The sequence below is a fragment of the Misgurnus anguillicaudatus genome, chromosome 22 (genome assembly GCF_027580225.2).
Source record: "Misgurnus anguillicaudatus chromosome 22, ASM2758022v2, whole genome shotgun sequence".
NCBI classification, from domain to species: Eukaryota; Metazoa; Chordata; class Actinopteri; order Cypriniformes; family Cobitidae; genus Misgurnus; species Misgurnus anguillicaudatus.
The window spans coordinates 46,355,274-46,427,362 of record NC_073358.2 but is presented as its reverse complement, the minus strand read 5'-3'; the positions used below and the strand labels follow the sequence as shown (position 1 = coordinate 46,427,362).

The 72,089-nt window shown below is 36.8% G+C and overlaps 1 protein-coding gene and 1 long non-coding RNA gene across 2 annotated transcripts; one reads left to right on the top strand and one right to left on the bottom strand.

Moving 5' to 3' along the window:
* Positions 1–14,942: 14,942 nt before the first annotated feature.
* npffr1l2 (neuropeptide FF receptor 1 like 2) lies at positions 14,943–57,179 on the bottom strand. Its single transcript, XM_055198517.2, has 4 exons — positions 56,851–57,179; positions 38,961–39,370; positions 30,484–30,583; positions 14,943–17,728 (listed from the first exon to the last, which is right to left on the bottom strand). The coding sequence occupies exons 2-4, from the start codon at positions 39,307–39,309 to the stop codon at positions 16,750–16,752; spliced, it is 1,428 nt and encodes a 475-aa protein (XP_055054492.1). The 5' UTR covers positions 39,310–39,370; positions 56,851–57,179; the 3' UTR covers positions 14,943–16,749.
* Positions 15,530–30,616, top strand: LOC129439747 (uncharacterized). Its single transcript, XR_012365417.1, has 2 exons — positions 15,530–15,606; positions 30,466–30,616. It is a non-coding gene; the product is annotated as an uncharacterized lncRNA (long non-coding RNA).
* Positions 57,180–72,089: the final 14,910 nt, after the last annotated feature.

Here is a 72,089-nt window from a genome sequence, read left to right as displayed (position 1 = left end):
ATAAAGTATCTGAGGCATATTTAAAACATTTTAATTAAAACAGTACTCCAGCCGAAAATCAAAATTACCCCATGATTTACTCATCCTTAAAGGAACAGTATGTAAGAAATGTATATCAATTAATCATAAAATGGCTCTGATATGTAACTAGACATTAAGAAATCATTTTCATTTCAAATACTTATATCACTGACAACAGTGGTCCGGCCAGGATATTGTCATTTAAAAAGTGGAGTTGCAGCCCTCAACTGATGTTTATGTTGTCATGTTGTGTATTGGCCACCAGTTGTGTGATTGCAATACCAGTTTTAGCCACAAGTTTTGTGATTGCAATACCAGTTTTGGCCACAATCCTACATACTGTTCCTTTAAGCAATAAGATTCATATGTCCATCATTTGTCAGAATTGCGGATCGTTCTCTTCCATGAAGCCGATGTAAACATCTAAGAATATATGAACATTTCTCAGATTTATTACCTTTGTGGACTACAAATGCAAGTTGATGTCATAATGCGATTGCTTGGTGAAGATAATTTACAGACCGGATGGATTATGACTTGCGCACAATTTTTAAACAAAGGTATGTTGTCCCGTTTAGATTTTTCATGTTCATTCTAAATGCACTGTCAGCTATGATGAAGTGTAATGATTCATTGCGCCGCCAACTACGGTCCTGCGACGTCAGATATGTCTTGTCTATTTTTTACAAAATAGAGTAACGCGAGTAACGAACTCATTTAAATTTCAGTAATTGTAATTGCGTTACTTGATTTAAAAAAATACTTTGTTACATGCTTAGCCCAAAGACATCCAAGCATGTGTCAAAAATACACTTTTAATAGCTAAAACATGATAAACATTTTCTAAGTGGTATTATTTTTGCCAGATTAACTTTTTAATAGTGTTCAATAAAATAACAATGTTCCACTCAGTTAAACTGAGAACACTTTACACTGATATCAAAGAAGTTGTTCACCTCAAAATGAAAATTCTGTCATCTTTTACTCCACTACTTGTTATTTTAAACCTGTATGACTTCTGCAGAACAAAATAATATATTTACAAAAATATTGGTAACCCTAACACTACTCCCCAATGACTTTGACTAATGTAAGTCAAAGGGGGGCCAACAGTTTTTTTTTACATATTGGCTCGTTTTTTACTCTCCACGTAATTCATTGTTCCTTTATTTTATCCACAACCCTTCTCTCTTTAATATACAACTTAATTTTTTCTTGTTGGATTTCTTTTTAATGTCATACCCCCCCCACACTCATCTCTTAATTCATCCAGGATAAATAAAAATTTCATCCAGGATATGTTCCTGGATCTCAAACTCAAACACAAGATTGACACCTCGTTGCAGGGCTGCAAAGCTATTTTAACATAAAATACACAATATTTCTGTAAATTACATATTTTTCTATTATTTACCACAGAAAGCATTGTTTATATTGCACTGTATATTTAACAGTATAAACATTTTCTTAACCTTATCTTAAATAACTTTATAATAAAATTTGGCACTAAACTAACACATTAAATTCCTGTATTAATGATTAGACATTACACATTTTCTGCAACCAGGTAGTGTTTCTGTTTTGATTTATTTAGGATTTTTTTAAGTTACAGACTTGACTTGGTTATGTTCAATCTCTGTAAAAATGAATAAGGCTACTGCTCTATGAGTAACTTAAGCACAGACACAGCAAGCAACATAATGATATATACTTCATACAATTCTTATATTAAGATGAGGGAGCATCCATAGCATACAGCCTTTTTTTTGCACCTTTCTCCTCATCTTTCCTCTTTTCTTAACCTGGGCGCTGATGACTCTATTTTTAATTTGTAGTTAAGTATGTGTTACATCTCCATCTCTACAGTATATGAGGTGTTGCCATTGAAGCTGTGACTTGGCGTGAACTAACCTCGCGCAGCTCTTTGAGTAACAGCTGAGTAACCCCACAGACAGAGTAACAGACCTTCTCTAGACGAAAACTCCAAAGTCCCGACAAGATTAACTGATTGCATGGTGGCAAAGATATGATTGACGCGTGGTGCATATGAGCAATTTAAATCCGATCACGCGTTTACTCGCCGTCACGGAGAGCGCTTACGGTTGCCTACAGTAGCAACGAAAGACGCGCTACCTCTCACGCGCTTTGGAAGGGAAAAGAAAGGTCTATAACACGCGTTTTTAACCGTTTACATAAATAATCAAACGAGCAAGTTGACAGTTCTTGACGAGAGATTTACAGTTCGGCTATAATAGAAAATATTTTAACAGATTAAAATTAGTGACGCCCATATTATAACAATCGGGGCTTTACAAAATAGGTCCGGGGCTCAAGCCCCGCTAGCCCACCTCTAGCGCCGCCCATGATGCTCGTTACTGCTAAAAGTAGTGGAGTTACAGTAACGCGTTACTTTATAACGCGTTACTCCCATCACTGCCGATGAACACATTCGGAATTATTTTAGTATATGTCCTTGCTTTTCCAAGCTTATAATGGGAGTAAACAGGAATCAGGGAACAACTTGTGACTTTGAAGCCCAAAAAGTGCATCTGTCCTTCACAGAAGTGATCCACACAGGTTAATTAAGGTCTTTTCGATGCGATTTTGTAAGAAAAATATTTGAAACTTTATAAACTATAATAACTAGCTTCCCGTATCGACGCCATTTTAGACTCACTCGAACGTATCTATGCCAACCAATCCTCAATATGCTAAAACTCTCTTGTGATGACGAGTACAAGATGCCATCATTTCTAGAAGCTAGTAATTATAATTTATAAAGTTTAAAGGGGACATATCATGAAAATCTGACTTTTTACATGTTTAAGTGCTATAATTTGGTCCCCAGTGCTTCTGTCAACCTAGAAAATGTGAAAAAGATCAACCCAATAACTTGGTAAACCATTCCATGCAAGCATGTGAAAAAATTGGTCATTGAAATTAGGCTCCCCTTGTGATGTCAAAAGGGGATGATACAAACCTTTAATCTGCACTATCCAACCACAGCACTGCCATTTAGGGGCTGTTTACACTTGGCATTAAGATGTGTTTTCATCGATCGGATCACAAGTGGACGAGAGAGACAGATTACGTTTACACCTGGTATTTAAATCAGTCTCTTTTGTCCACTCTCGACCGCTTCTGTGCTGAATACTATGAGGGGGTGGTCTGTGAGACGGTGGGCGAGTCTCTCTGCTGTCATTCAAACCCGAGCGGGAGTAATTATGAGTTTATATGGACGCAAAGTAATATTATGTCGGAGTGCACTGCTTGTTTAGCAAGTAAACATGCTGCACGGTGTTTTGTACATGAGTATGTAAGAGCTTTCTTTGAATTTTCAGCCCAATTGATGAAATAGGATCGCGCAACTTTCAGACGCTTTCAAAACGAAACTACGGAGATCAGCCGCTTAGTTTTATCAATGAAAGGCTAAAAATAGCGCTGTTCACCGAATGTTCACGCCAGAAGTCAAAAAAGACGTAAAACTTGTGTTTAATACCTCAGATTAGATAAATGGGCGGAGAGAAGGCGGTCGCGTGCGGCTGTTCGAACGCATTCAACCACATGTGCGTTCCGCAACTCCAAAGCGATCCGATCGAAAGTGGTTTCGACTACCTCTGGATGTGGTTGAAAGTGGTCGAAAGTGGACGAGCTCAAAACGTTTTGAACACCGTTTACACCTGGCATTAACGTCGTCCACTTGTGATCCGATCGACGAAAACACATGTTAATGCCAAGTGTAAACAGCCTCTTAGTGCAGAGATTAGCTCATTTGCATTTTAAAGGAGTGTGTCCAAAAAAGGCACATTTTTGCTCACGCCTACAAAGTGGCAATTTTAACATGTTATAATAAATTATCTGGTATTTTTCTCTCCATGATATTTTTTCTCAATTCTGATGCAAATTCTCTATTGGCATTGTACTGTTTATTTGTTTACTTCACGTAATATTTTATGAATGGTATGATATAAAAAAGACTCTGGCTTCCAGTCCTCAGGTTTGCCACAGTGCGTCTTGCGTCTCTGGTTACATAACGGCTTATATTCCCTATGCTGCGGTGCCCTCTGGAAAAAAGAGCATAAGAAAAGAATACTTCTGAAGAAAGCAGCTTTAAGATGTACGTCTCTGGCTAAATATTAAGTCTAGGTAGTTTCAAGCCCGTAGCTACCAGCAGGTGAAAGTACATCTTTTGGTCTTGCAGCCTTTTTGTGTCCTATCCATATGGGTTACCTGTAAATTTATCAACCTTTTCTTCAAAACATACATTTGTCTATTCCTCCAAATACGTCCAACAGATACGTTTACTAAATAAGCGCCTCTCCCGGCAGCAAGTGAAACTTTTATATTTTGGGGTATTTTGCCCAATGCATTAGGATATTATATTAAATTTAAACCACCAGGATTAATTGCATTTATAACACATTACACTATTCAAGCCTTTAGGGCAAATAACATATACACATTTATTTACTGTGGTATAAAACACAGCAAACAAAACAGTCACAACTTTTTCAAAAAAGTACTTAAAGAGGTGGTTTAATGCTATTACATGCATTCTGACTTATTAACACAGTTTAAGAGTTGTGACCCTCATGCTAAACATAAGCAAAGTGTCAAAAAAGCATTTGAGCTTGTAACAGAATATTTCTGAGCCAAACTCATGCCTCCTTTTTGGGATTTTTTTTTCGAATGGGGTATTCGTTACGACTGGTTGACCCCATTTTCCTTTCTCATATTCCAGAAAAGCACGCCCGCCCTGTACATCAAGTGAGCGCGTCCTGCTGTAATCGTTGCTGCTGTTGTTCCTGTTCGTCCATTCTGGATCATATGTATAATGTTAGGCTGGTTATTTAAAAAAAGTTTTTTTAAGTTTGATTTTCATCTTCTGTATGTCATCTGTGAATCCAAAAGTAGTTTCCAAAGCAGCGCATACTCGTAACTCTTCAGCTCCGCCCACCGCACACCTTCAAGTGTTCGTCCATGGTTATTTTTTAGTTCGATGCTAATGGTCTAATCAGATTCAATGGATTGTGGTAAGCTATGCTAAAAGTGCTTGCACCAGACGGAAAATTATCATATTTTCATACAAAAGTACAAAACATTGCTGGAATGTTTCTGTTGAAAATGGCTAATACACTGTTCTGAGCTGATGCATGTATTTATTGAAAAAGTTTTGTCTTGTGAGTTGTGACAATGAATGGGTTTTACTGGCTTGATCCTAATTATTTGACATCTGTTTGTCTCTATTATTATAACCATGAGTGGGTACACCATAGTGGTTTGCATTATTTTGTTATTTTAAATGCTTTTAAGCAGACTATTTATTTTTTCGACGTTGAGCACTAAGGTTTTGCAAAGCTGTAATAATTTGTGAAAATTATTATTGATTTGAATGCTGGCTGAGTTTCTTTGCAAAAAAGATTCCCAGTAGAAATTACAAGCGTTCTTCTTTAAAATACATGAGGGCAAAATTGAGATGCTACCTGTATAAAGGAGCTTAAAAAACTTTTTCTTCTACAAACTTTTAATACACTTAGGGATCTTAAGGTTAAGAACACAGAATTGAATGACCTGCATCTGCATTTCCAACGTGATCTTCATAAATAAAATGTTCATGACTTTTAGAGAATTACATAATAATAAAGAAGACTTTAAAACCTTCAAATAGCACTTCTTTAATCATTCAACCGTTTGTTTCGCATGACAAACAAAAGGTGTTTTCTGCAACAATGATTACTCCAAAACACAACATAAATTCACAAAAGATGTTAATTTTATTCATTCCCTGTAATTCACATCTTTAAAATTCATACCATTGTGAGGAACAGATCCAAATTCAGCCCTTTATGCAATGATCTTGATCTCGCGTTCATTATAATTTTAAATTTAAACATTGAGCCTAAAGAAACTTGATGACACCCCAGGTAAAAAAATAGTATACTTAGAAATATGATTAAAGTGCATAAAAGAAGTATGCTTATACTTGTTGTGCTTTATTTAAAGAGTATTTAATATGTACTTTTTAAAAGTATACTTTTAGTGTATGCACAAAATGTACTTAAACACAACTATAATTTGCGCTGCAATGCCTTTTAACTGTATTTCCATAAGAATGGCAAAACAATGTAAGTACTGTACTGTAAGTGTGCTTAATTGCTCACGAATCTTGATTTTCAGTAGTGTATTTTAGTGCACTTGAAGTTTAAAAAAAGTTGTTCCATTTTAGTATTTACACTTGAAGTGTAGTCAAATAATGTTAAGTTGAAGTTAATACATAATTGAATACACTTAACTATACTTGGATTTGATGAAAATAGTAGAAAATATAAAAAAATATATTTAGTACACTTTTTAAAGTATATTTTTTCTAATAAACTGTTTTGGGTAGGAATGTATTAGCGGCTTAAAATATCTTTTAATTGCAAATACTTTCCTACACATTTCTGTCTATTCTGTTGTAAAATATAAAAATAATACATTTTATATTTTATTTTTGGTATAAAAATGGTTTGGGGTAGGGTGGTAATATTACTGATAAAATGGGAAATTTTATGGTAAAAAAAATGTAAATGTTTTACGTTTCGTAGTTGAAAACACGTAATGCTATACGATTGCAAATTGTATGCTTTAGCATCTATTTAAACGTACAAAAAATATATTTTGTGTTTTTGAAAGTTACGTATAAATACTATGTATTAACAGTGAGACAGGATGGCTTTTTAGTAGTATATCTGACATTTGTATGTGATTCACTGAGATTTCATGGGATAGTATAAGATTTAATAAAGTGTTATGTCTATATGTCTCGTAGTGTAGCAAACAGGAAGTGTATATAGCCACAGGCTCACATTTTCATAATTGTTCATTGTTCGGGGGAGCTGTACATTAGCATATAAATGTCTTCTGTTTACGTCAATTTAAAATATTTCTTCTTGAAAAGCAAATTAACATTAGATATTAATAAGAATGGAATGGAAAAAAAGGCCTCAGAGGTTTGAGAAAGGCAATTGATCCGAGTATCCTGTCGTGTATGGATCCTGTTTTTTCTGTTTTTGTCTTTCTTTTTTGCACATTGGCAATTATTTTTTATAGATTTCAAGATAAATATTTTTCTGTTTTCGCTCATTGTGCCTAAAACCGTACCTATTTAAAGGTCCATTGTTGCAGGTGTCTTTGGTGATTAAATGTGTTATTCATTTTGTTCACAGCTTCAGTTTTACTACTTGTGATAGTTCAGTAAGACGTGAAATGGCTTTATTTTTGACTAGATAATTGTGAACCGCAGACTAAAGAGAAAGTAATTTACTATTGTATTACCGTAGCATTTAGCTTTTGAATTTCTCCAAATGAGATAAAAAATGTTAAAAATTGAAGAAAGTTCAAATAATATGGTGTGTGCTGTAGAGCAATGGGCCATGCGCTTTTCTAAGTACTATAAAATATTTCTTCCTTTATATTCTTGCTGTCATAAACACAAACATTTTGATTAGTATTTTCATGTAAACAAAAAATGAATTACACATGTTTACGAGACAAAATGCTCATCTTTATTTTCAAAGCCACGGGGCAAAAGCAACAATGTACAAATAGCAATTTAAGACTTGAATGTTTTAATAACTCCATTACAAGATAACTGCACTGTTGGTTTCATTACCAGGTAATGAGAGAAAATACTACAGTTGTGGCAAATACCAGATTTACAAACAGAACATTAATAAGAAAAAAATTAAACCTGTAAACGTACCTGTTTTACATGGTGACTATTTCTTATGAATTCAAATGGTTTGAATTATACACAAGCATACGATTATCCACCCATAACCTCAACGTGACTGGGAAGATAAAAGCAAGAATGTACTTAAACATACTAATGAGATCGTACGAATTCATACAAATAAGCCATCTTGTAAAGTAAGACGTATTACCATCACGTGATCGATTTGAGTTGAAATTGAGTATTTTAAACAAATTAAAAATACATTAAATTAAATAAATGTAACGATTGTAAAATGAGATTTGTATAGGGTATAGCAAGCAGACTTCATTACTAGTACATTAGTGCTTTTAATGCAGATTTTTCACCCTGCTGCACAACACCAGTTTAAACACTAAGACCACAAAAACTATTTCCTGTAAACAGTATCACAAATCATTTCACAGTTTGGTCAAACCTTACAAAACTAAATGCAAATCCACAAGACAATGTTCAAGTCTTACAACAGGACAACATCAGGCAGATTAGTCACAAGCTACTAGTAAACAACATCAACAACATTTGCCGAGTTTTTACATTAGCATGGACTATTTTGATGGAATGATGAGCACTTTCGTGTAGACCAAGTAACAGTTCCTTTGTCACAATTCCTTTTGTTACATTTCTCACATTGTGCCCAAATCCTTAGGATTGACGGCTCCAATGCTATTTTGCAACTTTTAATATCTGAATTGTTTGGTCACGTACGCCTACTTTTAACATTCAATCTTGTTCAAGGACTTAGCATGAACGCATACGAATGTAGCTCAGCAAGTTTGTAAAAACTGTATCTGAAGCATTGTTCGCTCTTCAGAGTACAAAGAAATAAAGGTAGGCTTTTAGAAAAAAAAATTGCTACTCGTGGAATTGGAAATTGGGTTTTTTAAATAAATACTTCTAGGTGGTGTAACAAATAAAATTTTTTGTTAATTCCTTGCACAAAAGACATCAAACAGAAACAACAGACATCTTTATTATTAAAGTTGCTGATGCTTACAAGTCTTAAAGGACAAGTTCGGTATTTTACACTTAAAGCCCTGTTTTCAGATTGTTTATGATGAAATAGAACGATTTTGACTGAAATTTCGACATATGCGGCTGCCCCGAGAATTTTCGCGTGTTTGTGTTTCACCTCCCACCTTTACAATGGGTTTAATGGTGCACTGGAACAATCCTTCCTAAAATGCATTAAACTTTCGTTTACAAAGACGTGAAACTCACCGAGTGGTCAGGGGTGTTCACTGATATGCTCACACAAAAATCGCTGCAAAATACGCAAAATACCATAAACAATCTGAAAACAGGGCTTTAAGTGTAAAATACCGAACTTGTCCTTTAATCATTGCAGACCTTTAAAAGATGATCAGTCTATTAAAAGAACTGCCTTTAAAGTAATAGCTCACTGAAAAATGAAAATTATGCCATGATTTACTAACCCTCAAGCCATCCTTGATGCACAGTTCTCAAAAGGATTCATACCCAAACCATTTTTTTAATTATATAGAATTTTTATTTGACAAATTGGCATGGAACTGGCTGAAATGACACAAGAATGTGGGCATAGACTGTAAGACACAATAATAAAAATAATAGTAGCTATTTTTTCTGTTATTTACATTTTGAAAAAATGTCCCATGTCAGAAATTATTCATATCTTTCTCAATAATCAGTGGGGAAGCCTTTACTTTTCATGACAGCTGTTAAATGGTTTTATAATTGTTGACACATTTATAAAAGTTTTTTTTTTTTGCACACTTCCAATGGGATATTTTGGGTTGAGGTTGGAAGGCTTCCTTGCCATCACTTTTGTCTTCAAATTTCACCATATGTCTGGACTTTGGCTTGGCCACTCCAAAACGTTAATATTGTTCTTCTGCCAACCATTTCTTGAGCAATTTTGCTGGGTGCTATCTTGTTGAAAGGTCGTTTTTTTGCACACTGTCTGCTGTTTTGCTCCAGAATCTTAATGTAATGTCTTCTTTTTTCATGATGCCATTTACTTTTGCAAGGTTGTCTTGCCCATTGGCTGAAAAAAACCCAAAGCATTATGTTCCCACCATCATGCTTGACCGTGGGAATGGTGTTCTTGGGTTTGATTCCCCTTTTTTCTCCAAACGAAAGCCAGATCCTTCTGTCCAAACAACTCAATTTAGTCTTGTCAGATCATACAATCGATCACAAAAGGCTTCTTCCTTGTCCAGGTGAGCTTTTGCAAAGGCTAGACAAGCTTTTCTATGTGCTTGTCTTGAAGAGGCGGAGTCCTCCTTGGTCGGTGTGCATGGATGGCAGTCTTGTGTGTCTGCTGGAGTCTCTGCCTTGAAAAGTTGTTCCCAGCATTACTTAAATTATTCAGGATGGCTTTGCTTGTGATCCTTGGATTCTTTTTAGCTTCCTGCTCTACCTGTCTTGCCAGTGCAGAGGTCACTTTACAGTGTGAAACTCTTAGAAGTTTTTAATAACTCTTTGGCCAATGATCCTTGAAAACAAAGTACTTGCTAATTTGGAATACCTTGGTAGCCTTTGAGCATCCATGCACAACGGAAGGTCCTCAATAAACTCCTTGGTTTTACCCATGACTTGCAATGGGTCAGAAACTGACTAGCAAAGGGGTGTATCGACTGTTCTGAAAAAAGTAAAAAGTTAACAGGAGCATAAAAAAATAGTGCACAAGATTTTGCAATAAGATCTGGGGAAGTAATAATTTTGGACATGCAACATTTTGTCAACATAAAAATATAAATAAATAAAATCAGGGCTTTGAACCAGATTGTTTTCCCAATTGGTTCGTTCCAAACAGAAACAGTATTTTAACGTTTTTGGTTTTCGGTTGACGTTCCTGAACTGGTTAGAACAAAAAATAAAGTTCTCGAAGCGGTTAATAATGTTCCATCTCAGCTGTGGGACATACAAAAAAGTAGGCTGATCATTAGGACATTAAACTTAAATTATTAATCTACATAATTTTCTCTATCTTGTCATCAAACATTAAAAAAAGGCTACATTATGTAAACGACATAACTGTAATTCTGACATGCCTACATTTGTTTCAACATTATACATGATTTAAGACGAGGACAATTTTTGCCATGTCGTTTATTTTTCAAACAACTTAAACAAATGTTTTTATTAGAAAAATAATACTGTGTTATTTCGAAATCACTTTGTTTGTATGTGTCCTGTCAAGAACAGAAAGATTGTTCGCTTGCTTTATGAAATGCGTCGCTCCATGTAGGCACTTTTGAGTGCACTTAAACACGTGCACACAGACAGATGGAGGACGAATTCCAAACGGCGCATTGGGAAGAAGATAAACAGTCGCTCCACATAAAGTAAAAATTACGTTGTTTTTCAGTGCTTTATTTTCCAAATGTATGAGACACAGTAGCGCAACTCTCTCTCTCAAGTTTATACATCAAGGGTTCTTATCTTTGAAGGGCATAGGGAGAATCACGTTTGATTGGAGTTGGACCAGACACATACAACCGCAAGTGCGACACTTTAGTGCCTTTTTGTGGTTAATTTTTAAAAAATAACTCAAGTGTTAATATTGCTTCTCATTTCAATGATGATCGGAAGTGAACTTCACCGAGTCATATTGCACAGAAATCTTGTCAAAGAGTGAAAAAATAACGGTATTAACCGGTTACCATTATATTAAATTAATGATTCTGTTCCGGAACATATATTTTTTGAAAGTTTCAGGTTTTGTTTCTGTTCCTTGCAAAACATCAAAAGTTTCTATTTTTCGTTTTTGTTCCGTGAACCGGTTCAAAGCCTTGAATAAAATGTAAATAAAAAGAAAAAAATAGCTAATTTTTTTCATTAATATCATCACTAACACAATGTCGTATGCACTCTAAAAATGGCTGGGCCATTTTTGACCCATAATGGGCAAATATTGGACAGAACACATGCTGGGCTAAAAATGACACAATGTTGGGTTGTTTTTTTGCAACCATGGGGTATAATAACCCAGCATTGGGTCAATTTTAACCCAGCGGTGTGCTCTGTCCAATATTTACCCATTATGGGTCAAAAATAACCCAGACATTTTTAGAGTGCAGTCTTTGCCCATTCACCAAATTCACCAAAATAAAAAATTGGCCTGGGTATGAATAATTTTGAGCACAACGGTATAAAATTATATTATCAAATTTTATTTTTCAAACAAACACAATCTGAGTTATATTAGAAAATGTCCTGTTCAGGTAACGACCAATGTGTGTTCACGAGAGAATGTGTTTCCAGTGTATGACGTAGGATGCATTGATCATTACCGGAAGCTAGTTATTTTAGTTTGTGATGTTTTTAATATTGATATTTATTTGCACCGATTGCCCTCAGAAGGCCTTTATTAACTTTTTGGCACTCAATTCAAAAGCATCATTTGCTTTCATTATAAAGCTTGGAGCATTTTATAATATAACTCTTATTGTTTGCATCTGAAAAAATATAATCATCAAGAATGACTTGATAAATCATTTCATTTTTGGGTGAACTATCCCTTAAAGGGTGAGTATGGTGACTCACTCAAAATAAGTTTAAATTTTAGTACCTAATGTACTAAGCATCACAGTAAAACACAGTGGTTAGTCTTCAAAATGAGTCATCTGAGTTGCATATAAAGCCAAAACAATGGTGTAAGAAACTAGAAGATAATCCTCTCTTTTCATTCAAGTGCAGCTGCAGTGTTTGCTATAGTTAAAGGAAGGCTGATTTGATATTAGACGATACAAATACTCATTACGCAGGGGCTCCGTGTTCTTTTTCGATCATTAGAGATGGTAGACTTTCATTTCGCCAATATTTTTGGTTATTCATATGGTAATTTATATTAAATGATTTTGTCATGGGGAATCTGTATTAAGTGCCAATATGGAAATATAAAATGTCCTACTCCGAGACCAGAAGAGCATAATAATGTTTTGATAATAAAATTGTGATATAATCCATGGGCTGTTCTGCAAACATAACTTGAAGGGAAGAGATGCCTGGAGGGGTCGAAACTAACTTAATGGAGAAATCAAAGCATCCGAATCAAAGCAAGAACAAGATGTTACAAATATTTCATGCACCGTTTGATATCATTGGGGGTTTTGTTTGGCATGATTTACTGTTTAATTGGTCATTAGGAAACTTTTTGTGGGCTGGTGAGCCACTGATAAACTGTTTGACATAACAGCGTGTAGTAGGTCTTGTGCTGGCAGAAAAGCTGCAATTCAAAACTTTTTGCAACTCAAATATATAAAGGTTTTAATATTTAGATATGCTATTGAGTGCCGCAAGGGATGGCGTATTTTTGTAGGCCAACCCCAAAAAGTAGCGGGACACTGGCTAACAAACGTTTAGGACAGTGGGCTTTTTAGCGAGGGAACCAGTGTCTCGCTAACTTAAAATATGTCATATAGCGCTCTATGGTGCTAATCGTGTAGTGTTGGTGTATAAATAAATTGCTGTGTCACATTGCTTCATCTAAGTTCTTAATAACTTAAATCTCAAAAAACTGAAAATTGTCTAAAAGCAATTTAGACCTTCTGCAGTTTATCTCTGTTTTCTAGTATTTTAAAATCAATAAAAGCTGTTAAGGTCCTAAAGGCCCAAGGTGAACCCAACAAGTTAAAAAAGATTGACATAATGGATTTCTGAGATGGAGCTGTCAGTCCCTGACATGCACATTCAATGTTCCCCGGAAGAAAACCTCAAGGACATGTCACACAGTACAGGGCACACGGAGACATTGCATGGAAATAAATACTGTAACAGTATTATCGTTTCATGTCATTTTGAGCAATGTTCATAATTAAGCAGTTTTGAAGCACCATTGACTTCTATTGTGGGAATAAAAATGCTTAGGAAGTCAATGGTGCTTCAGACATTGATCAAAATATCTTCCTTTGTGTTCAGCAGAACAAAACAAGCATACAGGTTTGTAACAACTTGAAGGTGAATAAAAGATGACAGAATTTTCTTTTTTTGTGTAAACTATCCCTTTAAAGACTAATGGCACCCTTATGTTGAGTGTTTAGTGACCCATTAGATACATTTTCAAGAGAGTTCACACACTGCAAAAAATGATTTCAAGAAAAAAATTCTTAGTATTTTTGTCTTGTTTTCAGTAAAAATATCTAAAAATTCTTAAAATAAGATGCTTTTTCTTGATGAACAAAACGACCCAAGAAAATAAGTCTAGTTTTTAGACCAAAAATATCAAATTTAAGTAATTTTGTGCATAAAACAAGCAAAACATCTGCCAATGGGGTAAGCAAAAAAACAAAAAACAATCTTGAACATTCTTCTTAAACACTAAATTCAAGAAAAATTTGCTGAACCCACTGGCAGATTTTTTTTTGCTTGTTTTATGCACAAAATTACTTAAATTTGATATTTTAGGTCTATTAACTAGACTTATTTTCTTGGGTCATTTTGCTCATCAAGAAAAAGCATCTTAATTTAAGAATTTTTTGATATTTTACTAAAAACAAGACAAAAATACCAAAACATTTTTTTCCTTGAAAATAAATTTTGCAGTGCAAAAGATGCTGGGTTATTTTAACACACACTGCAAAATATTATTTTCAAGAAAAAAATTCTTAGTATTTTTGTCTTGTTTTCAGTAAAATATCTAAAAATTCTTAAATTAAAATGCCTTTTCTTTATAAGCAAAATGACCCAAGAAAATAAGTCTAGTTTTTAGACCTAAAATATCAAATTTAAGTGCATTTGTGCATAAAACAAGCAAAACATCTGCCAATGGGGTAAGCAAAAAAAATCTTGAACATTTTTCTTAAACACTAAATTCAAGAAAAATTTGCTTACCCCATTGGCAGATTTTTTTGCTTCTTTTATGCACAAAATAACTTAAATTTGATATTTTAGTTCTAAAAACTAGACTTATTTTCTTGGGCCGTTTTGCTCATCAAGAAAAAAGCATCGTAATTTAAGAATTGTTTGATACTTTTACTAAAAACGACAAAAATACTAAGAAATTTTTTTCTTGAAAATAATTTTCAAGAATGTTTTTTTTAGTATTTTTGTCTTTTTTTCAGTAAAAATATCTAAAAATTCTTTAATTAAAATCCTTTTTACTGATAAGCAAAACGACTCAAGAAAATAAGTCTAGTTTTAAGACCTAAAATATCAAATTAAAGTGCATTTGCACAAGCAAAAAACAAGCAAAAAAATCTGCCAATGTGGTAAGCAAATTTTTCTTGAATTGTCCTTGAATTTAGTGTTTAAGAAACATTTTCAAGATTTTTTCCTTACCTCATTGGCAGATTTTTTTGCTTGAAAATACTAAGAAAATTGCAGTGCATTTTACAGTGCAAAAAAATGCTGGGTTATTTTAAACACAGTGTTGGGTCAAAAAAGGTATGAGCCCAGCAGCTGTATTGAAATTAACCCAGAACGTGTTTATATTTGACTGAACAATAGGTTAAAACAACCCAGCATTTTGAATTGAAACAACCCAGCGATTTACAACCCAGCGAACTGCTCATCCTTTTTTGACCCAACACTGGGTTGAAAATAACCCAGCATTTTTAAGAGTGTAGTTACAGTGAATGTGCAGTTGATTGACAGCTGCATATACGTAATGTAATTACAAAAGACACATTAGCAACGCAAAGGTTTGATCTCAGGGAACACACATAACAACAAAAGATATTTATAGATTAAATGCACTATAATTTGCGTTGGATAAAAGCATCTTCAAAATGCATAAATGTGAATGTAATTACATATAGTACTTTATTTGCAGGTGAAATTGTCTCATGAAAGTGCTGGACTGCCTGTTTCCAAGACCTCTGTTGGACTTTGCCGATATTAACCAAATGGTACAGTATGTGACCTTTCTCAAACACGTGCTGGAAATGTAACACCTAGTCTCACCTCATGTTCTCAGTAATGGCTCTTAACATCATGTGTAAAGCAAATATAGTGCACAATAAGCCACCACAGTACATTAACCACAGTCAGACTCACCGAAACACATATAACATCAAACATACACTGAAGTAAAAACACACAAGTCAAAATTCATATCATCTTTTCCTTACTTAATCCTCTAAGCACGGTTGTACTAAACAACAGTATCTCAGCATGTTTGGTGTTAACCGGGTTTTTTTAAACGGTGACGATCCAGAAATAAAGCAATTTTACATCTTGATGCACACCGCATGCATATAGTGTATGCAAGGATGCACAAGCGCATACACAAACACAAGTCAACCAATACAAATGCTCAGTTCAGGAAAACAAATTTGCAACTGTGAAATTGTGTCTGGAGAAAATATACTGTATATACTAAATACACCTATTTGATATTTCCGAAGATTGTGGCCTCGTCGGAGAAAAGATGCCTGGCTTATGAGATAAGCGTCAATAAGCGACTCTTAGCAATCCATAAATCTTACATTTAAGATGGGAATAAAGTGTTATCAATGTTGATCATCTTAGTTTTTCATCTGTTGGATATTAAGGCTATATAAGCTATGGTGTGTGTAATACATTCAACATTGTTTTGGTATAAACAAGATTATTAAACTGTTCAGAATTGTGGTGGTTCAGGAGAGAAGGCAAGGGTTATTTTGTTCACAGTACTAATATGCATAACTTAAATGCATACGTACCGAATAAAGGGGTTATTTACATGTAAATGCGTCTGCACAAAATAGATATAAGTCTGCTATTCGAACAAACATGATTTTACATTCATAGGTCTATGCCATTTGCGTTGTCTTTTAGGGAAAGAATAAAATAGTCCTTCTGCATTTAATGCAGAAAGCCTTGCTTGTGTATAAAAAGAAGTTCATTCAAAGTCTGAGCGAGGAATTATTCCCTTATTTTCCCCAAAATTGTCTGAAAAGATGATTCCCGGGTACAAGATGTACAGCAGGACTGACTTCACCTTTCTGACATCAACTTTATGGTTTTTAACAGTTCCCATCCTGAGTTAGCCATTGCTGTAACTAATCCATCTATTTTTCCCAGGCTTGATTTTTTCCAGGTCTGATTGGACTTATTTTCTCCAGTTCCTCCATCTGAAAAGTGTTTTGATTTGCAACCCCTTTTATGCCAGATCCTGCATTGGATCCAGTGTCGTTCGTGCAGACAGAGTTACAAAGTCGCGGGCCTCTCCTCTGATCCATTTCCAATCGGGTTCCAGAGTCCCCATCGGTGTACACTCTGTTCCTCGTGCCAAAAGTCACCACGGGTTCCCGCGCCTCTCCTTTGTTGGCTTTCCGTCGCGTTCCGCTCTTAGCTGGCATCTTGCAGCAGCAAGAATGCGTCCTGCACACCGCCTGAAACCCCCTCTTGAAGTTTTCATTGTAGTAGCCGTAAATGATAGGGTTGACGCTGGAGTTTGAGAACGCTAACCAGTGAGCGAACGGAAAAATGTAACCGGTCAGTATTTCCAACCTGTCCTCCTCTAGACCTCCATAATCCGTGAGGAGCATCAGGGTCCACAGCGGCAACCAGGACAGCGTGAATACGAGAGCCACGATGCCCAGCATTTTAATAACCTTGATTTTCTTCTGGGAGATGAGGGGTCGGCCTTCCTGCTGGGGTCCTTGATTGGGAGGAGAGGAGTGCGCCTGACCGGCATCGTGATGATCGTTCCCCGTGATCACGGAGGTGGTGTAGAGTTTGATTCCGATGCGACCGTACATGAGCGTGATCAGGGTGAGGGGAACAAGGTAAATGTGTGCAAACAGGACGGTGGTGTAGACTTTTCTCATTTGCGGGTTGGCCCAATTTTCAAAACAGGAGAAAAGAGGGTATGTGTTGTTGTAGTCATCGTTGTGGACCATGTAGTGATGCTCCACTCTCTGAACTGTCAACGTCACGGCCGACGGACACATAATGGCCAGCGCCAGCAGCCAGATCATCACTATGGTCACCTTGGCAACCAGCAGGGTGAGTTTGGGTTGGAAGGGGTACACAATGCAACGGAACCTGGATGAAATTGGAACAGAATTCTTCTCAGCAGCATCACAGCAGGACAAAATCCATCAAGCATCCCACTCAGACTCTATATTTCTTTTTGCTCTAAATTAAACCACTCTCCCTCTTCATAATTATTTTCAACTCCTCGCACTCGGAATTGTTCACTTCTCTTGCACTCTCTTTCATCATACTCTCTTTATTTAATCTCAAATATCTTAATTTACTCTACACTCTTAAAAAAATAAAGGTGTTAAAAAGGTTTTTCACAGCGGTGGCATGGAAGAACCATTCTGTGTTTCACATAGAACCTTTTAATCAAAGGTTTTTAAAATTGTCTTACTCTAATATTCTCTGTACTTTCTTATACTGATATTATACATTGCTGTGAATCAACCATACCGTCTTAAAAGTAAAGTCTCTATAGAGACAGAGCCCAGTTATGCTAATTTGAAAACCACGCCCACCGGGGGAAAACAATCCAACCGTCTCCTTTCACTTTGTATTGCAAGCGCCGCCTCCTTGTCATTTCTGGCTTACAACAAAAAACAGAATTATGCCTAAAAGCTGCTGTGTGACAATATGTACAGCTAACAAGCCAAAAAACCCAGAAATAAGTTTTTATAAGCTGCCGAGCTGTAAAACCCAGCCTTTAAGGAGAAAACAGTGGATTGCCGACTACGTTTCCCTCTAGTGGGCGCTGTTATACTAAAAGTATTACTATGAAAAGTTGCCTGTTTCCACTTTTGTGTCTTTAAACGCTTGTTTTTTTGTGTCGACAGCTTATAAAACTTATTTACAGATAAAACTTAAAAACAGAATAATGCCTAAAAGCTGCTGTGTGACAAGATGTACAGCTAACAAGTAGGGCTGGGCCGGTTTGGATTTTTTTTTACCGCGGTCGGTAATCAACAAATTCCCGCGGTTTTGCGGTTTATTGGCAAGACAACGAGTTAAATAACATGATTTATTTATCTTCAATACAAAACACGTGCAAATTACTTAAGGAACATGTAAAGTGAATATTATTTCCTTCCACATTTCTTCAATTTCAACATTCAACAGCTTGAACAATTAATATTATCAGTTAAAAAAAATGTTAGCGCGTTGTGCCTGTCCACACGTGCCTACAGACATTTCGCCACTTCTATCCTTAATTTGTGAATAGCCTGTAAATGACGCAAATTTTTGCTGCCCTGACGGTCTGGTAAAATAACCATTTGTAACCATCACTTGTACTGCATATGTGTCCGTGCTTGAGTATAGCTGGGAAGCTGCACGGAGACGCGTGTGTGTGCGCAAGATGACGTGGCCCGTCTGTCTCCCGCTTCTGTCCTCGACCCTTACCATAAACATCTGTCTTTTTCCACAAACAGACAAAGAAGACGCAAAAGCAAAACTTTTTGAAATGTGTCCTGCTTTAGAAATGGCCACTGTTGTAGGCTAGATGAAAAAAGAGACAATCTAAGATCTTTGGATATTAATCCTCGGACTGATCGCGTGCTCTTTATGTTGCGTGAAAATTTGATAATGTATGAAACCGGATTCTGTTGTTGATCTGTTGGGGCTGTTTGCACGTTCAAATTAGATAAAATGTTTGTATTACTTTAAAGGAGCATTTCACCCATAGAAACATAAATCTTTATTGAAAGTGTGTCATATTTATAGTCAAAATATAACATACATTTCAAATTTGGTGCCTATTTGGACAAGAAAAGGTGTGTTTGTAGTCTCACTCCCTCAACAAAGATATTTGACTTCCTTCTTTCAATGATGCAAAATGATGATTTTTACATCATTGAAAGAAGGAAGTGCAACACTGAAATCTGTATTTCTCCTGTCTCAGGGTCAACTGAGGAAACTATGCATGACCATTCAAAAACATGACTGGGGTTCTAACTATACAAAGCTTTATCCAAATGGGTGAAGTGTCCCTTTAAACGAGTGACAGACACTAGTCCCTTTCACACATACAGTCTTTACTGGTAAATTGTGAACAGAACCTTTCCGGTAAATCAGTGCTCCCAATTTACCAGTAAGACAGGTTGTAAGATTACCAGTAACTTACCGGTAAGCGCTATGTGTGAACGAAAATTATAGGATTACCGGCATTTAGAACGGACAACGTCAGACCGTGCTGACAGCTTCGGGCCAATCATAGCGTTTTAATACAGATGACGCGTTCACCCCCGCACTGTTTACGGACGTTTCCACACACATGCTGCTTGAAAGTTGAGCACACCTGAAGTTTACGTCCACATTTTTTCACCAAAGTTGTTTAAAACAGCTTACCGCCGAATTGCCGACGTCCTTACCACGCCCTCTGTGAAGCCTAACGTGCAAACAGTAGTGTTGTTAAAAACGCATTTTCGGTTTGACGTCATCTCATTCAATGTTGTTTGGTCATGAGCAACTTCGCGACTGTTTACCACAGACGTGAAAACAGCAAAATACGGACCGTGGATATGAACGACGTGGATTGTTTACAAATACAACACTGAGCTCGCCGCGTGCTACAGATACTTCCGCTTTCTCAACGAATTTACCAGTATTTTGATACTGATGTGTGAATGATGTCTTACTGGTAAAATAACGGAACGCCACTGCGTGTGTGAACAGCACTTTTTTGTATTTACTGGTAAATTCATGATTTTAATATTAAATTGTCATTGAGTAGAAATGCAGGTGACATTAGACAATTTAATATTAAAATCATATCAGTAATGTTTAGTTAACAAGTTGTGGTTGTTAACAAGCTGCGTGTATAACATCCCCACATATACACACAAGTGCAGGCCAATGTTTCAAGTTTTTCTTTTTTGCGATTATGACGGTGAGGAGCTTAGACCCGCGGCATGGGTCACATGACTGCGGTAATGCGGTGATCCGGTTACCGCCCCAGGCCTACTAACAAGCCAAAAAACCCAGAAATAAGATTTTATAAGATGTCGAGCCGTAAAACCCAGCCTTTAAGGAGAAAAAAGTGGATCGCTGACTACGTTTCCCTGTAGTGGGCGCTGTTCTACTAATAGTATTACTATGAAAAGTTGCCTGTTTCCACTTTTGTGTGTTTAAACGCTATTTTTTTGGGGTCGACAGCTTATAAAACGTATTAACAGATAAAACTTAAAAACAGAATAATGCCTTAAAGCTGCGGTGTGTGTAACAAGGTGTACAGCTAACAAGACAAAAAAAACAGAAATAAGTTTGTATAAGCTGTCGAGCCGTAAAACCCAGCCTTTAAGGAGAAAAAAGTGGATTGCCGACTACGACCCTCTAGTGGGCGCAGTACTAATAATAGTAGTACTATGAAAAGTTGCCTGTTTCCACTTTTGTGTCTTTAAACGCTGTTTTTTGGGGTCAACAGCTTATAAAAACATATTTGGGTTTTTTGTCTTGTTAGCTGTACACATTGTCACACAGCAGCTTTGAGGCATTATTCTGTTTTTTTGTTATAAACCAGAAATGACAAGGAGGCAGCCTCTCGCAATACAAAGTTAATGGAGACAGATGGATTGTTTTCCCCCCAGTGGGCATGGTTTTTAGGTTATGACGCGTTGCGCTCTGTGCTCTCGACAGTAATGTCATAGGAGAACCATTTTGTGTTCCCCAGAGAACCCTTTAGTCAATGGTTCTTAAAAACTTTTTCTACTATAAAGAACCTTTATTCAAGTTTCTGTGGATGTTAAACGTTTCTTACAGCCAGCAAAAAATGCTAGACCCTTTATTCCTAAGATGTCTTTTTCATTTTACCAATATTTTTTATGTTTTGCCAAATAAAGCGTACTCTTATTGTAGTTCTACTAGGTTTCTACCACTCTGTTTCCTGTAATGGATGTACAGTGCAGTTTAAATATTGATTATGATGCATCCTCAACAAATTGAAGTGGTTTCTATGTATTGACAACTTTAAATTAGAGACTGACACCCTGATATTTTAACTTTATATAGAGATTTAAATATAGGAAAATATAAGTATTTTTCTAATAGTGTTCCAACTGTAATTGTATATGTAAGGAATAATTGATGGCAGGCTGTTGAATTATTTGAAAATAATGCACAACCCGCAGGTGGTAATGCGTCCACGACATGAAGCAGATTTTATTGCTGTTTTTTTTTTTTCGAATAATTTATTGCAGTGGTGTAGTCTACATGAGACACAGTGCAAAAAATGACTTTCTTACTTAGTATTTTTGTCTTGTTTTCAGTAGAAATATCTAAAAATTCTTAAATTAAGATTTCTTGATGAGCAAATGACCTGAGAAAATAAGTCTAGTTTTTAGACAAAACATAGCAAATTTAAGATAATTTGTGCTTAAAACAAGCGAAAAAATCTGCCAATGGAAAAAGACATTTTTTGCTGAATGTTTCCTGTATTAAGTAAATTCAAGAAAAAAATTCTTAAAATTTAAGCATTTTTAGATATTTTTACTGAAAACAAGACAAAAATACTAAGAATGTTTTTTCTTGAAAATATATTTTTTTGCAGTGTATGCAGTGAAAAACTTTTCCGTATACCCACTTTAAAAACCATGAGAATCCGTACCAGCATAATTTTGTTTCGCATTTCACACTTTCATTCATATATTTAGACATAAAGCACTGTCCACTTGCTACTTTGGAGAGGACGTTTCGTCTGACACTGTTGTTGGGGTTACGCTTCTGGGCAGAACTTAACTTCCATTCTCTGTTTGTTTAATGGCCTGGATAGTGGCTAAACTGAACACTGGAACAAATAGGCTAACTCGTTGAAAACAACAAATGTTTTGGTTTTCTTAGACAAGAGGAGACGTGTCATGGATCACAGTGAAGGGAGGTTTGGCATATCATACACATTTTACACAGTAACGCTAGTGTTGTTTTTGATACACTGACATAAAACAACATCAAGTCCACACACCTGCGTACAACCTTCTTCCTTGTTCTCCCATGTCTCGTCCAAAGCCGTCTGGTTTGCCTCCGACAAATTGGCGCATCAACAATTTGATAGAGGTATTTGATGCACCTTTTCTGATCATCTAATACTAGCTGTGAATATTTCGTATAACTGCTGGAAAGACTCTTGTAAATTTATCAGAGTTGCTATGACAACTTGAAGGTCCGACGTATGGAAATAATCCAGCATTTGTTTATTTGTTTGTTTATTTTTTTTCTGAACTGGCGCATGCCTGTGACGTAAATGCGTACACGCCGAGAGCCATCATGAGCAGACTTGCGTTTTTACTCTTTATACGGGAAGGCGACAGTAGAGCGTTTTTAAGATTTCCACTCTGGAGGGTGGTTTCACTTTTTCGCGTTTTTAAGCCCCAAAAACGCTGTCGCCGTGTAAACGAAAGGCACATCAGATGAAATATTTTTAACGTTTTCACACTCAAGCGTACAATGTTATTGCAGCTGGGTTGCCGGTAATTTACCGTAGATTTAAATTTATGTTATTTACTGGCAAGAGTTTGTTCAAAGTTAAATAGGTAACACTTTACAATAACAGTACATGAATAATCATGTACTAATACATAAATTAATAATCAGTATAATATGAACTAATGATGAGTTAAGTTATTTACTAATCAATAACTAACCGTAACTATGTTATGAGTCATATGAATTCATGCATGAATTACACCCACCTTAACTACACATTAATACATGTTTGTTAGTTAATGCATTAATTAACACTTTGCGTACCCCATATCAAACAAGCTCCCTAGAAGAACGAAAATAACTGTTGTTAATGCAAAATGTTTAGGTTTGTAATGCAAAACTGTTTATACATTTGCTCCTGCAGCTGAGCTAAAAACATTGAATGGCACTGGATTTCTTGCAACATTTACAGTTAACCTTAATCAATATTAATTAAATGTGCAATTATGGATTAATAATTCAAATTAGTTCCACTGCTGCCATTAAGAGTGACAGACGCTATTCTTTCTAAATTTAAATCAGTGTTAGCCTACAGACGATGGTTATTGTGTGAACTGGCTTGTCTTATTATCAAAATGCACATACAGTATCTGTCTTGTTCTTCTTTTAAGCCATTATTACCCCTTCCAAATGTCTGACCAATTTTCACATTTGCTCCTCTCCTTTAAAACCACCAAAAATTAGGATTTTGATGAGCTGAATTTGTATAGAATGTGTAATTGATAACTTTTTAACAATGTACCCCTCCAAGAAATGTCATTACCTACACAATAATACAGTAACAAATCATTAATTTATGTTAGTTTATGAGTAGTTAATAATGATGTGCCCCCTCAAGTAAAGTCATGACCTAATCATACATTAACAAATCATGAATTTATGTTAGTTTATGAGTAGTTAACGATGAGTTAATAATGATGTGCCCCTTCAAGTAAAGTCATGACCCAATCATACATTAACAAATCATGAATTTTTGTTAGTTTATGAGTAATTAACGATGAGTTAGTAATGATGTGCCCCCTCAAGTAAAGTCATGACCTAATCATACATTAATAAATCATGAATTTATGTTAGTTTATGAGTAGTTAACGATGAGTTAGAAATGATGTGCCCCCTTAGTAAAGTCATGACTTTATCATACATTAACAAATAAAAATATAAGTTACCCAGTGGCGGAGGCAGAAAGTGTTTTTGATGGGTGGGCATCTATACATCTGCGGGCCAGAAGAATTCACATACTTTTTTTAACTTGCGTTAATTGGGAAGATAAAATGACTGTGTTTTTCCATCAGTTTTGTACATTTTAAGATGGAATTACGTTATTCAATCTAACTGTATTACAATCGGCCGTCTCTCAAACAGAAGGTTGCATCCTCCAGAGGTCGGATATGCAGGCTGCATACGTCATTAAGCTTGGTTTATTTCAATTAAATACGCATAACATTCGCAAGTCATAAGCATATTACAACGATTTACGATGAACTATTTAAGCATTGAGCATTTATTTAGCTAAACGCCCGTGGCTTACCTAAGCACTGGTTCTGAAACATAGAGGACCCAGAAGCAAAAAATTCAACACTGCTTTATTGAAAATCAACTTAAACAGTCCAGTCGGGCCGTCAAGTCCCGAGCCACCAAGAGCGAGTTTACTTTAGTGTTGCTGGTGTACACCGTTTTTATTTAGAAGTCTTTTCTTTACCGCAGTGATCCACACGTTCACACGAATCTGCTACTCAGTGCAATCTAACCTACCGCGCTCTCTTGAAACCCGCCTCTTCCGCTCTAGATGACAGCAGCGATTGGTGGACGGAAAGCAAGACATTACCGTAATAAACCATATATTGCCAAAAAGCGCAATTTGTTTTCTTTAGGAGCAATTCTAATTTTTTGATAGTTCAAATGGTTGAAGAATTACGGTTTGAATGAAAAAACATAATGTATTTCCATGAACCTGATTGGATGGGCAAGCTGTCAATCCACTCGTAGATCCGCCCCTGGCTGAACGCTGATCCTGATACAATGCGAAAAATTGATTAAACAATAATGAAAATACCATCAAGATAACATGTGAATAGCTTTCACCAATAAACTGGTACGATGGACGGTTTGATGGTTTGTATATGAACACTATACATTTGGCATTGTGACTTTGGTTAACATGTTTGTCATTTATGATTAATAGTCAAATGATGATTTGAATGATTTTAACTAAAATATTTTGACAGCGCCAAAAGCAGCAGACCACAAGTGCAACGAGCTAACAGCCTGTTGTAGGCCGTAACGTTTACATCCACCTTCCTTTTGGTTTTGCAATCTACATTGACAAGCACACAAAAATAGGGAACAATTATCTTACATAATAAAATACTTTAACTACCTGCTATCGTGGTATTGTGAGCATATGAATTTGAAAAATATATTTTGTTTCTAAAATTATAAGTGGAACATTTTATGCATCTTTATTTGACCTCAAACAAAGCATCAGATCCTGCGAACCGTTGGGAACCACTGTTTTAGAGCATGTTTGATTTCGGTTACCCAAAGTGTTAATTAATGCATTAACTAACAAACATGTATTAATGTGTAGTTAAGGTGGCTGTAATTCATGCATTAATTCATATGACTCATGAGTTATGGTTAGTTATTGATTAGTACATGGCTTAACTTATCATTACTTCATATTAAAGTAATTATTAATTTATGTATTAGTACATGATTATTCATGTACTGTTATTGTAAAGTGTTACCGTTAAATACATTTGAAATATTGTCAGGTCTTTGTCTTTACGGAGTGAAACTATACAATAACAGCATCATGCAAAGCATTCTGGGAACCAAAAATCATCATCAACCTTTTTCTGTTTTTTGCTTCAGATTTTGTTTCCCAGAATGTTTAGCTTGATGCTGTTTTTTTGGGTTTGCTCTGTAAGGACAGAGACTTGTAAATGTCAAATGTTCATTTGACTTTGAACAAAAAGTTGCCAGTAAATAACATAAATTTAAATCTACGGTAAGTTACCGGCAGCCCAGCTGCAATTTCTACGGATTTTTTTTACAGTGAAGCTAATACACGCAAAATCAAAATGTTTCTTATTTTTATGGCAATTTTAGTAGTGAATATACATTGCCCATGTTGAAAATGTTGAACATGAACCCATCTTGTTATTAATTTGGCCATGCTGGTTTCTATTATTTATAAGCGTATGTTGTTGCCAGATTACATGGCGATGTAATTTAATGCCTGTTGTCAAGCACTTTTAGGCTGAAATAAACATGTTTTCATTTACATTGCAATGCGTCTATTTAATAGTCCACTTCATTTTTAAATTTTCAGTTCATGTTTGCTTGTGCTTCACAGTGTTAAACTTCCCTTATCTGTTTATTTTTATTTCCACCTTTAAGATTTTTAAAGATCTCAAACTTCTTTTAGGGTAATTCATGTCTGTGTTGATGTTCATTTCAGAACCACAAATCAATGATCATATTTTTTGTTTTGGTGTCTAATATTAGGCTTCATGATCAGGGGTGCACATAACTTTTTGGCCTACTTTTCAACGGAGCACCTGGAGATGTTGCTTGGTACTTACACCATTCACAGCACAGACATAGTCATCACCATTAATCTCCTGGCTACTCTCTATTTCTTTTGTTTAAAGGGATAGTTCACTGTAAAATGAAAATTATGTCATCATTTACTCATCCTCATGTTTTTCTAAACCTGTATGAATTTCTTTTTTCTAATGAACACAAAAGAAGATATTTTGATAAATGATGGTAAACACACAGCAGAGAGTGACCATAGACTTCCATAGTAGGAAAATATAATGTAATTTAACGGTAATGTCACTTGTGTGCTTACAATCATTTATCAAAATATTTTCTTTATCATTTATCACAGTACTTTTAAAATATTTTATTCCTACTACGGAAGTCAATGGTCACTTTCTGCTGTGTGTTTACCATCATTTCTCAAAATATCTTCTTTTGTGTTCAGTTCAGTAACAAAAAAATATCAAATTTTGAGCAAAAAACTCAAATAATTGCATTTTTGTTACGCTGAAAAAAATGATTCATTCAATTTACTCAATTTTTTTAAGGTAAGTGGTTGCAATCAATTTATTTAAGCAACATTTAAACAAAAAAGATTAGTGAAGTAAAATAAAATAAAAAACTTTTGTTTAAATTAGTTGATGCTTCAGTTTTTTTATAATTTGGGTAAGAGCACCATCTAGTGGATAACAGCGGAAACATAGATTACCGTAAAAACTCGCCAGGGAAGCACCATTGGCAGGAAAAGTTTGGTCTTAATTGACGAGATAACTCGTCAATGGTGGAGAAAAATAGATAAATATTTAAATTGGCCAACCGGGTCAGTCACTGTTGCATCGCTGCTAACGACACATACATTTTAACACGTCTGTAATAATGATCTTACCAATAATGCACGGATAAATATCTTATGTTGCAGTAATAGTTAACTATGTAAAATGTAAATTCCAGCAACGTTGGTATGCAAAAGAGTAGTTTCTGGTGCACATTTTTTATTTTAATCGCGCATGCATTATATGCACCCCTGCACATGATGGTCTTATAATAATTATTAAATAAAAGCTTATCTTCATTCTTAGACACTGCTTGTATTATATGCAAAAAATAAGCCTTTTATATCAATGACTATGCAAATGAGAGTTAATTCATGGTCATCTTAAATGCGTATTAATTAAAAACATTTACGCCATTAAATTACTGTATGATAATGTTAGCTATCAATAGTCAGACAATAGCAATTGACAGAGTTGATAATTTTCCTCCTTTTATGGATGTGTTAGACATGGTGTGAAGATTGTAATCAGTTTAATTTTGGCCCCGAGTTAGATGTTGATTAACACTAAACCAGTCTAAAAAAAATCCAATTTCCCCAGCTGTAAATGCCATTGGCTGTTAAACTTGACTTTTCTTGCTTATAATAAACTGACATTATGATAAGCAGTCTTTCACAATGCTCCCAATTGCATGAATATGCATTCTGTATGCATTTGTAATTGTGTGGTGGTGATGATGGGGTGTCGCTCTGGGACGAGTGAGGATAAAGGTGAGAGGGAAAAAGCGCAGTATACTAACTACAAAAATCAGGAGCACACCACTGCAATAGACCGATGGTTTCACTTATACAACGGTTACCACACCATGAAACATTGTTCGGATGTTTTATTTGAATACATTTGACAGGCTTTGTTTTTAAAATGCTATTGCGAGTTAGGATTATTTTCTTACGCATCTAATCTGAAGCCTCCGTTGCTAATTCCAAAAGGCAATTTTACAGCAATGCTATTATTTGTTCCAGTTTTATATTACCAGGAATGAAGCAAATGCATGGCATTCAGTGTTACTGTATTCATTTTCTTCTCTTAATTTATTATGTTATTAATTTTATTTTCTACATTGTAAAAAAATCTGTAGAAATTACAGTATTACTGGCAACTAGCTGCCATTAACATACTGTAGATTTTAAATTTATGTTACCAGCTGCATAATTACAGCAATTTTTTACAGTGTATTTATTTTTGTTGCTAGCACACATATATTTATGCTTTATTTGTTAAAATAAATAGGTGTGCGTTTACCAAAAAATAATGCACACCCATTAAACCAGCCTGATCTCACAAATTACGTGAAATAGTCACGCATTATTTTGCTCAGTTTTGCGTGACATTAGCCTCTTTCACACAGTAATTCTGGTAAATTACCATGAATTAACCAGAATGAATTAACCAGTAAATACAAAAATGTGCTGTTCACACACGTAGTGGCGTTCCGTTATTTTACCAGTAAGACATCATTCACACATCAATATCAAAATACCGGTAAATTCGTTGAGAAAGCGGAAGTACCTGTAGCACGCGGCGAGCTCAGTGTTGTATTTGTAAACAATCCACGTCGTTCATAACCACGGTCCGTATTTTGTTGTTTTCACGTCTGTGGTAAACAGTCGCGAAGTTGCTCATGACCAAACAACATTGAATGAGACGACGTCAAACCGAAAATGCATTTTTAACAACAGTTTGCACTTTAGGCTTCACAGAGGGTGTGCTAAGGACGTCGGCAATTCGGCGGTAAGCTGTTTTAAACAACTTTGGTGAAGAAATGTGGACGTAAACTTCAGGTGTGCTCAACTTTCAAGCAGCATGTGTGTAGAAACGTCAGTAAACACTGCGGGGGTAAACGCGTCATCTGTATTAAAACGCTATGATTGGCCCGAAGCTGTCAGCACGGTCTGACGTCGTCCGTTCTAAATGCCGGTAATCCTATAATTTTCGTTCACACACAGCGCTTACCGGTAAATTACTGGTAATCTTACAACCTGTCTTACTGGTAAATTGGGAGCACTGATTTACCGGAAAGGTTCTGTTCACACATGACATGTTAACGGCAATTTACCAGTAAATTACCAGTAAAGACTGTAGGTGTGAAAGGGACTATTGTCATGTATTTCCACCATTTTACGTGCCCCTGTCACGACTTTCTTTTCCGTGTCACGTATTGGTTACTCAACTGTTTTTCCCATTTTCTTACAATTGTCGCTTCGGTTTGGGGTTAGAACAACTTTCTGTTACATAAAATGACATCCTTATCCAAACCCAACTCTAACCCTAACATCAGACGATTATGGTTTAAAAAGCATATGAAAAAATACTATAAACCAATACTTTAAGTGACATCCTAATGCAAAGAGCAAATCTAACCCCAAACCGAACCAACAATTGTTTAAAAATAGGAAAAACAGTTGAGTAACCAAGTCGTGGCAGGGTCACGTAAAATGGTGGAAATACGTGACAATGTCACGCAAAACTGAGCAAAATAATGCGTGACTATTTCACGGAAATTTGTGAGATCAGGTTGCTTTAAACATTCCTCCACCAATGAGAATGAAGCATTTAACAGCCCCATGGTATCATTTTTAAACCTGTCCAGATTGCTACAGTTGGTAAAGATCTTGTGCTGTGGGGAGGTTTCACATGTCATTGAATTTCTGACTCTTCACCTTCTCAGTTTTCCGAATAATTTTGATTGTTTTAATTGTGGCATGACATTATCTTCTCATTAACAATTTTGCTGGGTTGTCATTACAGTAATTTCACTGCATATGATTACTCTGTACCTGTACTGCATTGTTAGTTTCTAGTTTGCATTATGGTAATACGCCATTGGGGGTGGGGATTTGTCTAATTATCATGAAAAAAATCATAATGCAAACAAATTACAATTAATTTTTTCATGCATAATGTTTTTTCAAACTATTTTTCATGGTAAATATGCATTTTATGCAGGTTTCTGACACCACATACCTGTCCACAGCGATGGCCACCAGTGTAAACACAGAGGCTGACACAGACATGCCCTGCACCAGCCCACTCATCTTACAGATGGTGTTCGTAAATGGCCAACCTTGGGGAGAAATAAAACATTATGAAAGGTAAATCATGAATCCCTCAATCTTTCAAAACAAAGAGAGAGAGTATAAAGAATATAGATTGATGAGCAGATTTTCTCAACTAAACCTGCAATATAACCGGAGTTACAGTACAATCTGTTCAGACTGCTCTGTGTACACACGATGCTTGCAGTGATTTTCCTCTGATATCAAGAGATGCGTGCACTTGTGTGGCAGATAGATGACTTGCTGATCACGACTCAAAGGCCAACATGTTTATACTGCGTGTGAAGACTCAAATGTGTTTCAGAAATTGGAAAGGCAATTGGAGAAATGATGCGATGTTATAATGATTTGGTGATGCTGTGAGTAACCTAGCTACTGTAAACCTACACTTTCAGACAGGTCTGCTTGCGTTATTTTTAGCCCAATGCTGGGTAAATATTGGACAGAACTCATGCTGGGTTATAAATAAACTTATGTTTATGTAGCAACACAATATAAAACCTTAAAGAGCATTGCTTTGAGAAGAAGCAAAACAGTGAAAAAATTTATTTACCATACAAAATTACAACAAACAGACATTTTGGGGTTGAGTTCTCATTAGTAAACCCAAACATCTGTGACACTTTAATTTTCAATGTTGAAAGTGGCAGAAGATTTGTTGAAATGTGCAGAACAGATCTAAATATGGTAATGTGTTAAACGGATGGTAGTAAATTGCTGGAGGAAAGCAAAAGCATTATTAAATCAGACGAAAGTTTGCAATTTGTCTTTTTAAAGAACAATGCTTTTAATCATAATGCTTCCCCTGAAGTTTCACAAGAGCTCTACGAAATGTCTGAGAAACCACTCAGATTTGCCAAGATACTCGAGTCTGCATGCAGTCCGGTGATTTCAGTATTAATTCACACATTTTTTCATCATTTTAAATACGTTCTTTTAATAAAATCAGTACTTCTCCACTTCTCAACTCACAATGACCGCCTCACATGAATGAATCTGTGTTATAGTCTCACCCTGGACTGGAGGCAGTGGCTTAGAAACAGATCGCTGGTGAATATTATAAACAACTGTTGAGGTTATATGTCAATTTTTCCAACCGTTTTGTCGTGACAGCCCCAATAATGCAGTCCTAACATGTAGCATTTAGCTACAAATAGAGTATTGGAGCCAAAATGTACCTTTGAGGTACTAATATGTATCTTTAAGGTATTTAATATGCCCCAGTGGCGGCAAACCTGTCAAAACATGTGTTTAGCCTGTCAAGTGTGTGGCTCGTCTTGTCAAAATAAGTGCCTGCTGCAGACGCTCATGATTGCCAGATACTCGCTTAATCTAATGTGCATTAAAAGTTTAGTGTAAAGTTAGTGTCTTGTGAGTATTTTTTGAATGTGTAGTAGGCACGTATTTTGATGCATGATGCACATACACTCACCTAAAGGATTATTAGGAACACCATACTAATACTGTGTTTGACCCCCTTTCACCTTCAGAACTGCCTTAATTCTACGTGGCATTGATTCAACAAGGTGCTGAAAGCATTCTTTAGAAATGTTGGTCCATATTGATTGGAAAGCATCTTGCAGTTAATGGAGATTTGTGGGATGCACATTCAGGGCACGAAGCTCCCGTTCCACCACATCCCAAAGATGCTCTATTGGGTTGAGATCTGGTGATTGTAGGGGACATTTTAGTACAGTGAACTGATTGTCAAGTTCAAGAAATCAATTTGAAATGATTTGAGCTTTGTGACATGGTGCATTATCCTGCTGGAAGTAGCCATCAGAGGATGGGTACATGGTGGTCATAAAGGGATGGACATGGTCAAAAACAATGCTCAGGTAGGCCGTGGCATTTAAACGATGCCCAATTGGGGCCTAAAGTGTGCTAAAAAAAAACATCCCCCACACCATTACACCACCACCACCAGCCTGCACAGTGGAAACAAGGCATGATGGATCCAAATTCTGATCTGGAGGTCTCAACAGAAATCGAGACTCATCAGACCAGGCAACATTTTTCCAGTCTTCAACTGTACAATTTTGGTGAGCTTGTGCAAATTGTAGCCTCTTTTTATATTTGTAGTGGAGATGAGTGGTACCGGGTGGGGTCTTCTGCTGTTGTAGCCCATCCGACTTAAGGTTGTGCATGTTGTGGCTTCACAAATGCTTTGCTGCATACCTCGGTTGTAAAAGTGGTTAGTCAAAGTTCAGTCAAAGTTGCTCTTTTATCAGCTTAAATCAGTCGGCCCATTATTCTCTGACCTCTGGCATCAACAAGGCATTTTCGCCCAAAGGACTGCCGCATACAGGACGTTTTTGCTTTTCATACCATTCTTGGTAAACCCTAAAAATGGTTGTGCGTGACAATCCCAGTAACTGAGAAGATTGTGAAATACTCAAACTGACCCGTCTGGCACCAACAACCATGCCACGCTTAAAATTGCTTAAATCACCTTTCTTTCCCATTCTGACATTCATTTTGGAGTTCAGGAGATTGGCTTGACCAGGACCACACCCCTAGATCCATTAATGCAACTGCAATGTAATTGGTTGATTAGATAATTGCATTAATGAGAAATTGAACAGGTGTTCCTAATAATTCTTTAGGTTTACATGATGCACCGGCCAGCACTGTTTAATACCAATATGCATCTCTAATATGAATATGAACGCTATGTAAATATTAACTATTATAAACTCTTTAGGTGCAAATGTGTACTTTTTGAAATGGTACCGTGACGCATTGTTTTCTGACAGTGCAAACTACCTTGAAAAAGTCTGGGGCACTAATTGCTGTTTTATGTACAGTATACAAGCTACAATACAATGAAGAGCAAAATCTTTTTATATCTATTGCATCTGGAATTAGAGAGTTACATTAACACTGGTGATTCACGCACTCCGACTAAAATGGTCTGAATTATACCTGCTCGCATGCAGCTCTCCAAAACCCCATTCACACAGCAATTTGGTCCCAGAAAATTGCTGTTAAATTAGCAGAGAGGCTTCCGTGTAAACACAAACATGTCCTGTAAATCTGGGATCGTTTCTGTAAAGAGTATCTATTGCCGTAACATTAACGGAAAGCATTCTGTGTGACAAGAAGCAGAAATGATGCCATAAGAAGCCATAAAGGATCTTTACGGTATGTGTATGAATGCACGCACATATTCCAGAAAATCATTGGGATGAATGAAACAAAAATCAAACAATCCCAGACAAATCCTAGATGCATTTTCTGTGTATTTTCCATTTGCTTTAAATCTGATAGTAAAGCTTGCAAAGAAACTGTAAAAACATTAATAATAAATTTTTGAGAGCAAAAAGTCAATAATTCATATGTGGAGCAGGTTAAACACTGTAGCTACACAAACATAGAAATTTAACGTAGCAACATTTATATTGGTATGCTGTTAAAAAAAGTTGATTCAACTTCAAATTTAAAAATTTAAGGCAACCATCTAACTTACTATTTTTTTTACAATGTACTACATTTTTTACATTTCAGCTTTCATTTCAGTGCCAGCTCTCTGCAATGACACCTGCTTCACAGGACTAATTGGGTTTCTTTTAAAAGCTGTGCTCATCTATAAATCAGGAAAAATGGTTGTATGGCTTCGATTTCTAAGCGTGAGAACAGCTAGACCAACTACCCATACGCTATTGAGCATTTACTAGCAGAAAATACATTTTCGGTTCTGACCTCACTCTTAATGTACAATTTTATTGGAGCTCTTCAAGCAATAGAGCAATAGTATAAAAGCATGAACAGATAGGAGAGTGGACAAGTACTGTAGTCAGATAAGGTCAGAGTAGGTCAGTGCATCATTGGCATTTGCACTGAACTGAGAACAGCAGGACTGAGCTACAATTGGTCGTAATGCAGAGGTTAAATAAGGTCTGTTCTCTGGTTCACCACAGTAATGAAAGAGACTTGCTAAACAAAGAGAATCTCGAAGGGCAGGGCTGGAGTGGGACTCATTTTCAGCCCTAGAGTTTCATTCCTTAGACCGGCCCACTTTAGTTCTTGACTTACTATATTGAAATAATTAAATCATCAGTAGCCTATATAAGTCTGCAATAGTGCACTGTTCTCTGCAGCCTTGCAATTTATTGTACCTTTCAAATATATCATTTTCAATTCAGTTTAAATACTGTAGCCTTAACAATTATGATTTTTGCCATAATCGTGCAGCCTACCATAAGGTATTTTAGCATTCAATGCAATTAAATGTATTCAAAAACTACTGCAAGGGAACAAATGGGTTTTGTATTGTCCCCTATATATTTCTTTAAAAAAAAGATTACCTCCTGGGTTGAAAAAGTTTGGAAACCCCTGATATATAATACACAAGCAGGATTTATCAAGCAGGCTATGCAGGGGAAAAAGATGGAAAAATAAAAATCCTTATCTTAATTTTTTTAGTACTTAGATCATATTTCCAAATAACATAGGCCTACCTTGTGTCAAAAAAGAACAAATATATAATGTACTTTCAACATTTTGTTTTACTTGAGAAAACGTCTCGATTACGGATGTAACCCTTGTTCACTGAAGGAAGGGAACGGAGGCGTCACGTTGTGACCGACGAATTGGGAACCGTTTTGCGAAGAACAATCTACTTCGAGAAACTAACAAAATGCCAATGAACTTAGCATGCAGGTACTATAGCTGATTTACTAAATCAGCTATATTATTTGCTGAGAAAGCCGAGCATCAGTGCCCGGCCTGATAACAGCAATGGAACAGCAAACTGTAACAGCGGGACATTTCCCTCCCCTTTCTTCAGGAAATGAGGGTTACATCCGTAACCCAGACGTTCCCTTTCAGTTGGTCACTAGGACGTCAAGTTGTGACCGACGAATTAGGAATCCCTACTAAAGCGCCACTGAAGCTGAACCCTTCCAGTGCCTGCAAAAGCCCTCCGCCCTCTACGTAAGGGCCATGGCTTACTGCAGAAGGCCGGTCACTACCTGTTCCTTAACCCACAATAGTGAACCAGCAAACTGGGGAAGCGACCTAGTCTGGGTGGAACTAGGAACACTGCGGAAGCCATCCCCTAAGGAGGTTAACTGGATGACATATAAAATATGAAACAACCGACAGGTTGCTCATATAGAAGATCTTTGAACAGTACATGGTATGACAGAGCCGCAGAGCAGGCTCTGCTAAGGGAAAACATGGAGTATTTTAACACATAGGAACCCAGCGTAAGGGACACAGTGTGGGCACCTAACACAGGTTTACAGAGAATACATCTAGTGAGAGGCTGACAGCCGATGCTCCGCAACATCAGTTATCGAGGCAGTGATGGAGAACAAAAAACAGTTTTGTGTCTTTTTGCAGTAATGGCCTTCCATAGTGATGCAATCATGTAGCACCAAAACAGAGGCTGCAAGCCGACATACGAGCCGACCTTTGGTGTTCTTACTGGTTTGAAGAAAGAACCCAAGAGGAGACTGGCTCGATACGAACACTATAGAATTTAGTTAACATATTAGGTGTCTCCCAGCCCGCAGCTCTACAAATGTCTGTTAGCGAGGAACCACAAGCCAATGCCCAAGATGATGCCACACAAGCGCATAAATTAAACGGGCAAGGCATGTCTTGCTTTTTGTATGCAAGGGCTATAGTATCCACAATCCAATGGGACATCCTCTGCTTGGTGACAGCTTTCCCTTTCTGCTGACCACCGTAAGAGATAAAAAAGCTGTTCTGAGGTCCTTAAGCTTTGATTTTTATCCAAATACACACATAGTGCGCGGTCTACCTCCTCCAAAGGCAGCTCTTGCAAGTTCACCACCTGATCTCTGATATGAGTGGTGGTAACTTTGAGCATGTAGCCGGGGTCTCAGTGTTATGCTGGATGCAGGTAGCACCGAACTGAAGGCACAAATCATCCACCGAAAATGCATGGAGATCCCCTATCCTCTTAACAGAAGCCGATGCGAGGAGTGTTTTTCATTGTGAGATATTGATACTAACAATATGCAGAGGCTCAAAGGGGGCATCCTGGAGAGCTTTCAGCACCAAGGACAGATCCCAAGGAGGAATAGAGAGAGGGCACAAAGAATTTAACCTATGAGTGCCTAAGAAATCTAATGACCAGGTCGTACTGACCCACAGTTCTACTGTTTACGGGTGAGTAGTGAGCGGATATCGCTCATGCTGCAGCGAAGTGTTAGATACCCCTGCGGTAAATCACTTAGAACCTCCGTGCTCTGTTCAGAGACCATACATGGAGGCTCCAGTGGTTGGGGAGCGGGTGCCATAATGTGCCCCCTTCTTGAGAAAGAAGGTCCTTCTTCAGGGGAATCTTCCAGAGTGGGGCTATTGCGAGAGTTCTGGGAACCAACTCCTGGTGGTCCAATACGGTGCAACTAAGAGCACGCTCTCCTCGTCCTCCCTGATTTTGCACAGTGTCTGTGTGAGAAGGCTCACTGGGGGAAACGTGTATTTGCACAGGCCCCACAGCCAGCTGTGTGCCAGTTCATCCACACAGAGTGTGCCCTTGGTTAATGAATATAACAGGCGACAATGGGTTGTCTCTGGAGAAGCAAACAGATCAATCTGCACTCTGCCGAATTGTTTCCAAATCAGCTGAACCGACTGGAAATGGAGTTGCCATTCGCCTGGGGCGTGCAGCTTGAGAGAGCGGGTCTGCCGCTATGTTAAGCGAGCCCGGGATGTGAATGGCACGAAGGGACCTCAGATACTTCTGACCTCATAGGAGGAGACGACAGGTGAGATGTGACAGTTGACGAGAGCGTAAACGCATTGGCGCTAATATATGCAACAGTCGCAGTGTTGTCTGTACGAAATAATATGCTTTTGCCCTGTAACTCCTTGCTGAAATGGACATCGCAAGATATACAGCCCACATTTCTCGGCAGTTTATGTGGCAAACTAGCTGGGGTGTCATCCAGACGCCCGAAGCCGCAAGCCCATCGTACATGGCCCCCCACCCCGTGTTGGAGGCATCTGTGCATACTATTGCATGCCAGGAGAACTGTCTCAGAGGCACACCGGCCCGGAGAAACTAACAGTCTATCCACAGAGCAAAGGTGCGACGACAGGCAGGTGTAATGATAACACGGTGAACGCCACGGAGCTGCAGTCTCCTTGGGACTCTGTCGTGAAGCCACCGCTGAAGCAGTCTCATATGGAGCAGCATGAGCAGTGTCATGGCCGCTGCTGCTGCCATATGGCCCAGGAGCTTCTGAAATTGTTTCAGCCAGACCGCGCTTTTGTTCTTGAACGTATTCAGGCAAGTCAGTATTGACAGTATTGACTCTAGTTTGCTCTTTTCCCAGTTGACCCGAAGACTCAAACAAGTGAGGTGTTTGAGAGTTTAATCTCTGTGATCGCAAAGCATCTGATGTGATTGAGCTATTATGAGCCAAATGTCTAGATACGCAAGAATGCGCACACCTTTCTCTCTCAGGGGTTTTAAAGACCCCTCCACTACCTTGGTGAATACACAGGGCAAGAGAGAGAGTGTCTCGATTGTGTCTTTCGCCAGTAGGAGAATTTGGGGGAGCCAAGATGAATCATGCATAAAAGCCAACGCGACAGGCTGGGAAGCTGTCTCCACACCCCAGATACCGTGCGAGAGGGAAGCCGTTTTCAATTTGTCAGTTACAACGTGATGTTGTAGTGACCCACTGTAAGGAACATGTTTATATGAAACATATTTTTTTCATTTGCATCAAATAGATTTTTGTTACTCTTCCAATAGACGATGAATAATGATTAGATGATTCATTGTTACAACTATGACTTTACGATTTGTAATTACATCATACATTTGTAATTACAATTACAATTTGTAGATCATTTTTCTTTTAGAGGCCATTCGCGTCAAGTCGCGCTCAAGTTTATTTTAAGTCTAGAAAGGAAGAGCATTCAAATATAGAAACAAAACTCGTGTTCACAGGCAAGCACTTTAAAAGCAGAGGAAAACGCTACGTCCTGTGTTTTCCATGCCTTTTAGATGTTAATGGACCCTAATTCAAGAATTCTTCCAATAAATGGTAGGGACTCGGGACACAATGAACTTGGGCATAAAGCGGTGGGGACATCTCTCACCAGCAAATTAAGCGAATGGGGCTGCTGTGTGTGATGGCAGCCTAGGCACAGCAACCTTCAACCCGGTGGAATTATAACACCGGCCCTTGTTGGCAAAACAATACAGACCGGCTTACTGGGAATTCTCCCGGTCCTCCCTTTGGCCAATCCAGGCCTGTTAAAGGGTCGTAAGGAGTTAAAAGCAGAATGAGTTGTTTTTCGTTCATTCAAACAAACACTCGCTCTCTCCTAGGGCAAAAGGCAAATCATGTTTTCAGTGGTGCAGATATAGCTTAGATGTGTCTGGATGCATGTTACCTGTAATGAGGTTGTCCACCAGGGTTGTCGGAATACAGAAAACCCCCACCAGTAGGTCGCTTACAGCCAGGTTAAGGATAAAGAGGTTCGTGACAGTTCTCATACGTCGGTTCTCAAGCACGATCAGACACACCAGGCCATTGCCCACCATGCATAGCAGGAAGATGAAGAGGTAGGCCAGGGTCAGGCTGGTGGCCACAGGCAGCGAGTGTTGGTAGTATGGGTAGTATGTTATCCTGGTGAGGTTGGTGATGTTACTGTTGTTTGCGAAAGAATTCGAGAGGCTGCTATTCAGATAAGGCGCAGACAATTCCGCCAACATCTCCATTTCTATCGGCCCTTCCTCCATGCTGTCCCAGAGTTTAAGTGTTCCTCTTGATATGCCGGTCAGGAGAACACGGTCAGGGGTCCTGAGGAAATGCACACCCACACCACAACAGAGTCAATTCACGTTCGATAATATCAAAACAAATATGTCTGATGACTTTTTATTGCAAATGGGGCACTAATGAGAAGGTAGACGTCGGGCTAATGGGAACATGCGGTCAGTTTTAAAAAGACAGCTGGATGTATCTGCCTCATGAAAGTTTTCTTTTCCAAACCTCACGCTATTGTACCGAGCCCCTAAGGTGACATTGGAGGAAAAAAATGTAAAGTTTAGTTTCGTGTGCTCTCGTGAAACTTTCATGTGCTCACGCGAAACCGTCATGTGCAGAATTTTTTTAAAGGAACAGTATGTAAGAAATGTATATAAATTAATCATAAAATGGCCCTGATATGTCACTAGACATTAAGAAATCATTTTCATTTCAAATACTTATATCACTAACAACAGTAGTCTGGCCAGGATATTGTCATTTAAAAAGTGGAGTTGCAGCCCTCAACTGATGTTTATGTTAACAGTTGTGTGATTGCAGTACCAGTTTTAGCCACAAGTTTTGTTATTGCAATACCGGTTTTGACCACAATCCTACATACTGTTTCTTTAAGTTTAGCTTTGCGTGCTCATGTGAAACTATCGTGTGCGCACGATAGTTTCAAGTGCGCACGCGATAGTTCACCTGCGCACGTGATAGTTTCACCTGCGCACGTGATAGTTTCACGTTTGCACGTGAAAGTTTCAAGTGAGCACACGAAACTAAATGCAGTAGTTTCACCCGCACATGCGAAAGCTTCACATGCGCACGCGATAGTTACACGTGTGCACACGAAACTAAACTTTATTTGATTTTTGCTCCATGTCCCCTTAGGGGCTCTGTACTATTGCAATTAGGTCCAGCGATATTTTACATTGTTCCCAGTGTATGTTTTCAGTGCAATTTCTGCGTAAAAGCACCTGGCGTCATTGGATGTTCACGGGACAAATGGAAAAAAAATCTGTGAAAACCTAGCTAAAGTTATTTTTTGTGATTTACTGTTGTACTTTATAAAAAGTAAAGGCCATTCTGTAAAATATAACCTTGGTGTATTTCAACCTTATTTCAACCTCATCCCGCGGAAAATGTACCAATTTGACGTGGTGATTTCGAATGCATTCGTACGATGTAAATTATACAAAAACATACGTTTTCCGCAAAACAAAGTATACATGAAAAACTCCATGCCTACCCCCAAGGTAAACATACAAATGAGATCATACTGTACAAATTCATACAAATTAGCCAGCACATTAAACAGGTTGCCTACATATTGCCATGATATTGTGTTGATTTATTCCTGTTTTAATGAGGACCTATAGACAGTAATTTCAGATCAAACACAAAGAATGTTAATGAGAGACTTGATATTGAAATTCATGACCTTATAGCACTAAATTATCTTTTCCACAGCTTGTGAAATATAGCGTCAATAGCAGCAATCAATGTTTGATCAAATGAAAGAACATTTTATAAATAGAGACCAACAGGAAAATACAGCATTAATGCTTTTTGGACATAAAAGGTTATTTTAGTATAGGTTCCATTACTTGAGTGAAACGGTCTGAAGCGACCCATGCATCTCCATTTCTCCAGCAATTAGGGGTCTGCTCTATTGTAGAGTCTTAGTCGAATAATGAAATATACCGGGGAAGCATGCTGAGAAATAAGGCGGTGAAAACTGTATCAAAGTCAGCACAGCGTGAAGACTATGTGTATATACGTGTAAATAGAGAGGCTGTCTACAAGGTTACTGTAAATGCTTAGATGGCAGCATACTTGACAGCATACCCTCACTTACAGTGACTCCATTCTTTGTTTTTCTTCATAAAAGACCAATTAAAAACCTACATAATAGACACTAAGCATTAAATTTCAGAGGAAATGGAACATGAATAAGCAACAGTGTGATTCAACTGAGAATCTACTGTGATTTTGATCAGAAACATGACCGTAAAGGCTATCAATGCAAATTCGATTGTCTTACAACTTTTTAACGTCGTTTAAATAGATTTTTTAATGGTGACCTTATTAAATGTGGGTAATATCAGAAGGTCTTACTCACTCAGGCTAAAACCCTTTAATCACATTGACGGCCGGGTGTGATCCACACACAGGCATAGTCAATTTATTATTTTTAAACCTGTATATATGAAAGTGTAAGCTTACTACTGGCATTTTCATTACATTTCAAAACACATGAATACTTTTAATCAACTCAATTTTCTATAAAGCAATAACCAGAAACACATGCAGAGAAAAAGTAGTGGATAATGTAAGAGATTGACAGACACTATTTTTAAACGTGTTAAAAGGATTGTGGGTTTCCAGGAATACTACACTCTTAAGAAAACAGTTACAGTAAAGTTGTCACTGGGGTGGTACCTTTTCACTTTTGCACCTTAAAGGTGCATAATGGTACCGTAAAGGTACAAAATTATACTTATTAGTGACAACTTTTGTACCTTATTTTCTGCGAGTGCACAGAGATGAGCAATTAAGTTGCCTACCAATTTAAAGAAATATTTCATGCATAAAGAGATATTTAAGCAATATCGCTCGAGTAGGAGTGTGATATAGCAGAGGAAAACACTACGTCCCGTGTTTCCAAGCCTTTTTCCATGCCTACGGCCTCGTGCCTCTGGCCTAATCACAGCCGTGATGATATAGAGCTATATCACACGACTCCGAGAGCGATATTGCTTTTATACAACAGTTCAACAGGCACACATTTGAAAAACGAAAACTAGAAAACAACAACGGAGTCATTTTAAAAGCCTCTTTGTTTGAGAACTACTTCTTCCGCCACGGATTTGAGGGCGGCCAGAATGACAGGTAACACTTTCGGCTGCTTTGAATCTCATATTAACTCAATGGCCGGATTCGCCATTTTTAAATATTACAATTTCTTGGTCACAAAGTGTAGTTTTAAGATTAGTTCAGTCGAGAATATATATGTATTGTATTTAAATGTACAGTCGATTAGTAAAGATAGCGCCTGTTTGAACGTTTGCTTAGTGAGATTCGGTACGTATGAGAACCAAAGCATGAGCGGACGTCAGTGTTCACTCGCCCCGCTGACCACCGCCCTCTCTGGGCTACGTCTCTGACAGGGATTCCCTGGCTCTCATGCTGGCCTGATGGTCAAAAATTAGATCAAATCACGGTGTCATTTGGTGTCATGATGTAACTATTACTTGTTTTCTTATACATATTTAGTGTCTTTTGTGTTGTTATTGTTTTTGCGCGAGGTAAAAGTTAATAAAACTATACTTCTATAATGTTACTATCGGTTACTGTGCCGTTATCAGTAGACTATTGCACGCCTCTTAGCCAATCAGATTTGAGAACCAGAAAGAACTGTTGTATAATAGAATATAAAGAAAAGGTCCCCTCTTTAATTATTTATTTAAAAAAAAAAATCCATGTTGTTTTTCATATAATGAAAGTGAGCATGATAAATAATAACATACAAGCACCACTTTTGATGATTAATGCAAAGCTCGCTATGCAGGTTTAAAAGAGTCAAGGTTTCAAAACCACTAAAATTTTCTGTGTTACCGTTTCCAAGGTATGTTTACACAAAATTAATGATTTAATCATTAAAGGGATAGTTCATCCAAAAATTACAATCCTGTCATCATTTACTCATCCTCCTGTTGTATTAAACCTGTATTTAATTTAATGAACACAAAAGAAGATATTTTGATGAATGATGCAAGCACAAAGCTGTTTGTAACCATTGACTTCCATAGTAGGAAAATAGATATTCTGGAAGTATAGTGATAAATAAAGATATTTTGATAAATAATGGTAAGCACACTGTTGACAGTACACATTGAATATGTTTTTCCTATTGTGGAAGTCAATGGTTACAATCAGCTGTGTGCTAACCATCATTCATCAAAATATATTTTGTGTTCATCAGAAGACATTTATACAGATTTAGAACAAGATGAGGATTAGAAAATGATGACATTTTTATTTTGGGGTGAATTGAACATTGATTTGATGATTACATTTATTTATACCACGGGTCTGTTCAATGCTGCATTCTGATTGGCTGAGAAATGTCCTATGGGTGTTGATTATTTTTCTGTAAACCGCACACCTAATTTTTCAAATGTCTTAAAAATAGGCACCAGAGCAATGTTTGTGGTAACCGTGGTATAAGCGGAATAATTGACTCCGGTCCTTTGAATTATTTGAAAATAATGCACACCTGCGGTGTAACGGCACTCCGCTTCGCGTCGTGCCGCATTACCACCTTGGTGTGCATTATTTTCTTATAATTCAATGGCCCGTCGTCAATTATTCCTTACATATACACTGGTTTAAAAAAAAATAGCAATGCAACATCAGTAACCTAATAAACCAGATTGTTGCATTGGAAATTATTTAAGTACAGATGTAGAAGTGTTGTAATAGAAAAACAATAGACCCATTGGTAATGATATCCAAACTACTGAGTTAATAGTCCCTTTCACACATACAGTCTTTACTGGTAATTTACTGGTAAATTGCAGTTAACATGTCATGTGTGAACAGAACCTTTCCGGTAAATCAGTGCTCTCAATTTACCAGTAAGATAGGTTGTAAGATTAACGGTAATTTACCGGTAAGCGCTGTGTGTGAACGAAAAATATAGCATTACCGGCATTTAGATGACGTCAGACCGCGCTGACAGATCAGGCGGGCCAATCAGAAAGTTTTTTATACAGGTGACGCGGTTTCCCCCAGACTGTTTACGGACGTTTCCACACACATGTTGCTTAAAAGTCGAGCACACCTGAAGTTAACATCCACATTTCTTCACCAAAGTTGTTTAAAACAGCTTACCATCTAATTGCCAAATTGCCAACGTCCTTAGCACACCATCTGTGAAGCCTAATGTGCAAACGCGCAGGTTCCGTTTGACGCCGCCTAACGCAATGTTGTTTGGTCACGAGCAACTTCGCGACCGTTTGCCACAGATATGAAAACAACAAAATACGGACCGTGGATATTAAGTCATAACCCGGCGTTTACAAATACGACACGGACGGAGCCCACCGGCCGCGCGCCACAGGTAACTTCCGCTTTCTCTCCGAGTTTACCGGTATTTTGATACTGATGTGTGAATGATGTCTTACTGGTAAAAAGACGGAACGTCACTGCATGTGTGAACAGCACATTTTTGTATTTACTGGTAAATTCATTCTGGTAAATTCATGGTAATTTACCAGAATTACTGTGTGAAAGAGGCTATTGACTCATTTATGGAAAGTGGCGTGATCAAAACAATGTGAAGTGTGAAATTTAATAAAAAAATTTGTCAGTTCTGTGAAAAACAGCTCCTTTTTGTCATTAATTAAAAATTGGGCGACACATTTGCTTTCCCTTTCTTATAAAACACATCTGCTACTGAATTTCTAAGTAAACTGGAGCATTTCTTCATTGCTCAGAGGAACAACAAAATTTGATTAAAAAGTTGATTTGAGAGGGGAAAACTTATAAAGAAATGCAAAAAAGTTTAGCATGCTCAGCTAAAATGATTGAAAATGCAACAAAAACCCAAAGTTCGGAAGAAACAAGCAACTTTGTTTAAACAGATGGATGAATAGTCAGGATGGCAAAGATTCTTTTTAATCACATCTAGAAAGATCAAAGATTATCTGAATGATCTGTAAGTACTGTGACAGTCAGAAGATGTCTGACTGAAGCTAAGCCATTTGCAAAAAGCCCCGTAAAGCGCCATTGTTGAAAATAAGGCATGTGCAGAATAACTTAAATACATCAACTGTCCCAAACAAAAATGGCGCGACATTTTGTGGCCTGATGAGAGTAAAATTTTTATTTTCGGGTCAAGTGGTTATCAACAGAACCTCAGGGGACCCCAGGTACTGAATTCAAGCCACAGTACACGGTAAAGACAGTTAGCATGGTGGAGCAAAAATCATGATAAATCACTTGCTGATGCCCCTAAAATGAGTGTTTTATAAGGCATCAGTCAGTATTTAGTGTGACCTCTCTTGGCACTAAACACATCTTGAGCTTTTTTGAGGAGACTGAAGTCATTTGATTAGAATGAGAATTTAGTCTTTAATTTCATATAGGATATGGAGATCCTGCAGTTGCCTAAAAGTGCTTAAGTGGAAGGGGAGTTTACCTTAAATACTTGACACTTTAGCTTATACTTTAAAGGGGACATTCCATGAAAATCAGACTTTTTCCATGTTTAAGTGCTATAATCGGGTCCCCAGTGCTTCTACCAACCCAGAAAACATGAAAAATAGCAACCCTGTAACTTTGTTTTGGTAAGGCTCTCTCTGCAAGCATGTGAATAAATAGTTCACACTCTAAAAAAATCCGTAAAAAAAACGTGTACTGTGTAAATATGAAGGAATTTTCCGTATTTATGTTTTACAGGCATTTATCTGTTTTTTTTAAATAACATGTTGCATTGTGGGTGCGGTGACTCCTGTTGCGGTCTTTCACTTTTGCCTCTCTGTCGCCATCTCTGTTTGAAACCTAGAATTACAACTTGCTTGCAGAGTTATTTTCTAACATGGATGATGTTTAACTTCTAAACAAATGCTGTCAGAACAAGATACAAGTGTTCAACTATTCCAGCATCCACACATGTGATTTAGTAGACAAATCTTCTTTCTGACGTGACGTGTAAGTCAAATGGATATTTACCAAAATATTTTTCCTATTAAATCTCCAGTTTGTGATTCTTTTAGATTCATTTGAAGTCACCACTATGGAGATTAGTGTTCCCTTTAGTTAGGCTTTTGTCCCTTGACCTTCACAAAACTGACTCTGCTCTTTTAGCATTGCAACAGTGTTTTTGCTTGTAGCAATTACAACTTGTTTGTTGTTTGAGGAAGGAGAATTGTCTATGATGTCATATAAGCTTAGTTGTTTTTATGTTATGCTGCCTAACATTTAAATATGAAATGATAAAATAATAATAAAGAACTGAAATGTACAGACCCGGCGCCAGACACAAATTCACGGACGGGCATTTCATTTTTCAGGGGGGGCACAAATGAGAGCAACGTCACTGCAATGCATAATATCATTAATTATGGACATTAATTGTGGACAAAAAAGCGAGGAAGAACTAACATACCTCTCCATTAACGCAATACAACGGAGAAGTCGTAAAGATTGGACCTAGCTTACTGAAGCAATCTAAATGCAAATAAACAACACATTCTCACCCCATGTCGTCAATATTTGACGCACTTGACCATGCGTCAATATGTGACGCGGAGGGTATACCTTTCGCGTCATTTTTTGACGAACTGGGGACTTCAATACTATTACGTCCGTTGCATTCTCTTTCCTATTTTCTTACCATTTTCGCGTCGGTTTAGGGTTAGATTACGCGAAATTAAACAGTTGTCGCCTGGCGTTGGGGTTAGAGTTAGGTATGACAGTTGTCACCTGGCGTTGGGGTTAGAGTTAGGTTTGGGTAGGGATGTCATTATGTAAATCTAACCCTAAACCGACGTGAAAATGGTAAGAAAATAGGAAAGAGAATGCAACGGACGTAATAGTATTGAAGTCCCCAGTTCGTCAAAAAATGACGCGAAAGGTATACCCTCCGCGTCACATGTTGGCGCATGGTCAAGTGCGTCAGGTGTTGACGCCATGGGGTGAGAATGGGTTGCAATAAAACACGTCGCAGGGCTCGACATCAACGCTTGTCCGGTTAGAGACAAGTGGATTTTTTAAAAGGCCAAGTGAAAGAGAATTTTACTTGCTCGACCGAACAAGTAGCCTGGTCTGATTAAAAACGCCAATAAACAATCACCAAAACAGGATAATGATTCTGCATCCTTTAATCAATGGCGACCGAAAGTGCATAATGTAAAAACGCAAAGTTAAACAAATAAGCACAGCAAACACACAAAGACGAGAGGTTGTGCTTTAAAAGTGTATATTTGTTATTTTTCTTGTCAAAAATGACAATCGTTTTGCTAGATAACACCCTAATGCCTCGTTTGGGATTGTTTATAGTCCTTTGAAACTCCGTTGAAAAAAACTGTTACGTGTTGAGTTAAGTGTTTATTGTTGGTGTCTATTAAAGTCCATTAAAATGAGAAAAATCTTGCAATGTTTTCCTCAAAAAACATTATTTTCTTCTCAACTGAACAAAGAAAGACATCAACATTTTGGATGACATGGTGGTGAGTAAATTATCTGGATTTTTCTTTTAAGAAAATTGAATATTCCTTTAAGGAGCACTTATTATAATGATACCGCCCCTTCAACTGCGCTATCCAACCATGAACGGCCTCACGAGTGTGATAGACAGAGAGAAAGAATGACTACAGTTCAGAGAAACACAAACAGGAGCCTACAATCTTATAACTTGTAGTTTTAATAATCTTTCTAAAGATTGAATTAACGTTCCAAAGGATTAAGCTTACCTTAGTGCAACAGAGAGAGCGAGTGAGTGAGTGAGTGAGAGAGAGCGAGTGAGCGAACGAACGAGAGAGAGAGAGAGAGAGAGAGAGAGAGCAACGAATGAACACGAGGATTAATGCACTGCACGAGACAGAGTGAGAGAACAACACATATTCACTATCATACACAATAAGCATAAATATGTTGTTTAATGTTTCTCTCAAGTTTCAAATGATTATGAGGAGTTACAAGAGTGAGAGACTGACAGATTCAGATCATCATCAAGCTCAGTTTGAGTCTGCACAGTACGCCTACCCCCAGAAAGTGCAGGCTTCTAATTGACTTCACTTGACTTTGTTGAATCCAATGGGGTCCCTGTGTCCATTTCCTTTACTGTCTATGGAAAGAACTTTTTGTAGTTTTAATGATCGCTCTGCATCTGATCTCTATCAAAAGTCCTTCGCAACAATGGATTTATCTCAGCTTTTTGTTAAAAAATTGGTGTTTTTGAAGAAACCTACCCAGTTTTTTTGTTTGAAAGCAGAGGGTCTGTTCTTTCATTTGATGTATTGTATGTTTATATATTTAAAGGCACACCGCGAAACTTTTTGGCCACTAGGGGGCGCTAGACATGTATTTTTCATGCCTAGCGCCCCTAGAGGCCACAAGCACCGCAGCACTGTCGCATAGGAAAAGAACTGGCCAACCTTAAAACTAAACTAAAAACTAAACATTTAAAACGCTAAACGATCAACATTTTGAGGCATCAGGGAGAAACGCAGTCTTGTTACAACTTTCTGATGAGGAACTTGTGGCAGAAGCCATTTCTCAATCTGAAGGTTGCAGCCTCCGGATGTCGTATTTCTATGCTGCATACGTCATCAAGACTGTCTTATTTCAGAATATTAACAATTATAAAGTTGACTACTATACTTAGTTAATCGTAAATTGTTGCAGTATGCTTATGACTTGCAAATGTAATGCTCAGTTTACCTTAATAAACCAGGCTTGATGATGTATGCAGCCTGCATATTTGACCTCCTGAGGCTGCAGCCTTCCAACCGAGAAACGACCAGAAGTATTTCCTTGCCTTTTTTGAAACAAATATTGTTGCATCGTCTCTCTCTCCCTCGCCACCAGGATTTTCCGCAATGGCGCTCGTTTTTCCTCTCTTTTTTGTGAAAATTGTCGCTCCAAATCCAAGTAAACCGATGTGTTTAGGTCTGCCGCTTTGTAATACGTCACGCGAGTGACAGCGGAACGCAGCAAATGAGGAAGAGAGAAGAGAGAAACGTTTGGATCTGATTGGTGAATGAATAGGGTTTGGTTTTACACTGTGTGAGTTTGAGCAAGTTTGACTGCTATAGCATCCTGGATCGTAATGTAAATACCATAGACACAGTAAAAGAAAGGTAAAAACGTGAACACGTGAATGCAGCATCTGAATACACGGAAACTATATGCAAGATAATCGGTGTCATTTATAATGAAGATCGCATTTATGTATGAATCAAGATTGTGAGTTTATATAAAAATTGCCTTAAAGGGGAATCGAACCCAGGTCGCCCATGTCATAGGTCCGTGACATTTACACAGTGCCACACTCCTTAAGTAGCCTCCAGCAAAATTCACGTTAAAAAAAATTGTGTGGAAGAAGTGACGTATGCCGTAAAGCAGTCGAATTTTGTAGTTTTTTGTTTTGTGCTCTGGTTACTACCCGAAACCTTAAGTTTTAAAGTACGAGTAAAAGCGATACAGACCCCGTCAGGCTATGGTAGACATGTCATTCAACCTATTTAAAGTCGATGTACTATCACAAGGGTCTTCAAAATGTATTATGAACGTTGAAAAATTACATGGTGTCGCTTTAAAGAAGAACATTTTCTGTAAGGCATTAAACTAAAATCATGTAAAATGCTGGTGCTAGCTTGCAACTTTTTTTAAAAACGCTGGCGGCGAAAGAGGTAAAAATCCCAGATTTTAGTGTTGCAATGGCACCGCAACACCGTGAAACTGTGGTAGTTTTGCTTAAGGTTTTCATACATCTATATAGGCCTATGTGATATACGAGCTTTATACATTTTCAGTCTAGCCCACACACAAAGTCTTGGAGATAATTTTTATAATATGTATCATTCAAGTTTTTTGTTAGCATTAATGCCTGATATTATGGTCATTGTAAACATGCCATGTGAGTTATTCCAGTTGAAAGGACAAGACTCACTCTAAAAACATCTATTATGGTATAAACATTATTTGTGATTCTCTGTGTGTTATGTAAATTTCTGTATTTGTAATTTCACATCATAGCGGTAAATTGCTTGGCATTGCTTTGAAGACGTTTATATCATTATAACCTCCTACTATGGAAGTCAATAGGTACCATCAACTGTGTGATTACTGTCATTTATCAAAATATCTTATTTTGTGTCCAAAAGAGTAAAGAAACCCATACAGGCCTATTATGCCCTTTATTTTTTTAATTCATTAATTAATAAGTTCATTTATAATCCGCTTCAATTCGTCCTCTTTTCGCTGAGTTTGTTGCAATGCATTCTGGGTGTGTACACTCTTAGAAAGGATGTGTTAATTTTTTACACATCTTTGTGTGTTAAGCTTTTAACACATTATGTGTCATTTTCAGGGTTCCCACGGGTCCTTGAAATCCTTGAAAGTTAGTGAATCTGGGGGAAAATTTAAGGCCCTGGGAAGTTTTTGAAAATATATATACATACTGTAGATACAGGTCATTAAAAGTGCTTGGATCTATTTTATGCAAGGAGTTTTCTGGAAAAAATCCATATTATTCCTTGTGTAGTGTAGGATAATATCATAAAAATTATAGACTTTTTAAGCACACGTGCTAAACTGTTCACTTTAAATGCTTATATCTTCTGTATGTGAATGTTGATGTATATCAAAATGCTTTTTGCATAGTTGTGTTTGACACATGAAAACGTCTTGGGTTACGTATGTAACTGTTGTTCCCTAAGAAGGGAACGAGACGCTGCGTCTCTCTTGCCATACTTCCTGCATCCCTGTAACGCCGTCTTGGCAATATTTCAGATAGCGATATACTTTCCTGGCTCCCTATTCACCCTGTCTTGTCGTTAAGCCTCATCATTGGTTGAATTTGATATACACATTCAGACGCACTTTCCCCTTGGAGGTAAAGTGTCACTGTAGTGACACAGCGTGAGTTTCCTCGAAAGGAAACTGTAACAATGTATCTTAAAAGGTAACACAATGTAACCTTGCTCTCACTTGAAATGTGTCATTTAGTCCTTGAATTTGAGGGTATTAGACCTGGAAAGTCCTTGAAAGGTCCTTGAATTTGAAGTTAACTAAGGTGTGGGAACCCTGCATTTTGTGTTAAAATATAATACAAGTTGTACAAAGAAATACAAAGAATTTGCGTAATTAAGTTATCTCCCATTTTTGTTGGTCTGATGCTTTAAGATGTCGTCTCTGTAGGTAGTGAGATTAGAAAACATAAGTTTTATAAGTTTCACATTTAACACATGCACAGAAATTATGTACAGACATCAACGCCATTTTTGAATACATAAATGCCCCAGGCTTTGTAAATCATTCAGGTAGGCTATAAAGACCTGAATAATGTTTCTGTTTGCAACCACTCCCACAAGATCCTCGATTCCCTGGCAAATCATTTATCCACTTCATAACCTTGAGCAAACTTAGATTCAATGTGCTGTGTGTCCAGTCGAAGAGCAGCATTAAAAAAGAATAAATAAATAAATAAAAAGCTTACAAGATACGAAATGGCTTTTCTCTCATTTGTTCTTATTTGAACCTTGCAGACAATGTAAAGCATGGGTGATTCATCCACAAACAATTTGATTGATTCCTAAAGCATTGTTGTGAAATTTGGTTCCTTAAAAATATTGTTGGTACTCATTAGTGATTGCAGACTTGTGGCTCTGTTGTTCTAAATGCAAATTCTCCCTCAATACACTCACAGACTCTCAATCAATTAAAAATGTAATTGAATTAGTTACACAAATATGCATAATTAAAAATGTGGATAATTTTTACAAACTAATCCTACTAGCAACAGGCTCAGAAAAGCCTCCAAATGAATATAAGACATTACAATATTGTGGCAGGCACTGAATTAATTACTTTCAGTCACGTGACCCAACGGGGGCAAGAAAGCATCCGTTTGCATTGGGCTATCCGTAAAGAGGCAGCACAACTCGTTTCAAGACACGAATGTTTAAATTACTTTTTTTAAAGAAAAATTACGATTGGAAAAGTTTTGGGCGCCTGGTAAATCTTTTATTTTGTTATTGAAAGCCTTAAATCCAGCTTCTCCAGTGTGGAAGTAACAGAGACATCATCTATGAAAAGTAGGTACAATTTCACACCAGTGCCTATTATTTAACATGCCTCCAGACTAAAAGGGGTTATTAGATTCCTGTAGACTCTGAAAGTCTTTAAAGCTTTTCTATGCTTCAATTTTATCCTCAGCGTAACTAAGGACCATGCTGAATTTTGACTTTTGATAATTCTTACATTTTGGCATTTACTGCAGAAGGATGGAAGTAATATACGGCCACCTACCTTGTGTCATTTCCACCCACAAAGAAAGGAGAAGCGGTCCTCTGAAAACAGCATTTCATGCATTATTCAGTTTTGTATAAGGAATTATTGTTTTCTTCAGAGGTCGGGTTAAATAAATGTGAAATAAATTGAAATAAATTCCCTGATAAGAAAATTTTTTAAAGCAGCATTTTTGGTCAAAAGTAAGTTTTGATGATGGGCTGAGATGATTACTAATCAGATTTTCCTTTCATGTTGACCACACACAAAGAGCTACAAGATAACAACTGTGTGTACCAATTATCTATGAAAATTTTATATCGCTTGGATGCATCTGAACATGAACGGTGACAAATCTGTGGCCTTTGGATTCAAGTCGATAATTAGTGATGTTATTAAAAGACTGGGCAAGAAAAGAAATCTCTCTATCTGTGTCAAATCGATGCAAATACAAGCCTTTGTCCCAGGCTTTCAGTGTGAAAAACAATTTCATTTTTTTTAATTATGTTTTACTTTAGAGCCGAACAAGAACAATGTCTGGTTTTACTTTAAGTGTGTACAAAAGCATTTTTTTTCCCACAAGTTTACAAGTTTACCAGAGGCTTCATTTTTTAAGACATATGAGGCTCACCCGGTGTAAACAGGGCCTTAAAAGTCTATGATGTCCACGCTTTCAAATCTCACACCGAGAAGATTGACAGATTGAACTTTTTTCCAGTTATGTGTGTGCAGAAATGAAGTCATAGTCTGGTGCTGATCTGGCCATGTGTCTCTAATGCAGGGGCAAAATTAGTTTGGCATTACATTACACAGCACCACTTTAATGATTTTTTCAAGTATTTGTATTTTATCCGTGTTTTTCTTTGGAAAACATACATTCCAAAGCATATTATCTTAATTTTTACTCTATTACATTTCATAAATACAAGTTTTTCTTTTAAATTTAATATTTAAGTACATTACATACTTTTACTCAAGTAAAAGTACAAAATTTTAATGTAATTAGGTATTAAATCAATTTTAATTAAAGAATGCACAGTATTTTAGAATGTAGGGAATAAGGGTGTCACGATTTCGATTTTAAATCGAAATCGATCGAAAGTCACAACCTCGAACTACGAATTAGAAAATAGGATCGTCGATGCTGCCACGCCCCCATGTCACGTCTGGTCGGCTTGCAAGGCGGGGGAAAAACCTTATATTTTAAACACGAGGGATGTATTGCTACAACTCCTTGAAATGCATATCAAAAACAGGATTACTACCTACTGATCTGACTTCAAACAGAGCACAGCTCTCTGCACGTACGCGAGAGAGGCGCCAAGACGCAGCGGATTATATTTGAAACAAAAGGGATAGTTTGCCTCAGCTCGCATGAAACGCATAAAACTGAACAAATACGTAATGATTACTACTTTAGTTTATGTTTAGACTTCGGACGGATGCGTGGACCTGAGACAGAGAGAAGCGCAGCTGCTTATGACGCGCTGGATTTATTTCAGATGCTAGTCCAAGACGCGCACAGATTAAGTCCATGTGCGTGCAAGAAGGAATCCTCTCTCTACAAGCTCTCTCGCGTAAAGTGAAGCCCACAAACCCCCATGCGAGGAAAAGCACGCAATGTGCATGTTAATGTGGGGAAGTAATTTTTTCCCAATACAAACACCCTACCAAAGCAAAGATGCTTGGAAAATTGTCCACCTCTGCTATCAAGTCTATCTAAATTCAATTTTAGCTGATAATAGTCAGTTTTACTGGCATTTTTGCCGCAGCCGCTATGAAAACCAGCCATTTTGTTGAACATTTGGCACAACAGGAAGTGCTCCGGCGTGATCACGTGGAAATTGACGTCAATGCATACCCAAAGCGTACCCGAACTTGGAAAGCATTTCATTTGATTAAGCCACGTCCGAAACCGCATACTGTATAGTAGGAACTGAATAAGATGAAGTACCTACTTACTTGCCGTTAAAACAGTAGGTACTGTATAGTATAAATCCTGGTAGTATGAATGAGATTCGGACGTACGACATCCGCCATGTTGCTACATCACGTGACGGTTTCGGACGCAGCATTAGTCTTCATTGTGCACTGCTATTTGTTTGCTCTGTAGATGAATGCACATGCGTGCAGGTATGAAGTGCTTCTTTACAAGGTAACACTGCCATCTACTGGTCTGGCATGTCTAAAACATCTTTGTGAATTTGTGTAAACGCTGATCTTTTTGACAGTGTTGTCGTTTGATTTTTCAAAACTTTTCTGCCTTTGTCTTTATATTAGACATTGCACAATCCTCTCTGTAGCATCATATCATCATCATCATTAGTATGGCATATTCAGAAGAATCATAACTCATACAAATTCAATGGCTCCTATCGTCTACTAGAATGCAAACTGTACCGTGTTGGACCTATACATCTTTTCCGCTCTCATAATAGCACACACCAAACACCAGATGGTCCAATGTCAAGGACACACTTATCCAAATAGCATATCATAGAAATAACGCTTCGGTTTGACTTTCTTCTAATAATGCATTTGTTTCTCTTTAATTTCAAGTGTCGACCCAGTCCACTTGTGGAAAAAGCTTGACTGAAGTATCGGTATCTCTCACCCGCTCTATCATCTTAAGATTAGTCTGGCAGAAACAGAATGTGATATCAATTGCTTGAAATATAATTTTTTTTCCGGAGGACATCTGCTCCCTGCATCGGAATCATTTCGCAAAAGTGTAACGTAAGCACGCCTCACTACACCACGAACAAGGTCTCGAATATGATAAAATCATCACAATCATTCATGGTGTTCCTTTGGCTCTACATAGCATTGCATTAGCTGCGCTAAAGATTGTGGGTTCGATTCCTAGGCTAGGATACAAACATACTGTACTGATAAAAAATGCATGGCTGGATTGAATTGTAAGAAGTTCTGGACATAAAAAGCATTGCACTTGTGAAAAGAAATGATAGTTTACCTCAGGAACCCTATGAGAAACACTTTACACAGTCAGAAATAGTCAAAAAATGGTCCCTAGCTGTCACTGGGTCAGTACCCTTTTCAAAGGTCCTATTATGTACCATTTCAATACAGAACCTCTGAGGTGTTTACTCTTTAAAGGGATAGTTCACCCTAAGATTTAAATTCTATCATTATTTTTTTCCTCCATGTTGTTGTCAAAGAAAGACATTTTGAGGAAAGTTGTAATCAAAACGATCATAAGCCCCATTAACTTTTAGAAAAGAATACTATGGAAGTGAATGGGGTTAAAAACAATCCTCAAAATATCTTCCTTCGTGTTCATCAGAACAAAGAAATTTATAACAACATGAGAATGAGTAAATTATGACAGAATTTTAATTTTTGGGTAAACTTTTTTTTAAAAGGGTACCGCCCCAGTGACAGCTAGGGATAATTTTTTAAGACAGTGATTAAGCAGAAACTGGACTGAAGCCGTTATCACTCTTTTAATTGTACAAAATGCTTAAGATTGCTATCGGCACTGTTGCCTAGCAGACCTGAAACCAGAGACCACTCTAAGTCCAGCCGTAAACCTTGGAAATGGAATTTGAAATTCTCATTATGATGGTATGAGAAATGTGGTGGGTCAGTTAATATCTAAATGACATATTTCACACACACACACACACATACACACGCTTGCATGCTTTGTGATGTGACTGACAGATCATGTGTGTAAGGTATGACTCAAAAGCTCCCCTATTTCTAACATTTACATGTATGCATTTGGGCAGATGCTTCCTTCTAATGCAAAAAGGCTGGGTCAGAAAGGGACAAACGCAACCTGCTGGGTTGTAATTTAACCATTGCTGGGTTGTTTCAACCCAAAATGCTGGGTAAACCTATATGATATCTATGCTTTTTATTAGTATTATGTGTAATCTATGAGATTGAAACCATGATATCTGTGTTACCAGCTAAATTTACTATAGAGCAGCACACTTTAAATCAAGAGTTTTTCAGAGAATTCAGAGCTCATTTTTATGAATAAACATTAAACAGATTGCTTTGCCACAATCAATTAATTACTGTGGTAAATCGTAATAAATGTGATTTCGAGTTTCATTAGCAAAAAGGAAACAGAATTATTTTTAAAGCTAACATAATAATAAATCGTTTGGAGTAAATGCTTTATTAAAATGTGACAAACTCATTACGTTGATTTACGTATAGCTCGTTTGCTGTCGTCCAGAGAATGTAATCGGATGACAGATCTGTGTTCTTAATGCAATATGCCACAATGTTGTTTATATGTATTTAAATGACTTGTGTTATACGTGTTAATGTTGACGGCTCACGCAATCATAATCATTCAAGTATTACATGAAAAAAACGAAACGCGCAATTTACCTACAACAAGTGGAACTGCAACTTCAGATTTTGTGGACGAATGTTCGTACCACAGATCTTAATTTCATACTTTAAATACTTGCTTTGCATTAAGTGTAAATACTCAATCTCAGTTAAATAAAATACGCACGCAATAAACTTACCAGCAAACGGTGACTGTTCGCTTTCCTCTCTTGCGTCCTGATGTGTCACCAAGAGTCGACGCCTTTGAGGTACTTTAACTGATTTCAGCCTTAACGAAAAAAAAGACAACAAGACTCCTCCGTCACGCAGCTCGTCAAACAACTAGCTGAAATGATGAAGGTGGTCGCACCGGGTTACTGGTGTGTCCAAATGATCCGCGCTGCGCGCCTGTCCAATCACCGAGACACTGAGTCAACAAGTAGCGAGCGCACGAAAGCAGCTCAAGCTTTTCAGTCAGACCCTGCGCACTCTGTTTCTCATCCACAACACGTCTTGACAGCACGTGTGCAGGTGGCCAAGACCACCCCTAAAAAGACACTGACCACCCTACTGCCCTCCCAACCAGAAAGAGTGACGTTTTTTTAGAACAACAACTTTAGTTTATAAATTAACATAGAATTTGACAAAAGACTATATTAAAAATAAATTTAATCACCTTGCATGATGTGTAGACTATACTGTAGAATACGCTCTAAACCCCTCCCCTTCTTGACCCGCGTTGCGGCGATACGCGCTCATGCGCAAACGCCCATGGTAAAGTTCGAGGGGAGCAACGCAAGAGAATAAACTTACAAAGCAGCTGGCTCAACGCTAAGGATTTTATGAGAATAGCATAAACATGTACAATAAAACACACTTAAAAATGAAATAAACAGAGCATTTCATGTTTTACAGGTTGGTCTTTAGTTTTCATGTACAGTACATAAACGGAATTAAGCAGTTATATAAAATAATATTGCACTGTATATCCTTTATACTACTTTAAAAGTTCATGGATCCAATATAGCATACTAATGGAGTTTGCATAACATGTGCCCTTTAAATGGATAGTTCACCCAAAAATGATTTCTCACTTCACAGACCTGTATAAATTTCTTCCTGTATAAACCAAACATGAGCCCCATTCACTTTCACAGTAGTAAAAATAATACCATGAAAGTGAATGGGGCTTGGTTACAAACATTCCTCAAAATATCTTCCTTTGTGTTACTCAGAACGAAGAAATGTATACAGGTTTGTGACAACATGAGAGTGAGAAAATGATGACAGAATTTTCATTTTTGGGTGAACTATCCCTTTAAGGAATTTAAACTGTTTTTTAAACAACAAAAATAGTTTTACCCAGAATTAAAAGTACTTTTGATTGGAAAAGACGCTGAGTCCCAATTCGCATACTATACATCCTAAATTGTATTCGAAACTAGAATTAGTATGTCGCAAATCGTAGTATGAAATGAGTATCGCAAAGATACCCGGATGGTCTACTATTTCCGGCTAGAATTCGAAGTGCAGATGAATGCACACTCTAACGGCTAATATTGCCCACAACTCATTGCGTGCGGGAGGGAGGAGCTTAACCACACCGACCCTCTTGCTTATTTGTAGTAATACTATGGCTGTACAACTGTTAACTTTATTAGTCCAACGAAAGAAACATGGTTACTGCACTTTTACTGATAGTTACTGTAGTAAAAGCATGGTTCATTTTCATCTGGGTTTTTTGAGTTATATACATAAGTATAAAATTAAGTATAAAATACGTTAAACAATAGTTATACTATAAACTTTTTAATATTTGGACTTTAAAATAAGTAGCTTTCGTTACACACATTGCACATGAACGTCAGAACCAGCCGCCTCACAAACGACCTGCCTTTGGTTCATGACGCTCTGCTTCTCCTCAACTTGGTACACATTGTGAAATGTATTGTGAAAAAAAATGATGAGAAAACAAGATGGGAATAGTAAATAAAATAATATTTGACATAAGTTATAAGAATGAATGAAATTTTGTTAACAGTCGTGGTGTGCGTAACTAGGCAACCACGTTTTCGTTCACGTTGCATGACGTCATCGAAGTACGTCCCAGAACGTGCATACTCTTTTGCTACACACTCAAAAGTATGTACATTTCCCTCACAAAAACAGTACATACTTTTAGGTCGTAGTATAAGTAGGCGCATTGGGACTCAGCATATGTCTTCAGCAATAAAAGCTCTTATGTTTTACATTAATGCAGCAAGTCGTTCCACTTTGTGGTAGTTCTTTAATCTTTATCATGGAGAGGATAATGCGAGCATCCACCATTGTTATTTTATATGGACATTCAGGACTTGTTTGTTTAGCTGAATTCACCAGTCTGTTGTTATTTTTTTAGTCAGAATGTACCAAATTGTTGATCTGGTCACTACTGGCGTGATGCAAGTTTTTTGCGCGTTTCAGCCCGGTGCACGTTTAGCGCCACGTTGTTTAAATAGAGAATGCATTTGTGCCCATTTGTGGGCCCATGGGCGTGCTGGACTAAAAACGAGATTGACGTAAGGCGTAAAGAGCTGCTTCACCTGCAGCCTGGTAAGTAATTTAATGTTTTGCTACATGTATTAATTTATTAATTTATTAATTAAATGCAAATATTGCATTTATTTAAAAAAAAATTTAAATGCTAACCCACAGATATATTGTGATGCCTCTGTAACTCTGGATATGGTGAGATGAGAACCTTTTTTAAGTATGACTTTCAAAACACGCACGGCGCTGTCCAAGTGTTGAAACGTTTCGGCTTTCCACACGTTTGTAAATTCTTTATCTCCTAAACTCTTCAGACAATTTGAATGTGAATACCCTCTAAATAAAGCTGTGCACTTTAAGCCAATATTCATTTTATGACTGTAACTGGAATACAAAATGGGCTTTTGTCCCAATATGGAGCTGACTGTAACAGATCACATGTGGCAGAATTCTTTGCTATAAAGGCTCAAGCCACACAAATCATTTCAGCATGTGCCCTCTATACTGTACACAGTGGCCTTGCTCTTTCTTTGTGATAGACGCTCACAAATAGCCCTTCCAACTGATTGATCTTAAATGCCTCCAAAAACATCTTTCAACAGAAACTATGAGGAATTCTTTTTGATGAAATCCCAAATGCTATTGTCCCTCACTAGAATCCACACACATGATATTGTCAAATCAAAAGCACTGTCTTCTTTTGTCAATTAGCATACATTTTAATGATAGTTTTTAGATGTTTGTGTGTATCAGGTTTTGCCTACATTGTGAGGATCAAATGATTGCATATTTAAAAATATGTGTACATACAAAATTCCTTAATATAATGTCTTGAAGAAATTGGACTATTTTAACTAACTATGTGTACAAACTACTTCATTTTAATAGAAATAAATACATAAAAGATAAAAATATATCATGTCCACACGATTGACAGCGACCTTAAGGAATAATTCACAAAAAAAATGGTCCGCATTAACTTGACCATAGTCATATTTATTTCTACTATGAAAAGTCAATGAGCTCCATTTTTTGGTGGGCTACTCCTTTAAAGAATCTTTTCAAATATCAGATGAAAAGGCCTTGAAGTAGCAATTAAAATTTGAAACTAGTGAAAATAGTGGCCAAAGGTTTTGAGTGACAAAACTGAGAATGACACATACAGTATATGCATATGTAATTGTCCATGTAAGTTGTACTGTAGTAACATCTGCCATAAGGATCTTAAAGGGACACTTCCGATTTTTTTTAAATATGCTAATTTTCTAGTTCCGCTGGTTTGTTTAACAAACGTTTTTAGGGCAGCGAGTTCCCCAATGTTTTTTAAGTAGAATCAACTCGTCTAGGCTTACTCTCATTAGTTCTCACTAGCTCTATAGTTCCTAGCCATATCGGCCTAAAAATCTCAACTTTTCATTTTTTGTCGGTCTTAGTACATGATGTAACTACAGAAGAATCAAGTTTAAAAAGGAAAAAAATCGAAACTCTTTGGTCTTTTTTTAGCGTGATGCTAATGGTCTAATCAGATTCAATGGATTATGCTAAGCTAAAAAGTGGTACCGCCAGACCTGGAGATCAGCTGAATGGATTCCAAAACGCTAAAAATCAGATGTTAACTAGGGGAGCCGGTAAATAAGCATATTTTCAAAATAAGTGGAGTGTACCTTTAAAACACTCAAGCAGCAGACTTTAAATTAATACTCATTTTCAAAACTTTTGGCCATGGATGTACTTTTGTTTGCATTATAGCTCCGGTATAATTACAGTTCAATTATTCATTTTTTTCCCTTCTTTGGATGTGGGATTATAATTTGATTCTGCTTTTTGCTCAGCCCGCGGTGACACATAGCGCTCGGTATGCTGTGGCCCTTGCTGACAAACGGCTACACTTCTTAGACCTCTTGCTGTTCAAGACAAAGCCGCAACACTCCGCGAGCAAAAAGGTTTCCATTTTGCCTTTTGAAAGGTGAGTCAATAGGGCACTTACATGTATAATAGCTTTTTTTCTCATTCTGTTATACAACAGCAGCCACTCCAGAGATAAACACAGCTATCAGGCAAACTGTCTCAATTAATCAAACTTCACACAAATATGTTTGTGTTCCAGTCGCTCTTGATTATAGAATTACTGCATGCAATTAAAATTGATGGTGGTAATGACTAAATGAGAAGTCTGTGCTTCACTGTCTCGATTTTGAAGGAATCGTTCAGACAGTTCTGTGATTATTTACTCAATTTGTATGTTATAACAGGGGTTTTCAAACTTTGGGTTGGGAACCACTAGGGATCAGGTGGGTCGCGTAAAGTCAAACAGTTTTGCCCTATTCATGACAATTAATGGCAATGGGATTGCAATTAAAACTTACATTTAATTCATACAATGACAAATGAAAATATAAACTACTCTTCTCTAAAAGAGAACACATTTCTTTTTGTTTTTCTAAATGTATTTTTTCTGCATATTTCTATAAAAAAACATTTTAGTGGATCCTGAGATAGATTATACCTGTCTAAGTGGGTCGCAGAATGAAAAAATTTGGGAACCATTGTGTTGTAACATTTTTAGCACAAAGAAACGCAACACAAAGAAATGGGAAGTCTTTCACCTGCTCTGAATAAATAACAATGCACTGACATATCATTTGTGTGTCGGATTAAAAATGACATTTTCTTTAAAATTGCATTCTTTCATTTTTTTTGCATTCCACAGAAGAAAGAAAAGCACATGGATAAACACAAGAATAAGTAATTTCACGCCAACTCTTTTCCAAGACTTGTGTTTTTTTGTAGCAAGCTGTGCTAACATGACATCCCCTGCCAAAGCATCTACAAATATTAGTTCTGTATTTCGCTACTTATGAGCTTACTTGGCCATTTGGCCTTCTATTTCGTCCTGACACAATTTCTGCTGGGTCAACATCTACACTGTCAGAAGAAATTGAATGTCTCTAGCTGGTACCCTTTCAAAAAAGTATACCTTTGCACCTAGAGAGTTCATAATAGTACCTCAAAGCTACATATTGGTACCAAATGTATACACATCTGTACCTAAATGGGTTTTTTAATGGGTACTGCTCCAGTGACAGCTTGGGACCATTTTTGACCATTTCTTTGGGAACAACCCACCATGAAAACCTGTGGATGAGTGTCTGAGACCTTTGCTTGACCTTTAGGATCCTGTCAGATTTGCAGTACACATTGGAATTGAAAACAAATCATTTTACATAACGAGTGAACAGATTTTTCTGTTTGACATTTAAGCAGTGTATATAGATTAGCCCCTGCAAAGCTCTAAGCCTCCATACTTTGTCACAATTTTCATCTTTTTCATCATGTTTGTGTCTTTGAAGAAATTATTTAACCTAAAAAAAAATCCATGCAATAATAGTTTTGATAAATCAACATCTTGCACGGCAATGCTACAGTCTTAAAAATAAAGGTTCTTCACAGCAATGCCATAGAAGAACCATTTTTGGTTCCTCATAGAACCATTCAGTTAAAGGTTCTTAATATATAACCATTTCTATCTGACTGTCCCCTTGGAGTATAGCATAAAAAATCTTCTTTAGATGTTAAAGGTTCTTTATGAATCTATCATTTGTTGATCCAACTTTTCACTTTTTAAAGTGTAAAGGGTGCATATTAGTACTCAAATATACATATTGGTACCTAAAGATACAAATCTGTCCCTAAATGGTACATTTTAGAAACTTTATAAAGTAGGTATGATGAAAAAAATTTCAAAACCCCTAAGCTTAAAATTTCAGATCAGCTGAATGGATTCCAAAACGGTAAGAATCAAATGTTTAACTCTAGGGGAGCTGGAAAATGAACATATTTTCAAAAATGTGGATTGTCCCTTTAATTATTTAAACACATTTTTCTGTGGTGTGACAAACTGTAATATTTTACATAAACTTTAATTGATTATAAAGTTTGATTGTGTTTTTTTTTCTTGGTTCCTGAAGAACCCTTTTTTGCTGAAATGGTTCTTTGTCTTGGCAAAAGGGTTCTTTATTTCCTGCCTTTTTTATTTTAAATTTATTTAGCTATTTTGAAGCTGCCTCCTGATTATTTTCACCTGTAAAAGTCCTGAATCATCAGTCCTGCTGAACCAGATTAGCAACACAAACAGGTAAAAGAGTAAAATAATCACCATTTACTGTTAAAAACTTTTTGAAAATTACAGTTTTGTGTGTTCTTATTGTAAACTTTATACTGTAAGCTTCATTCCCTTTATAACAGGTAAGCTTCATACTGTTTTAAATGATATATAGGGGACTCTGCTTTAAGACTTAGGATAATGATTTATTTAAGAGTTAAAAAGCATATACATGTATATTGTACATTAAGTTTATTAAACTAAATATCAAAATAATGTGGTACAACATGTGTTTAGGTTGTTTTATTGATATTTCAGAGTTTTCGTATGTGAGGTATCTTGCTCGGGAGTGAAAGCAGTGCGTATGGCCGCTTGATATGAGAGACACATCCTGTTTTTAAAGGTGATGTATGACCAATCTCAAATCTCCCTTTTCTTTCTAAGATATTAGAAAAGGTAGTGACAAGCCAGCTATGCTCATTCTTAGTGAATAATAGTACATATGAAAAGTTCCAATCAGAATTCAGGCCCCACCATAGCACAGAGACAGCACTGCTTAGAGTTACAAATGACCTCCTTTTAACGCCCGATCGTGGTGAAATCTCGATTCTTATTCTACTAGACCTTAGTGCAGCCTTTGACACAATAAATCACACAATCCTACTCAATAGACTAGAAAACTATGTTAGTATCAGTGGTCAGGCGTTAGCCTGGTTTAGATTGTATCTAACCAATCGCTATCACTTTGTTTATGTAAATAAGGAAGAGTCATATTACTCCCTGGTTAAATACGGCATGCCACAGGGTTCAGTTTTAGGTCCAATCTTATTCTCGTTATATATGTTACCTCTAGGAGACAGTATCAGGAAACATAACATTAGTTTTCACTACTGGGCAGGATGATACCCAGCTTTACATCTCGTCACATCCTAGCGAAACCCACCAGTTTTCTAAGCTAACAGACTGCATTAGCGATATTAGGGACTGGATGGCACATAACTTCCTTATGCTAAACTCTATTGTTCATTACGTTTAACTAATTATCAAAAGAATGTGGTACAACATGTGTTAAGGTTTTTTATTTATATTTCCATTCATTTGTATTCTATGCAGTCTGTTTGTGCTAAAATGTATACATCTGTAATGTCATAATATGTTAATATTCAGTATTTATAGACCTTATTTGCATGTTTTGATGTTGCATATGTCATGATTTTATTGCCTTCATGTAATTGTTGTCTATTTAAATGATTGCCTTTGCCAAATTGTATTGTTTATTTATTTAATATTGAAGCTGTTATTTAACCTCTTACACTCTGAGGCTATTTTGGGGATTTTCGCCTGGATTTGGCCTACCCAATTTCAAAAGCTTCTCATACCCACAAGCAGAGGTGCACATACAAAAGTTTGGTATCATTTTACAGGAAACCCTTTGAAATTACATAAAACGCTGTTAAAAGTGCTCAACATGGTTGTATTTGTTGTCAGTACTCTAATAAACACAAAAATAAATAGGCGCTTTTTGATGTTTTTTTTCTAAAGTCTGTATTTAAAAGTGTATAACTCTGGCCCTGAGTGGTAACGAAACCTGCAGACAGTTTTGTTTAATTCCAGCAATTGCCAGCTTACAGAGGAAAAAGGAATTTTTTCTCTATCATAATAAATGCAAAAGTTATTTTACTCCAACTGATGGGAGGAATAATACGCTTATGGTGTACAATTTCTGCCAAAAAACATTTGATGTGCTCCCATAACCACATACAGTGGAATAAATGCAATATCTTTATATCATTTTGCAGAAAACCCTTTGAAGTTACATAAAAAGCTGCTGTTTGTGACAAATATTGTTATTTATGTGGTTTTTCACATGATAAAACACCAAATGTTCTTTTTATATGTTGTAAATACTGTCTCTAATAGTGTATAACTCTGGTTCTGTGTGCTCTAGCAGACTGCAGACAGTTCTGGTTGTTAACAGCAGCAGACAGTAAACAGCCAAAAAAAGAATGATCTCTTTAGCATGTTGCATTCAAAAGTTATTCTCATTTTACTGAAGTGTGCGAAAATACATTTTTCATATAAATATTAATTTTTTGTTTTGCACATATAATAAATAGTAAGGGATTATTCATGCACACAACCAAAGAAAATGCTGTGAATGGACTCATTTTTTAGAGTAGGACCTAAGAGAAAAGATGGTGTATCATTTGTGGCTATCTGTGCTATCTGAGGCAGTTCACACTCACATTTCCCATATGTTTACAAAAGACGATTTTTTACATCATAATTCATTCGACGATTGTTGGATATGTGATAATAATAGGACAAAAATAACGCTGCAGCCTTATTCTTGAGAGTGAGAGCTTTCATTTGATATAAGACTTGCCCATGTTTGTCATACTTGAAAAATATGAAATATGTGAATATTAAATGATATTCAAAAATATGGGGGGGGGGGTGATAGTGTAAATTAAGTGTAACTAACTTTCTTACAGTAAAACACATCTCAAAGTGATGCATATCTGCAGAAAGTAGAGAGTCTAAGCTTTCAAACAGTATCTCATATGTGGTACTGGGTCCATGACAGACCATTAAAAATTAAAAGAATATTTTATATTAAGTCAAAATAAGATAATTCTGGACCCGGGTCCACAGAGTCAAACAAGTTAACATCCATATCTTATTTGAGTAGTGATTAGTTATATTTGCATAATAATTCATATATCTATTTTGATTGTGATTTTAATGCTTATATTTATTATTGTATGATATCTCATGTAATAAAAAGTGAAAATAAAAGTATTTTTCTGATATCTATATAGAACCATCTAAAAAGGGGTTCTATATAGCACCAAAAAGGGTGCTGCTATTGTTTCAAGATGAAGAACCCTTTGTAATATATAGAACCATTTTTCTTAAGAGTGTACCCCCAAAGTTTTGTTGGGTATTGAGGATAGTTATTGGTCACTGAATTTAAATTTGTTTTTATGAATGTGTAAGCATCCAGCACTTTGCAAATGTTTCGTAGGCCGTTTCGATGTTTCGAATGCATTATTGTTGTCCAAATATAAACCCACATCATCTATCCATGATATAGTCGGCTTTTTTGAGATTGGTTGGATTGATCGTAAACAAAATAAATCTCCTGCCTTAAGGCTTTGTGATAATGACAGTATGTGTCCTGACTGTGCTAAAGTTGGATTTAAAAATCACCGTAGCTCCACTGGGGATATCTAATATGTGCTGAGCAATACAAGAGATTTTTTGTCAAAAAGACTCATGAACAACTTTCAAAAGGCCACAAGCCCTCATTGATCAATACCCTAGGAGTAGGGTCTCCATACATGCCATTTTTCTGAGAGGGCACATATGGTCACCCTACTTCTAAATTCACTTTTGCTAGTTTAATGATGGGAAAAATTGTTTATGTGCCTGGAGCACTGTCTAAAAGGGTTGTTCCTGTTCCAGTATGAGTAATGGGTGTTTTTTAGGCGTAACGTAACATAAACCAATTAAAGTCGCATCTCCCATTCGCTTTAAAAGCCAGTTGCATTTGTGCCATGTCGATTTATATGGCGTTGTTTGTAAGCGGAAAAACTAAGCAGAGGAAGAAGACCACCAGTTTAAGATTGGTGTTAAAAATGTGTTGTGTTTTATTCGTTAAAATGGTTATTTGTGTAAATAAAACTTTGGTTCTCATTAAAGTCGTTATTTCAGTCATGGAGTAATAAGTAGCCTAAAATAAGGTTTGCATAAGTAAACATAATTTATATTTGCAAAAAACTGTAGATAAAGAATTTTCCATTGTGTGGAGAGGCGTTTCAGCACTGGGACAGCGTCATGTTTTAAAAAATATTACTTAAAAATGGTTCTCATCTCACAATATGCAGAGGCACAATGTCATCATAAACGTACAATAAATCCGTGGGGTAGCATTTAAAAAATAAATGCACTATTTTGACTTTTTAAAAGCAAAAAAAATCTTACCATGTTACACTTCACACCTTCTAAAGTCCTTTAAGCTGTCCTTATATATGTCCAAGAGACTCAATAATTTTTTACACTTGAATCTTTTAATTTTTCATGCTGCTGCACGTCCATGTGTTGTTGTCCCGTTAGGTGCCAATGCCCTCTTTAAATAACCAAAAGTAGGATCATTACCACATGTGAACAGAATGCTTTCTTGTGACACAATCACTATATACTTCACAATAGAGTCACTAAAGAGAGAACAGCAGAATGAAAATAGATTTTAAGTGGCTCAAAATGGAGGAATCATGATCACTGAACGGGGGTTTGATTACAGCGACAGCATTTGCTAACAGCAGTTAATAATACATAACACACTGTCAATCAGCACGTCTGAGACACCTTGAAGAATGGCTGCCACATCTAGATCTCATGAACAGGTGATAATTTGATCACAATGAGTTGCCCTTTCGAATTCACTGTTCAGTTGAGTCAGTTTTTGTTTTTGCATAATACTGCCATATACCAGGGGCGGTTCATTCTTATGGGGGCTTAGCCCTCACTGATGATGTAAAGAGAGCATCGTGGTGCCTTTTTGCAAATTGGGACCAGTATTGTTATATTAATAAATTCATGTAGGCTACATACATTATTCTACTCTTAGTTCCAAGCACTTGTGGTGTTTGATTTAACCTAATAAAAAACTCTTGAACAGATATAAAGATATAAAAGTTATTTATTATGAATTTTTATGTATCTTGAATTAAAGTTAGGGTCAGACTGTACTTTTTGCTATACATTATGAATCAGTTTTACTTTCCAGATGTATTGATGTACATCAGTAAGGGTGAGTAATTAAAGGAATAGCCTTATTGCCATATTAATCTATGTCATTACCTCAACCTAGACGAATTAATACATACCTATCTTTTTTCAATGCGTGCCCTGTACAGCGCGTTGTGAATGTGTTAGCATTTAACCTAGCCCCATTCATTCCTATGGTACCAAAAAAAGTTTTATTTTGTGGCACCATACTTACTGGTATAACTTCTCATGTAACAGTCTTTAAATAGGGAAAACACGGAAGTGTTTGGTGGCTTCCCTGTTTGGTACCATAGGAATGAATGGGTCTAGGCTAAATGCTAACACATTCACGATTCGCTGTACAGTGCACGCATTGAAAAAAGATAGATATCTATTAATTCGTCTAAGTTGAGGTAATAATGTGGCAAAAGGGTAGACTATGGAATGATGTTTATTTTAGGGGCTTATAACCTTTATCATGACTAGCTGGTCTAGATGTGTTTTGGTCACTTTTTTAAAGCTGGTCTAGCTGTGTTTTGGTCACTTTTTAAGCTGGTCTAGCTGTGTTTTGGTCACTTTTTCAGTTGGTCTAGATGTGTTTTGGTCACTTTTTAAGCTGGTCTAGCTGGTGGCTACTGCCACCTTAAACCAGCTAAATTTCTCAATTGCACACTCGAAAACGTATCATATTATTCACTGCTAGTATTACTGTTAACTAAAAAAAGGCAAAAATATAGACCTTGTATTGCAAAATGTGCCATGACGGTAAACTAAAAACCCACAGCTTCAGTTTGCAAAGCAATTTTGAATTATACTTAACGGCGGATAACTAATATTAGCTCATTTAAGATGGCAAATATTCTTATATATTTTGCAGACATGACTGCATTCATACAGGCTAGCAAACAAATTAAAACATGAGCGAAACTGAGCTTCCACGCTGGATATTTTATGAAACAATGATTTTAAGTTTGCAGCTGCGTCTGTGTGACCTGCATTTTGCGTTATTTTAATTATTATCCTCGAATAAATTGTTTTTACAAATAAATAAAACTTCAGAAACACGCACGCACGCACGCACGCACGCACGCACACACACACACACACACACACACACACACAGTAATAAATTATGCTTTCTTTTACCTATAAGAATGTGAAACATATATGTTGGTTACAGTTGGAAGTCTATTTTTATCATTTCAATTGACTTTTCAAACTTTAAACATTATTGTATCAAATAGGTACTCTATATTGCATTATTTTGTTGGCATAGGGCAAAGCCCTGGTGGTTAACAGGTGAATTTGCAGGTGGTCATTGAGCCAATGAAAAAATAATTAAATCATAAAATGTAAATAAATAATTTAAACATTTAACAAATTTAAATAAAACACTTACTAACAAAATATGTATTTTTGTCTGTCTATCTGTCCAATATCAGGCTTTAAAAACAATAACTTGGTCAAATACTAGGGGTATGACGAGACACTTTTACTACACAAAACAATACAAGACATAAGATTGGGTTCACGAGAACGAAAGGAGAGAAGATTTTTACACTTTTTTTTAAAGAAATCCTCAAAAATGTTTACATGTACACCAATAATGCAATAATCAAAGTAAGGACTTAATGGCATTAAAAAACACAATGGTCTGATTCACGTTTTTAACTTTTCTTAGGTGTGTAAGTGTGTATTACATGTTAACGATATGCAAAAGGTACAAACCCCAAAGTAAATGATGACGTGAGATATCGTCTCCAACGTAAATCTCTTTTCTTGGACTACAACACACACGGATTGAAGGCAACAGTTTACTTCCTGGGATTGGTGGTGATGTAGTAAAGACCGACATTATCATAATTCTTCCCGCTTCGGAGCCTATAAGTTTACTCCTGTTAGCATTGCATTGTGAGCGAATCTTTCAAACATTGTAAGGAGCATTACATTTCCAGCTGACATCAGAGGTATTCAGGCCAATCACAATTTACCGATTAGCTGGCCAATCAGGGGCACAGCGCTTTTTAAATGGATGAGTTTTGTACAAAATCAGTGCGTTTCAGAAAGAGAGAGAAATCTGGAGCTACAAAAATGTACGTATGTGGAAAATAATGTGTTTTTGTGAACCATAAACAGACAAACACATTGTATTATACCAAATACACAAAATAACGTTGTTTTTTGAAATCTTTTTATATTGTACAATTCTTTACAATAGTGATACAGCCACTGGCATTCTGAGCAAGAACATGCAGACATTAAATCATGTTAACTCAGAATAAGTGTTTAATCTGCAGAGACGCTTCACATCTGACACTGATCAACAAACAAACAAATACAAACACGTCTCAGACTTTGTATTAGTTCCCAGTCTTTTCTTCAATATTGTGCATTGTAGCTTGCAGAAAGCTATCACTGTTGTGTCACTGCTAAGCTTGCGTAAATCAACTGTTATGTTAATATTTGATCATTAAATCATGATTTAATCCTCTTTATAGCACCAAATTCACGGCTGTTGAAGTTTTATCATGTAAATTGATAACAGATTTGAACGTTTTGTTAAAATAATACACAGGCTTGTCTGCTTTAATATAAGGGGACATATCATGAAAATCTGACTTTTTCCATGTTTAAGTGCTATAATTGGATCCCCAGTGCTTCTATCAACGTGGAAAAAAACAACCCAGTAATTTAGTTTTGGTAAACCATTCTCTGCAAGCATGTAAAAAATAGTTAATTGAAATTTGGCTCCCCTTGTGATGTCAGAAGCGGATATACAGACCTTTAATTTGCACTTTCCAACCACTGCCATTTAGTGCAGAGATCAGCTCATTTGCATTTAAAAGAACACACCCAAAAACTGCACATTTTTGCTCACACCTACAAAGTGTCAAATGTAACATGATATAATCAAATATCTATATGGTACTTTGCGCTAAATCGTCATGTACTCTGGGAACACCAAAGACTTATTTTACATCTTAAAAAAGTCTTGTGAAATGTCCCGTTTAATATAATCTACGTCCTATTTCCCTGTTTTTGTCCAAAGTTTGAAGAAGATTGAATATTGTTTTGACAAGACAGTGACAGAAGAAAGCTGCTGTTGATCTTCAATTTATTTTGTTTTTTGTTGTTTCTCTTGATTCTGGGATTCTCTGATCAGATCTGTTCCAGATCTGTAAAAAGACTAACGTGTTAAAAAATAAGCAGAACTGGACTTGGATAGTAATCGAGTTATAGGGTCAATATAATGGTGAACCGTTTGAAGTTAGAAAAGCAAACAGCAGCCCTTAAATCAAAGAAAGGGTGCAGCTCAAACTCTTCAGCTTCGTAGTCTAAAATCATTCTAAAAAATAGGAGTTATTCGATCAACGTCATCAATGTTCGCGGCGGCCATGTTGTTGACATAGAACTGTCAGTTTGTCAATTGACAAGCGAGGCAGCGTGGGTATCATGCATGGTATTATCGATGTAATTTTTTTTAAACCGCGCGCTGGTGTGTGGTGTAATAGACGGCTGTTCTAACAACAGCAGAAAGAACCCCGGAATTAGTTTTTATGCGATACCGACTGTCAGAAAACATGAAAGGAAGGAGACAGAGGAGTTGAACCAGCGAAGGAGAGACTCCCAACAGCAAAGTCTGCCCCCATCATTTTACCCCAGGTAACGTTAGGGATATATGCCTCACAGCAAAGTCTGTCCCCATAATTTGATCACATATGGTTAGCTGTAAGCAGTGGCTGAAATTGCTCTTTCAAATAAGCTGCCATAAATTGAGACAGTTATTAAATTAGTATTAATAGCTATATGAACATAATAATAGGTCTGGCATTGATACTAGGTAGGGAATTAAATGCCGTTCACATTATAACGATAACTATAAAAAATATAGTTTTGAAAATCGTTTTATATTAAAGAGAATAGCGGAGCTCACACCAAAACTATAACGATACAGATACAATGAACGACATCATTGGGATCACTTTCTGAGCGATTTTTCCCACCTGACCATTGATAGCATTAAAATCTATTTGA

Excerpts from the sequence above, each read along its gene's own strand:
- npffr1l2 (XM_055198517.2), bottom strand. The coding sequence starts at position 39,309 with ATGGAGGAAGGGCCGATAGAAATGGAGATGTTGGCGGAATTGTCTGCG. Across the intron at positions 30,584-38,960 it reads GGTGGACAACCTCATTACAG|GTTGGCCATTTACGAACACC; the intron begins GTAACATGCATC and ends TTTCTCCCCAAG. Across the intron at positions 17,729-30,483 it reads GTGGCCATCGCTGTGGACAG|GTTCCGTTGCATTGTGTACC; the intron begins GTATGTGGTGTC and ends AATTTCATCCAG.